This window comes from Drosophila tropicalis, unplaced genomic scaffold, assembly GCF_018151085.1.
Source record: "Drosophila tropicalis isolate 14030-0801.00 unplaced genomic scaffold, ASM1815108v1 contig_810, whole genome shotgun sequence".
NCBI classification, from domain to species: domain Eukaryota; kingdom Metazoa; phylum Arthropoda; class Insecta; order Diptera; family Drosophilidae; genus Drosophila; species Drosophila tropicalis.
In genome coordinates this window covers 36,503-108,591 of record NW_027173301.1, presented here as the reverse complement: position 1 = coordinate 108,591, position 72,089 = coordinate 36,503, and the positions used below count along the sequence as shown (strand labels likewise).

General features: G+C 37.0%; 2 protein-coding genes and 2 long non-coding RNA genes across 9 annotated transcripts in view; 1 reads left to right on the top strand and 3 right to left on the bottom strand.

Moving 5' to 3' along the window:
- The window catches only part of LOC137580146 (uncharacterized), a 969-nt gene extending 121 nt beyond the window's left edge, over positions 1-848 (bottom strand). The window contains exons 1-3 of the long non-coding RNA XR_011032960.1: positions 688-848; positions 534-609; positions 1-470 (exon numbers count right to left, since the gene is read on the bottom strand). The exon at positions 1-470 is cut by the window's left edge and continues 121 nt beyond it. This is a non-coding gene — a long non-coding RNA (uncharacterized lncRNA). The remainder of the gene's footprint in view (positions 471-533; positions 610-687) is intronic.
- Positions 849-18,629: 17,781 nt separating this feature from the next.
- On the top strand, positions 18,630-41,595 carry LOC137580145 (uncharacterized). 6 transcript variants are annotated; one of them, XR_011032954.1, is made up of 5 exons: positions 18,630-18,822; positions 18,882-19,012; positions 24,074-24,412; positions 37,888-37,951; positions 41,051-41,595. It is a non-coding gene; the product is annotated as an uncharacterized lncRNA (long non-coding RNA). The 6 variants fall into 6 exon arrangements; XR_011032955.1 differs by lacking the exons at positions 24,074-24,412; positions 37,888-37,951; positions 41,051-41,595 and adding exons at positions 22,255-22,399; positions 22,466-22,585; XR_011032956.1 differs by lacking the exons at positions 18,630-18,822; positions 18,882-19,012 and adding an exon at positions 22,626-22,786.
- Positions 41,596-60,047: 18,452 nt separating this feature from the next.
- LOC137580148 (uncharacterized) lies at positions 60,048-60,953 on the bottom strand. Its single transcript, XM_068294073.1, has one exon. The coding sequence runs from the start codon at positions 60,951-60,953 to the stop codon at positions 60,048-60,050; it is 906 nt and encodes a 301-aa protein (XP_068150174.1).
- Positions 60,954-62,802: 1,849 nt separating this feature from the next.
- Positions 62,803-64,461, bottom strand: LOC137580147 (uncharacterized). Its single transcript, XM_068294072.1, has one exon. The coding sequence runs from the start codon at positions 64,459-64,461 to the stop codon at positions 62,803-62,805; it is 1,659 nt and encodes a 552-aa protein (XP_068150173.1).
- Positions 64,462-72,089: the final 7,628 nt, after the last annotated feature.

Genomic DNA, 72,089 nt, shown 5'->3' with positions numbered 1-72,089 from the left:
AAAGTTAGCTTTAAGGCGAAATTATTAGAAAAAAAAATTAAAGGCATTTAATTATTTTCGCCCAACATTAGTTTAACCCATGCAATATTAGGGCCTGGCGAAGATATTTACTTTCTTGGCTGAAGGCTATGCAACGATCACCAGTAAATAAAATAACCATAGCGAAACGCCAGCCAAGCGGCTACACATATGAAAGCTCCGCTGGTTGATAGTTATCACAAAAGAAAAGCTTTTACTTATCAGAGTTTGCTTGCAAGGTAAGGGTGGGGGGGAGTCTCTCCTCTAGTCTAGAGAATCTTATACTCTTTATTTTTGGTTTTACTCTCCATGCCCGTCTCAGATCTTTTATGGCCAATACTTGCTGCTCCAGGGGCTTCGGTCCGTTTTGACAGCTTGTCCCTCATAAGCCTTTCTCTAGTCGGCTGACCGGCCTAGACCATTGCATCTAGTCTGTGAACTAGGTGCCAACTCTATATATAAAACAAAACTTTCTTACTACATACATTAGAAGGCGCATTTTTTTTACTATTTACCATTTGACTTGGCACCGGATTAAAAAGGAAATATTACTTCCTCTCGAAAATCTACTTCATCAGACTGCCCATGTGCCTAAAAGACAAACATTTTTCATAAAAATTGCTTCCTTTACTCAAACTGATATGCGCGTTTGTATAGCGCTGGACTTACATTTATTTTGAAATAAAACACTATCAATCACTGAAGGAATAAAACTGCTTCGAATTCACCATTCAAACTTCACAATCGGACTTTTTCCGAAAAAAAATTAGTTTTCACTAGGACTTTAATTTTTGCGACCGCACTGGTTGAAGACGATTTGGAAAAGAAAAGTCATTCCCATGGGGGCCGACATACTTGGCTAAATCTCTATCCCTTAGTCCTCTTTGGACCCCTCTCTTCGCCTCGATTACCCCTAAACTTCCCTGATCCCAACTCTAGAGGAGCCTAGGTGGCGCCACAAAAAAAGTAATCGGATAAATAAAAAAAATTCAAAGAAAATTTTCTGAACCAAAACAAAAATGAATCTCGAAATCGCATTTCCTATATTTTTCAAAATTATACAATGTTAGTCTACATTCTGTTAGTTAGTATAACGCTAACTAACAATACAAGCAGTACAAGCAGTGCAAGCAGTGAACGCAGATTACTCTGTGAAACTTATATTGCCCACTTTTAGGGATAAAACGTTTATATATCGTTTTAGTTATAAAGAAGAAAAATCATTTTTTTTCTTTTTTTTCGTTTCCTTTCTAAATACGAACGGTTACAAGCGCTACTACTAAAAGGTTAAATCAAATGAAGACTACTTATTGAATTTGCTGCAAAACCAGACATCTGTCATTGACTCAACGATAAATATCATTAAGCGAGACGAAGCCACAATTGAAAATCAGATGAAACTAATAAAACAACAAATGAACGACATAACCAAGGTCCACGACAATGCGGTAAAAAGCATTGCAATGGTATATCAGATGACAGTGACTGCAGGGAATTTGCAACGAATTCAAACCGAGTATTTACAGATACCCACGTTAGTATTTCTTGAATTAATTAAATGTTTATTTACCTATATATAAATAGGCACTAGCACATAAACCAGTGGCTCGAGGTTGTCGCAAACAACACATAAATTGGGTGGACTTCGGAGTGTGATTACAAAGGTAGAGATGGGGGCCAAAGACACAGCGATGTACCTCCGATGCATCTACAATTGGTATCTGATCTTACTAAGAGTAATGCATTTCTTTTATAGTAATAATAGAGAGCTCACCAGTGCATAGTTTGTCATAGCGTTAGGTCAGCAAAATACGTCTTTATTGATAATCGCTAACCATAACAGCTTAATTAACTAGGTGTTTAGTGTTACTGCTGACCATATCAGATGTAATTATGACTGATGAGCCATCGCTATCTATAATCGGGTTACATACTTGTTTTGACATATATTTCCATTTGTTCTATATTAAATATAATTGTCTTAGTGTTATATTATTTTATATAATCTAAACACCAACATACTCCCGGCCGTTGAACACTAGTTCAACGTTGTCCAACGTTGACTGCAAAATTGCTGGGGGCTGGGTTTGCTGCAGAAGTAGTCGGTATAGGATTGAGGATCCTCACGGTTGTCTGTTCTGGACTACTATGCCTTGGGGGTTGAGAGCATCTTCTTATTCCGTATACCATCACGAGAACCAATGGTATTGTTAGCGCTACGTAGGAGACGATAACATGGTGTGTCGGCTCGCAGGGGTCTTCTGGTAACTTCCAGTTTAGCTTAGTTTCCAGTTTTCCTTGAATGTTGCTTAGTTTGTCGTAGCTTAGCTGCATCTTCGTGATTTGTGTTATTATTGGCGCTGCTTTTGTTGGGCCAATGGTGAAGTTGCCAAATCGCACATATGACAATTTCAACGGTGACCTGTTATTCGTGTAGCGGAACTCCTTGCTGTGCACGTCGGGTCTAGGGTTAACAATCCAGTTTTCTTGACAGTGACACCTTGTATATTATCGTCACAGGTCACTGCGGGTTCAAATCAAATCTGGTGGTGGCAAAAATCCACTGATTTTTGTGATACATGTCGTACCACACGAATGACCTGTTTGAGTGTTGTATCTGACAAGTTGGTGATTTTGTGTTTTTGAATAGTTGGAACTCACAGTTGCTATTAGCCGTAAACGTCGTTTGTTTATCAAAACAAATATATTGCTCGTTGTTGAGCTGTTGGCATTGTTCCAGAGCCCAATGAGAGCCCAATGTATTGATTTTGTTCTTTGTAGACAGCAATAATGGGAATTTTAATGTTCATGATTATAATCCCATAAGTTCCAATTGCTGGAATGGGTATCAGGTTATATCACTGCCTGCGTTGCCACCAATGGAAACGTGACTTTAAATATCACATGATTGTTTGCGATTGTGCCTTCATTAAGCCATATAATTGCAATACGTCCGTTATCTGGAACTGGCAAATCTCAACCAACTCTAACTGAGTTATTGGTTTTCTACCGAAATATTCCCGAAATGTGCAAAATATTCTAGACACTTCCTCGCTAAATATGGGGCTGATGTGGTTCCATAAGTCACCGTTTTCAAACGATAAAACTTTAGTTCTTGACTTGGACCCTCTCTCTACACAATCATCTATAATTGGTATCTGATCTTACTAAGAGTAATGCATTTCTTTTATAGTAATAATAGAGAGCTCACCAGTGCATAGTTTGTCATAGCGTTAGGTCAGCAAAATACGTCTTTATTGATAATCGCTAACCATAACAGCTTAATTAACTAGGTGTTTAGTATTACTGCTGACCATATCAGATGTAATTATGACTGATGAGCCATCGCTATCTATAATCGGGTTACATACTTGTTTTGACATACATTTCCATTTGTTCTATATTAAATATAATTGTCTTAGTGTTATATTATTTTATATAATCTAAACACCAACATACTCCCGGCCGTTGAACACCAGTTCAACGTTGTCCAACGTTGACTGCAAAATTGCTGGGGGCTGGGTTTGCTGCAGAAGTAGTCGGTATAGGATTGAGGATCGTCACGGTTGTCTGCTCTGGACCATTATGCCTTGGGGGTTGAGAGCATCTTCTTATTCCGTATACCATCACGAGAACCAATGGTATTGTTAGCGCTACGGAGCTAGGAGACGATAACATGGTGTGTCGGCTGGCTGGGGTCTTCTGGTAACTTCCAGTTTAGCTTAGTTTACAGTTTTCCTTGAATGTTGCTTAGTTTGTCGTAGCTTAGCTGCATCTTCGTGATTTGTGTTATTATTGGCGCTGCTTTTGTTGGGCCAATGGTGAAGTTGCCAAATCGGACATATGACAATTTCAGTGTGTCTGACGTAGATATACGGTGACCTGTTATTCGTATAGCGGAACTCCTTGCTGTGCACGTCGGGTCTAGGGTTAACAATCCAGTTTTCTTGACAGTGACACCTTGTATATTATCGTCACAGGTCACTGCGAGTTCTAATCAAATCTGGTGGTGGCAAAAATCCACTGATTTTTGTGATACATGTCGTACCACACGAATGACCTGTTTGAGTGTTGTATCTGACAAGTTGGTGATTTTGTGTTTTTGAATAGTTGGAACTCACAGTTGCTATTAGCCGTAAACGTCGTTTGTTTATCAAAACAAATATATTGCTCGTTGTTGAGCTGTTGGCATTGTTCCAGATCTGCTCTTGAGAGCCCAATGTATTGATTTTGTTCTTTGTAGACAGCAATAATGGGAATTTTAATGTTCATGATTATAATCCCATAAGTTCCAATTGCTGGAATGGGTATCAGGTTATATCACTGCCTGCGTTGCCACCAATGGAAACGTGACTTTAAATATCACATGATTGTTTGCGATTGTGCCTTCATTAAGCCATATAATTACAATACGTCGTTATCTGGAACTGGCAAATCCCAACCAACTCTAACTGAGTTGTTGGTTTTCTACCGAAATATTCCCGAAATGTGCAAAATATTCCAGACACTCCATCGCTAAATATGGGGCTGATGTGGTTCCATAAGTCACCGTTTTCAAACGATAAAACTTTAGTTCTTGACTTGGACCCTCTCTCTACACAATCATCTGATTGAATTGATCGGCAGGGTTTATCCAAACTTGTCGAAACATTTTTTCAATATCCGCAGTGAACATATATTAGTGTGTCCTGAACCTGAGAAGAGTTGACTTTGTACAACTGGTCCAGGATATAAAATGTCATTCAGTGATTTTCCTGATGACGTTTTGCATGATGCATCAACACCACTCATAGCTTGGTTGTGGTACTTTCTGGCTTTAGTACACTGTGATGCGGTATAAAGTAATAGTTCTTAGGAATTTGTTCTACCATTACCTTCTTCATATGTCCAAGCTGTTCATATTCTGACATAAATTTTACATACTCCTTTTTTATGTCAGGGCTCTTTCGCCGCTCTAATGACATGAATCTTCTTGTGGCTACTTCCCGAGATTCTCCAAGAGATGAAGCCTTTTCAGCAAATGGAAGCTTTGCAATTAGTCGATTGTCCGCCGACGTGTGTAGGTTATCGAGGAAGAATTTTTACAATACTCTTCCTCCGGACTCCTGTGTTTTTTTATTGGCTCTAGTGTGTTTAGCTCTAAGAATCTTTCTAGAGATTCCTCTGGATTTGTTATGCCTACTATCCATGTGATTGCGGCTGACGTTGCCATATTAATTCTGCCAGCAACCATCCATCCAAACTCTGAATTTTGTAATGTTGGATTGTTTCGATTGCCCCGTCTTCTCTCTGGTAGTAGTATAGCATAGTGATCATCAGCTCCTATCAGCATATCAATTTTTCCTGGTTTATCAAATGTTGGGTCCGCTAATTGAATGTTGTCTGGTAATGTGACTTTCTGCGTTAATTGTTCTGTAGGTTGGTCACCTATTATGTGTGGCAATACAAATGCCTCAACTAGCATTGCAATCTTTTTGTACCTTGACCTTACAACCAAGCTTACTCGCGACTTGCTTATATGTAGTTGACCACCCCTTTCCATTTATGTGCACATGAGTCTCGTTAATTTTTAACGATAACTTCTTTACCAGTCTCTTTGAACCGTGATTTACTTGTGAGCTGCTATCCAGGAGTGCTCAAAATTCTCCTCTCCTTTTATTGATCCCTTTTACCACTACCAAAAAAGTGTATTTTCTGACAATTCCATATGCAGAAGCTGCAGAAGCAGAGGTAGCAACTTGGTTGCCTGTTTCTAAATGCAACATTGTGCTATGTTTTTTATCGCATTTAAAGCATCCCCTCCAAGAGCAATTTTTTGCCATATGGTCCGGCTTGGTCCGTGTCTCTGCACCCAATTAAGCCGCTCTGCTGCGGGTTTGATTTTAAACTTTTCACATTGGAAGAATTTGTGCTTTGCTTTTTCGCAGAAAGCACACAATGTACTATTTGTCCCAGATGCTGTTGCGCATGTCTTTCTTGGGTTTAGTTTTTCAATGCTGCGATTTTCATTTCTTGGTTTCCCGATCGCCTCAAATGTTAGGAAGCGCTGTTCCAAGAGTGATAGGAAATCCTTTACTTCTTGCAGATCCCTTGTGTTGGATAGAGATTGCTCATATAGTGCGTGGTTGAATCTTTCCAATTTTCTTGTCATATGACACATTATGACAGCATCTGATGATTCGATATTAACGCCTACGTTTTTTAAGGCTTGCAATGATTCAAAAATATCATGCAAATTCTTTATAGAAGCTGCGTCATTTCCCACATTTGGGTGATCAAACATCTTTGTCAGTATGTCTGTTACTAGCACTCGTTTATTATTAAATCGTTCCTGCAATATTGACCAAGCAGTGTTGTAATTGGCCTCTGTTAATTCCAGGTGTCGTATCAATCTCTCTGCTTCTCCAGAGAGGTTTGATTTTAAGTACCACATTTTCTCTATTGTGGAGGCATTTGACTCATGAACCACCTTTTTATAGATATCATGAAATTGTTGCCATTTCAGATAATCTCCATCAAAGTTTGGAATGGGAATTTTGGGTAGTTGCAATGATTGTATCGATTGCAATACAGGCGGTGGTTGTATCACTACATTGTCTGTTGGTGCCACACGGAATTTCAGCATTGTATTTACTGCGGCCACAAACGTATTATAGTGTGCTTGAGCGCAAGAAGTTGACAGGTGTGTGTCTATCTTCTGTGTGTTTTTTTTTTTTTTATTCAATTTTAACGCTTAACTAACAGAAAAAAAAAACATAACATAAAAAGAACAAATTTGATTCTGTATGTATGAAAAGCAGGGTGCTGACTTCTCCGGAACTACTAGTGTGCATTGCGTCGAAGAGCCGTGCACCTACTATTGTCCTGACCTAATCCGTTCTTGCCTCCGTTGCTCTCTCATGACATTTGATGCAAAGTCTTTTACCGCCGTCCAAATTTTCGCGTCTTATAGCATCTTTCTCACAAGATTGGAAGGTGTGGACCCCTCACCTAGCATGGTGTTTAGGGATCTCCTTTCATCGTCGTATCTCGGGCAGTAAAAGACAACGTGTTCAGCGGTTTCGGAGTTACCACTCCCACAACAGCTGCACTCGTCTGTGGTTTCGTGCCCGAATCGTTTTAGGTAGCTTCTGAAGCAACCGTGTCCGCTCAGTATTTGCGTCAAGTAAAAGTTTACCTGACCATGACGTCTCCTGATCCACGCCTCAATGTTCGGGATCAGCTTCCAGGTCCACCTTCAGTTCAGTCATACCTTTGGCCCAGACAGGTGCTGCATACAGAGCCGCTGATTTGACGACGCTTATTAGCAGCATCCTCCTCCCCTATTTTGGTCCCCTCGTGTCGAGGAGAATGCGCGACAGGGCTCGAGTCGATACAGCTGCCTTCTCGTTTGCGTAGGCTAGGTGTTCCTTAAAGCTTAGCCTTGTCTGCATCATTACTCCTAGGTACTTGATAGCACTTTTTAAGGTAATCTCTGAATCGCCAACTCTTACTTTAGCAAGTTCCACCATTTTGCGGCTGCTGACAAGCACCGCTTCCGTCTTGTGGGATGATAACGCAAGGTCTGCTGTCGAGAGTCAGTTGCCAACTTTACCAATAGCTCTGTTGCATTGGTCTCGTGCTTCTTGGATCTCCTTAGATACCACCACAAGTGCTACACGAGTCGTAGAACGCCATCGTACATCACATTCCATAATAGGGGACCCTGTGGAACTCCAGTTGTCGCTACCTTCTCCATGACACCGTCATCTGTGTGGTACCGGATTCGCCTGTCTGCGAAGTAACTACGTACGCAATTGATCAGGTATTGAGAGACTCCAAAACTTGCTGCATATGGTTGGCCATCTCCATGATGTTGGGAAATAGGTCGTCGACTATATTCCGCACCAGAATTGTGTCTGTTGGGGGCGGTGTCTGTCTGGTATGCTTTACCCATGGGTCCTGTTCGGCAGTATCACATAGCGAAAAAAAACATTCACGCTTACTGCGTTTGATCCGAACTGCGACCGAAGAAGAAAGGAGCTTATCCTTTCTCCGCTGCTTGTATGCAAGCTGCATTTTTCCTGCTCCTTATGCTTGTAGGGTTCGCTGAGTATTGCGACGTCCACCATCTCTTCTCTCACGGTCTGGTTTAGCGAATCCTGAGCTGCGATGCAGTGATTCAGGTTGAGCTGGATAAACCTCAGTTTCGTCATTTTTGCGTGTTCTGCATCCTCCTTCCCCATCTTAGTGGACACTTTGAACGACTAGCATAGTGGCTGGTGTCGCTCTCCCCGTTAGATAGACAGAGATAGCATGACGTGGCTTCGCCGCAATCCGCTGCTCTGTGCCCAGGTTCTCCGCATCTAAAACAACAGTTCGATCTATCGACTGTGTTGTTACAATTGGCTGCTATGTGACCAAACTCCAGACAGCGCACTGTGGACGGAAAGCTCGATTTTTTTGGCATAAAGTCCAATTTTGAAGATAGAGAGTTGAAACTTGGTACAGGTGATACTAATATCATACATAGTAAACCTTTAAAATTTGAAACGAATCCGACCATGCCCACTTAGACCGCCCATATAAGTAATCTTCCTAATGAGCTATTTTTCAGTTTTAATTACGTGCATCTCTTAGTATACTACAAAATTTATTTTAAAAAACATATTAATAAGAAAAAACATAAACAAAAAATAAAATATCCAATACATAACAATATTATTTAAATATATTCATTATTAGAATTCTTAAGCATTTAAATATATGGACTATAATTTGAGTCTGACTCCTCATCGCTAGCATCATATTTTGAACCGTCAATGGTTTCGCTATAATTAAATGAGGGGTTTTTTTAAGAGGTTAATGACTGCTGGAGGTATTATATTTGTTTTGTTGTGTTGCGATCTTTTGTTCAAAAATATGTTCGACAGCAGAGGATCCGATGTATCGATTGCTCTGTTAAAAACATCCATCAAATTGTTTTTTCGACTATTATGGCGAGCATGGGAGAGCCTATCGCCCTTATAATATGTATTTCGCGCTTCTGACGCATTTTCACCCAGGCATCCTACTGGCAGAATAGAGGCTTCCATTATTTGAAATCCATGTACTAAAATTTTATGTACTGTAGGAGACATTGGAAACCATGGATACTTATTAATATATAACGAAAACGTTTCTTCGCAAAAGTCCTTAAAATTTTGTAAATTAATTGGTAATTCACTGGAAATTGCTATCAGAATAGTGTGTGGAGTCTATCTATTATATCAAACTCAATATGCAAAACTAAGGCCAATAACATTGAATTTGAAAATGCTGTTCTCGCAGTATTACCGTCGGTCGTATTGCCATATCCATTTTGTTTTGGCTGATCTACAAGTAGCCCCATCTCTGAACGAAGTCTCTTTTGAATATACTTTTTTTCTTTGACATTTCTAGTTTGTCCTTGTCGTCTCGTATTTGCCACTTTTTAAAACCCATTTTATATGATAATTTTAACATAAACTCGAAGACCCTTATCCATGCATGGAGTGGACTTATTCCAAATTGCAGACTTCCAGGTTTCGGCTTATACTTTAATGAGAATGGATTGGTAATACTCATAAGATCCAGCTCCACAAATTGGGCATAATTGACATGACTTTGTAGAAGTAAGTATATTTAAGATTTTCCCGTCTATTAGAGTCATGTACAATTCATAGCTCACATTAATTTCTATATTTGAAATTGTGTACACAAAATCGGACAACTTCTGGATTTGTGAGTCCAAATTTAATTTCACTTCTTTTTTGCATATTTAGAATTCGGTTGACAGTGTGATCTAATAAATTTTGCAAAGTAACTTCAGCTTTGGTTTCCGTCACTGATATTTCTTTGGGCCTACATTGCAATTTTGCATTCTGCACGGGGTTGGGTTGGATATAAGCGCATAATGAAATCTATCCTCCTTATGAATGACGTCAGATTCTCTGGTGCTCCATCATAGTGCTTGATTGAGGTGGGCTTCGGTGAGTTCTTCAGCAATTTTGTTTTTTCTTTTTATACACTTTCAAAAAGTGTGTATTAATTTTGGTCAGAAAGGTGCAACGCATAGAACAAAGCATCTCCGACCATACAAAGTATATATATTCTTGATCAGCACGACGAGACGAGTTCAAATAGTCATGTCTGTTTAAGAATAAACATCATGTTCATCTGAAATGGCTTCACCAAATCAGATTGAACAAAGAAATATACAAAACATACATGAAAAATAAGTCATAAACATTCCTATGACAATTATTGCTTAATTCCAAAAACAAAAACATGCATCCACACTCTGTGGAAAACACTTAAGATTGTAACAGCGGCGGAGTATCAAGTAACCGACGCTGAGCATGAAATAAGAAACAATTTTCAACCCCCCGAAAACGTGGGTCATTAGAATAAGATAACTCAGTTTTAAGTTTTCATTCAAATAATAACGTACGTTGCTTTTAACTCACAATATCTTTTTTTCTCTTTGGGAAAACCAGATATTTAATTGGCGCAGTTGGTAGGTTCGGTAAAAGTGAACTAGTTATTCTATCCGTGATACACATAGAATTATTATGCGAGTGTTACATAGAATTAGTGAATAATCACAATAGTGAACCTGTTATTCTACCCGTGTTATTCTACATAGAATTGTTCTCCGTGTGTTACATAGAATTAATGACTAATCAATATTAAACTCCGATCCGACATCAAGAACTTACGGGTAGTGCTCAAAAGTGTACAACAGTGAAAAAAATATTTACGCCAACTGTGCGCGAAAATATCAACTGCGTGTTACAACCATTAAATCCAATTGAGGAACAAAAACGCCAACTTGTGTGCGAACAAAAAACCAAAAACCGAAACAAAACATAACCAAAAGCCAGAAAATCAACAAAACAAAACACCACTAAAACCCAGAAAATCAACAAAACGAAACACCACTAAAGCAAAAAAAAACAGAGGGCCGGGGCTAACTTCGACCGCGTCAAAGTTTGTATACCCTTGCAACTTTTTTGGTAACTCTATCCTTACCTATTAGCCATCAATGTGGAAGAACGTTTTATCTAAAAAGGCTTATGTTTGCGAAAGAATGGCCTACAGTCATAGGAAATAACGAAGATATTGATCATAGTCACTGTTTTCCACCGATCGTTCCTATGGGAGCTATATGATATAGTCACCCTATCTTGATCAAATTTGGCACAGTCATTAACAGATATATTAAATTAAGAAATGTTTAATTTGAAAACAATCACGTTAAAAGTAACGAAGTTATTTACAAAAGTCACTGTTTTCGCCCGTTCGTTCCTATGGGAGCTATATGATATAGTCACCCTATCTTGATCAAATTTGGCACAGTCATTAACAGATATATTAAATTAACAAATGCTTAATTTGAAAACAATCACGTTAAAAGTAACGAAGTTATTTACAAAAGTCACTGTTTTCGCCCGTTCGTTCCTATGGGAGCTATATGATATAGTCACCCGATCTTGATCAAACTTGGCACAGTCTTTAACAGATATACTAAACTAACAAATGTTTAATTTGAAAGCAATCGCGTGAAAAGTAACGAAGTTATTTACAAAAGTCACTGTTTTCGACCGATCGTTCCTATGATATAGTCACCCGATCTTGATCAAATTTGGAACAGTAGTTTATAGGCGTAATAAACTCTCTAATATTAAGTTTCACGATAATAGCGCAGAAAATAACGAAGTTTTTGAGAAAAGTCACAGTTCGTGACTTTGGGGTTTGTATGGGAGCTATATGATATAGTATATACAAGCCTACGTGCAAAATTTCAGCTCTGTAGCTCTTACGATCTAGGAGGAGTTTTCGTTGATCCAGACGGACGGACGGACGGACATGTCTATTTGAACTCGTCGTGCTGATCAAGAATATACATATATACATTGTATGGTCGGAGATGCTTCGTTCTATGCGTTGCGCACTTCTGACCAAAATTAATATACCCTTTTTGCAAGGGTATAATTAAAAACAATTTTACAATAATGATAATTTTTATATTATTTGGACCCTTCAAGGAACAATATTTAATAACTTTTTGCAATTTAAAAATTTTTGTTATGCTTTTTATTATTTACATGTTTTTAACATTTTTATTGTCTGCATTTTTAACTTTTATTAACTATTCTTTTAACTATTATAAACTATTATTAATTATTAACTATTATTATTATTAATAATATTAGTTATGCGATTCCAAATCGGAATTTTTTTAATCTGAAGGGTAATTTAATAGCAGACTTCGAACTTCCTTATTAAACAATATTTCTTTACTAGATTTATTTCGTTTGTTTGTGCACAAACTTGTTATAAGTAGGTCTGAAGCAACTAATAATGAATTCATTAAATCCTCCATTGTATTTACACGCGAGTTTTTTTCGTGTATGCTTGAGCCGAAAATTTCGTAAAATTTTGTTATTTGCTTCCAAAGCTTCTTCCGACATCATGCCAATCGGAAAGGTACACATTTTATAATTTCGGCTCCGTGAATTAATATTTTGTGCAATGAGCTGGGCATGTAAAACCAAGAATATTTTTGCACAAATATCTTCGCAGTTTCCATCGTATATTTTCTAAAGCTATCGGCATTTATTGCCTATTGCAACCTGAAGACATGGAACGCAAAATAACACCAAGATGGCAATAATCCTTCCTAGGAGCTTAAAAATAAGTTTCAGGCTGCACTGAACTTTTGGCCATGTAACTCTAGCAGCGGTTAACCGTAAGAAATTAATAAGACCTATGGCCTCATACTGTCCCATAGAACAAATATTTCTTCCCACCCATTCCATTGTATCTTCATCAGCGGCTGCCACGAACAGTCGTCCATTGAACTCCGTTACGGGAGCCACTTCATTGAATGAGAGGCATGCAACGCTTCTATAATCCTGGAAAATGGCGAAGAAATCTTCAAGGAGATGGCAATAATCCTTCGGACAACCTGAAGAAGTAATGACCAGCATAAACGGCCTGTTTTCCGGAAATATATCCAAGTATGGTGGCCGCAGTCCATTTTCCTCCATTTCCAGCTCCGATACCGCGGGCCTCTATCATGGCTCCATCGGATGACGTGCTCGGAATACTCTCCTCACTAAATTCGACATCATTTTTGAACCTATTTTCAATAGACCGAATATTCAGTCATGTCTAATTTAGATTTTTTATTCCTTGCACTTACCGCTTAACGTACGCGGGTTTTTCGTGCCCTTGGCCTCTTCGTTTGTGTCCCCGCTGGAGATTGAACGTCAACGGCAAGCAATTATCTAGGACCTCACTACTTGATCCGCAGGATAGCGCACTGTCAGACGGCTGGCTACCGTCGGATGCCTGGGACTCTGTGCTAGTATTCGATAAACTCCGACTATCTACCAAGACAGGCTAACCATAATGCACGACATAACCGGCCTAACATTTTTATTGCTACGCAACGTAGCAACATCTGCTATAAGATCTTAATCGGCCAACGGTACATCTGAACCAGAAATCTCCAATGTTCCAGGCTGGATTTTGAGCAGACTTTCGATCTCGGTCTTCACCTTATTTATGGTAGCTGAGATCGGCAGCTGCATTGCCAAGTGCTGAAAAGAAACGCTTGGTCATGATTATGAAATGTAATATCCTTACGATTACCAACCTTCCCGGATTCCATGATTAGCTTAACAGTCAAATTTTTTTCACTTGTTTTACTTTTCAGTTTTCACCTTTTACTTGTTAGATTTTTCAAAAATAAACTTTTTGTTTTTTTCTTTTGATGTTGACTCTGTGAGTACACGTAGTAGAATGATTCTATTCGCCAACTATATATAACTCCTCTTAAATTTTAAATAAATAAACACGATTGACGACCTTTTGAAGTACATACATATGTACATATGTATATATTGATGAGAATCTGAGTCGATATTGCATATTACTGGGTCAATTTTAAAGCCACTGGGAGGAAACTTGGTATGTAGGCAACTTATAACCTGGATAAAATGAATCCGTATCGGACCACTACATCATTAATACACTAAAAATTGGCAAAGGACTGTTAGAGCAATTTAGCCGCTGCTATCATGAAATTAAATTCAAATATTCTACTTCTATGTATAGAGTGTATTTGTTTGTGTATGCGGTTTCCATTATTATTTGGCAAAAAGGTTTGCCATTTCGGCATTTCTTTACTGAATCTACAGGAATTGTCCTTGGTTATTTGTAGTTCTACATTACGATTATGTTTATTTTTGACATTTTAAAATATGTTTAAAAAACCCAAACAATAGTCTCACATATATAAATATTTTACTACGTTAACTTAAAATACTATTTTATTCATCGTCTGACCGCTATCGATAAGAATCGGTAGATAAATGAGTCTACCAAATCATAAACGCAATAAATCAAAACTCATCGTTAATAAAACAAAATATATTCCGCAGCATAAAAATATATACATCAACTTCTCAACTAATCGCAAAATTCAAATTCAATATTGAAGAATACCTCCATTTCCAGCTGCGATTTGGATTCGACTGGTTGAGGTCTGGACTTCATCTCACAGCCTCCCATACCGCAAGCCTTTATCATGGCTTCATCAGATGATGTGATCGGAATACTCTCCTCACTAAATTTGACATCATTGTTGAACCTATTTTCAATAGATCAAATATTCAGTAATGTTTAATTTAAATTTTCTATTCCTTAAACGGTAAGTTTAACACACGCGGTTTTTTCGTGCCCTTGGCCTTGGTCTCCGCTGGAGATTGAACGTCAACGGTATGCAGGTATCAAGGATCTCACTACTTGATACGCAGGATGGCGCACTGTCAGATGGCTGAATACAGTATAGAGAACAATCTTTGCCATCTCTATAGATTGAAATATATTTGAAAAAAATCCTTTATTTAGATGCAAAGAAGAGACTAAAAATAAATTTTTAAATTTGTTAACTAATATCATAAACTATTTACAAGTAGACAAATTCTAAGCTAAAAATGGATTATGGGTCATCTATAAACTTTTAATGATCTTTGAGTGAAAGATTCGATTACAAAGAGAGATGTGATCCTCTATAGTAAGTTTGAAGTAAATGGGGTACATATGAATTCCTCATAGGATCTATCTTTTATAGTATGAGGTCTACTATTTCGCCATTCATATTTTTATAGTTTTGACAATTGATGACACTTGAGAGACTCGAGAACAACAGTACTTGCATCAACTGAGTAAAATTCGGACTTGAAATCGACCAATGTCATCTCCGGATACCCGCTGGTTTGCCACCAACTTTCGGTCCGTCCGGTCAATAAGATGTCTATCATCGGGGGCAGAGTCTCCAAACTCAAACGGTACGTCGCGGCTCTGGTCTCTATTTGCTCTATGAAATAGATAGGATAGGTCGCAATCGCGATCGCTAAAGGCAATTCCCCATTTAGTTATACGTTCCGCGATCGAGGCATAGCTGCCAGTAGTACGGCCTACAATAGATTCATGGACTCGATTCCGCTCACTGGGTTCGATGTTGATCTTTGAGGTGTCGGAGAACCGGATCGAGAACCAGAATTCGATTCAGAACGATAATTAGTGTCTTGTGGCACCGGTAGTTGAGAAACGATTCCTTCGGGAGTAGGCGACGGTGCTCTAGACTGTAGTTTTACATCTAGTTTCTTGTCCCCGGCACTAAATTGGGCTTCGATTTCGGCAAGTCGACTCAATACCTCAGGATGATGATCCTCCCTTGAGGCAAACTCGCGGAAACGATTTCTTAGGTCCTCCACTATTCCACCGGTGTCTAATCCGAATTCGTCACAAAGGACTAACACGGCTTTGCGACGATGGTTTATCCAATGAACGCCCATTGCTAGTATATTAGTAAGGACTCAGGGTCGTAATATAAGCGATAAGCAGCCAAAGGATATCGGAGTTCGCCCAGTAGGCTACGCGATGCTAGGTAAAGATGGCTACGGTAAACCGATAGACTATGATATGGATGTGCAAGTTGACCAATGCTTATATATATTTTATTTAATTTTTAGTAAATTCTGCAGGGGAGGGGTCAGAAAATATAAAAATATATATGTTTGTTCAAAGAAAAGTAAGTAACGGTGACGCGTAAATGAGAATTATAGCATTGATGTGTCTTTGAAAAACAATAGGAGAAATCGCTAGTCCAAATGGTACCTTCAGAAACTGGTATTGCCTGTTGTGGGTTGCAAAGGATGTATATTTTCGGCTTTCCTCCTCGACATCAACATGGAAGAATCCATTTTTCAAGTCAATTGTGCTGAATATTTTTGCACTTACCAATCTGTTCAGTTGGTCTTCGTTTAACGGTAAAGAAAAATGGTCTCGTAATATTACCTTGTTGATCCTTCTATAGTCGATACATAGTCTTGGAGATCCATCTCTTTTTTTTACCAGGACTACCGGGCTACTGTACTCTGACTCTGACTTAAAGTGTTCGACTATACCTTTTTTTAACCATTCATCAACTTGTTGATCTACTACGCAACGTTCGATATAACCGATTCTACGCGGACGCGAGTAGATTGGGGTATCATCATTGACCACGATTCGCGTTTTTACGTTTGCCGACTTTGCATTTACGGGTTTATAGTTTTTATATAGTTTGCGTACCTCGATCTTTGCGTAATTGCTTGCATTATCTTCAATATTTAAATCGATCTCGTCAACAGTTACTGTATTTATTCTCATTAACGCCGAAATTTCTGTTTCAATCTCGATATTGTCGGACTTTCTTACGATTATCCCGTCACGATTTATTTTTACTTCCGCAATTTTACAAAATTCTTCGCCTAACAGCAAGTCCTCATCAAGAAATTGTGAATTACTAGAAATACCGATTTAAATTCTTGCCCATCAATTACGAATGGTTGTTCGATTGAACCCATGCCTTTGACAGCGTCGCCATTACCAAACCCGATTAAAAATTTGTTGCACTCACATAGCTTTGGCTGTTTTATTCTTTTATAATTCGTTTCGGAAATTAGATTGTATTTATTTCCAGTATCAATAAAGGCATCCATCTTTAAATTGTTGATTATTATCTCTTTATACATACGTGAGGTTGATGTGTTTAGTTTTCGTGTATTAGTCACTTCAAGTTTTTCCGATTTCTTTGGACAATCCTTGCCAATATGGCCAAACATGTTGCATTCAAAATACTTTTTACCTTTTTTTTACTGTCACAAGCAGCGGCTGTATGACCTTTGAGACCACAATTGAAACATTTTATATCTCTTTATGTTTTTAGCTTCATACAACATTGATTTGTTCGTACTATTGTCGTCAATACCATCAATAACATACTGGATCAATGCAGATTCTTCGATATTTCCACGTGTGGACAACTCTTTTATCAGCAAAAAATATTCTTGAAAATTCTCGTTTTTTCTCATTTTTCGATCAGCCATAATTTTGTACAGTTGAGCACTGTTTGTCATCGATTTAAATTCGCTGAGTAGCGCCTTTATTAATTTCAACCAGTTAGAAATACCTCTCTCGCTCGCAACAAAAGCTTTGTTAATCCTTTTAATGATCGTTTTGCGAATATAAACATTTCTAAATCATTCCAATACATTATCGTTGCAAGATCTTCGAATTCATTAATCCATACTTCAATGGAAAGGGTATCTTCACCATTAAACGATATAATTGAATCTTCAACATCATGAAAATTTAAAGCAAATCTAGGAACACTTTGAATCAGAACGGCTTGAATTGGAACACTGGCTACTAAAGGGTTGTTTTTGTCTCTTTCTTCTTGTGCATCATTATCGTCAACGTCATTATTGCTATCCTTTTCGTTGTCCGTTTCGTCAGAGACTTCGTCATTTGCGATATTAAAATCAGCATCATGTAGTAAATTTCCCCTTTTCAGATTACAAAATATAAATTTAGACAGGTCGTACTCATTATGGCGTAAATGTAGCATATTACAAGTTACTGCAAAGTCATTATCAGAAAGTTCATCGGCAATATATGACATTTTATTTGCATACTCTTCATCTGTTCTTTCGTAGTCGTAACCTTGAAATTCGCGTAGCCTCTTTCTTGTGAAGCAATGTGATGTTCTGTCTCTTTTCCGTACGTAATTTCTCTTTTATGGCGTCGAAATCTGCAAGCTTTGCCATGTTCACTTCTTTGTGTCTGTATTGGTAGTGTCACTCTTATATGTGTGTGTATGTGTGTATTCTATTTCACAATTAAACTCTTTTTGTTAAATTCTTTCAGATCTCAATTTATCTAAAGAAAATCACACTTACATAAATTTGTCTTATTCGTCGTTTTAGCACTATATTATTTCTCACTCATTATATTGTTATATATTTTAAGTTCAACCTAACGATTGAGCCGTCGTATTTTCCTTCGATTAATTCAGTCGATAATAGAAAGGACACGGGCACACTTACTCAAGCACGATAAAATTTATTCATAAAATAAATAAGCATTTTCACACATTAATAAAAAAAAGAAACTGAATTAATCCGTTTTTTAATCGATTACTTTACTTCAAAATTTAAAAAATGTGATTTAAAATCGTTCATCTTAGTAGTCCTTTGTTCAAGATCAAAGCAATCCATGACTTAAAAATTAAGGCCCTCGAACTCAACCTACTAAAAATCGTTTCTAAAAAACATCACAGTCAAACACTTCTTTTAGATAATATTATATTTTTTTCTATCTTGTAGTTTTCGTCCTTTACAAGTTTTTTAAAATTGAAAATGTTTTTTTTTGTAAAAAAGCGAAACGTGAATATTTTGTTAAAGTTCGGTGAGTGTAACATAATTTTTTTTTAAGCGATTTAGGTATTTAACTGACTTGGTCCTTAGGGATTACCGATACGGGCGGTACTTATTAATTTAATCTTTTAATGTGGCTGACCATCTCATCCTACAGGACTATTAAACACCCAAAAGTATACAGTTCTCGAATCTGAGATTGAATTTTTGATAAGTACTTGGTAAGTGAACATACATGTAGAGCAACTTAAACAATGCGGAAGCAAACTACCACCATTCTAGGTTTTTATGTTCCTTACGAAATTATATTACCCATTGTAAAAAGTAAAAAAACTAATTATTCAGGTTTTCTAATGTTCATTAATGACTGAATTCAAATTCTTAGTTTGCATTAGTTTGCCTTATCAGGGCTCAAAGCAATGTTCCGCGAGTGAAAAGCAGTGAGTGGAAGTGAGTGGCTATAAGCCGATTGCGTGGACTTTCCCACCCCCACAATATAATACAGCTTTTGGTTTCAACACAACACAATGTCGAATGACGAGTCAATTGCTTGTCTTTACGGTATGGTATCCGGGAATACTTTGTTATTAAGCTCGGTTTTTGATGAGTCGAAATTGAAATATTTTGGGGAAATGATATTTAACCGCTCTATTCGTCAGCAGGAACACGGCTATTACCAATGCTCAGCAATTGCTTAGAGAAATCATCAGCAGATAGATAGTTTAACAGTGCAATATTCATGCTTACAGACAGTTGTAGTTTCCTTATATTTCGCCACAAGATTTTATATAAATCTTGGAATGGTAGGTTTTGTAGAAAACCGCAAGATAATAAAATCATCACCACCAAAACATCCTTCAATGTTCGGTATAGTGCTTCCAATGCGCGTTTGTGTGCCATTCTGCACTCGTCCCATGTGATGATTTTTCATGCTACTAAAACTTTGGCCATTGCGGAGTGTTTTGAAATGCTGTTCAGTAGTTTGAAGGTTTATTGGTTATTTTAACGCTGAGTGAGCTGAGTGAGGCATCCGTCTAACAATGAGGCCGCTATTTCAGAAGAAGCAACTGCTACCTCAATTTCGGATCTCGCACGTTCAGTGGTTAAAATCAATGACATGAGGAATGTCTTCTTAGTTTCACCAGGGGCATCCGAAAAAAAGCCACAATTTCCATCAAAAAATTTTTATTAATCAGTGTATCAAAGACTTCCCTCTGCTTTGGATTTAGCAGTGCTAGATTCCATTAAACTGATTGAATTAGTTCATGCGAATCATATTCACGTTCACGTTTAACTGTATTTTTGAGTGTTTGCTAGAAAATTCCGTCATTCTAGTGTTGGTTGTTCAATGTTCGGTATAGTGCTTCCAATGCGCGTTTGTGTGCCATTCTGCACTCGTCCCATGTGATGATTTTTCATGCTACTAAAACTTTGGCCATTGCGGAGTGTTTTGAAATGCTGTTCAGTAGTTTGAAGGTTTATTGGTTATTTTAACGCTGAGTGAGCTGAGTGAGGCATCCGTCTAACAATGAGGCCGCTATTTCAGAAGAAGCAACTGCTACCTCAATTTCGGATCTCGCACGTTCAGTGGTTAAAATCAATGACATGAGGAATGTCTTCTTAGTTTCACCAGGGGCATCCGAAAAAAAGCCACAATTTCCATCAAAAAAATTTTTATTAATCAGTGTATCAAAGACTTCCCTCTGCTTTGGATTTAGCAGTGCTAGATTCCATTAAACTGATTGAATTAGTTCATGCGGATCATATTCACGTTCACGTTTAACTGTATTTTTGAGTGTTTGCTGGAAAATTCCGTCATTCTAGTGTTGGTTGTGGGACCAATAATGGAAATTTTACTTCACCATTAAGGCAGCACAAACCAGTCGTTTCAACAGCAATGTGCCAAAATGCTGGCAGACAAAGTTCATAGCACAAATACAAACTAATCGACGGAAGCTGTAGTCGTTGGTGCAATCATATAGAAAGTCTGCTGAATTCCAATCAATACTTGAACCATTTCTTCTTCGAAGTTTATTTCTCTGTTAATCTGTATGATAAGCTCGAAAATTTCTTCTTTCTAACGTAACCGTTTCAAGGGCTGCTTCTCTGTGCTCTTGTTTGAGAAGCACGAATCAAGGCCATTCTTCGTTTTATTATGTCACTGCACAAAACAAAATTATCGATATAGTGATATTAAAATAACAGTGCCCTCAAACTTTGTTTAGGCGAAAAAAATTAGATGTTTTAACGAATTTCCGGCAATTATTTATTGTTCTTAAGGTGTATTCTGCTATTCGGGGCAGAGACAAATACAACAAATCAATAACCAGATAACTGCTTCAGCAGATCTCGAGTTGAACAAATCCGACTTTTTATACCATACACTCATAGGGTGAAATGGTATATTAAAGTCTCCAAAATGTATGTAACAGGCAGAAGAAAGCTTCTCCGACTCTATAAAGTATATATATTCTTGATCAGGATCAACAGCCGAATCGATCTAGCCGTCCGTCTGTCCGTTTGTCCGTCCGTCCGTCCGTCTGTATGAACACGCAGATCTCGGAGGCTATAAGAGCTAGAGACACCGAATTTGGTATGTATACTCATGTAGTATGTAAATGTATCACAAAAAAGAATCACATGAAACTATTTTTCTTAAAAAGTATAACAGCTGGAGACATCAAATTTGGTTTATATTTTCGTGTAGTTAGCGCGCAGAAACTAATTGTTCACACTTTTTGCCACGCCCCCTCCGCTCCCGGAATTTACATAAACCAGATTTTCTTAAAAACTATGACAGCTACCGACTTTAAATTTGGTATGTAGACTAGTTCAATAGACGCGCAGATATTGGCTATTTAAAAATTTTGCCACGCCCAATTCCGCCCCCCGCAAATTAAACAAAACCGATTTTGTCAAAAACTAACAAAGCTAAAGTCACCAAATTTAGTATGTACACTGGCTTAGTATGCGCGCAGAGTGTACATCTTTTCATATTTTGCAACGTCGACTTTCGCCTCCATAATTTGTAAAAAACCGATTTTCTTCTGTAGTTTTTGATTTCGCATTCAAATTCGCCAGACTAATTATTTCTACCAAACTACCAAATCGGACAAGAAACATGCAAAATATGAGTATGAACGTATTTTACTACGCGGTGCATAAGGCCAGGATTGGCCGTTGGCGAGTGGCGGCGCTAGAGTGCTCGTGTGTTTGTGGAGTGAGCGAGATAGCACATAGTATGAGGCATGTATGTAGTGCCCAGTTTCTGCCGTTAGTTTTATTTTTGAAAATTAAGACGTTAATTTGAATTTCAGTAAGGGTTGGGTAAGTGCGTCGATAATAATGATCAGCTGAGCTTAGAAGTTCGATAGTTCTACTAGTGCAACCCTAGCGAATAGGTATCATGCGCGATCGCATGCATTGGTCACACTCTTTTCTGACGAACTTCCGCCCTGGCTAGACTCCTTAACCACGCCGCTCCTCAAGAAAAAATATATAAATTTAAATCTGAAATTTTCTCGGCCATCAAGCCTAATGATTAACTTTATACTAATTTGGAGCATCAAGGACAACTATTATTATAGAGTTTTGTGAATCTTATTATCGTAAGTTATATTTTTTGTGGATATTTGAATCATTGTAAATTTCTAATAAGTTCGTCTGAAAATTAGCCATAATTGATTTGTATTTTGGAAATATGGAAAAAGGAATCACAATCGGAATTCTGTAAATTTGCAAAAGATATTTTTCTGTTGAGACACCGCTCAAAAGCTGCACACCGTGAAGGGCACAGAGACTTTTCGAGGAAGTTGACTAGCTTGGAATAGCCGCCCGAATCGGATACGGGCAGAGAAAGTTTTTTCGTTGCGGATTGAGAGTCCCGTGGACCGAATTTGTTGCATAGGAATGCCAGTCGCTTGATTTAACCTAATAATTTATTCCTAAGCATCATCCAGCGGACGACGAAGGCCTTCGACGGACCGGACGGATGGGTAAGTCCTAAGTTCTAAACCATAAATCATGATCGATCTGGTATTTCCCTGTTTTTTATGCAAAAAGAAAGAGAGTTCATTGTCAATTAATCTGCAAATAAGAAAAACCATCTCGAGTACAGTAAAGTTAAAAAAGTATTGAAAGTATTGAAAAGAAAAGGAAATTGTCAATCCATGTGTTAATCTTAAATCGCTATCGATAATCGCCTTTGACTGTGTGAGCAGAGTCGCCATTTATATTTGAAATCATAATTTAAATTGAATATTTACAAATTTCAATTGTCATTTTTATTTTGAATATCTATAATTTTATATACATATATCCACCTTACAATTAAGATTCAACAAAACAAAACATATTATTCCCAATTTGGCTTTTGGATGCCTGAAATGATCCAAATATTTAATTTGAGTAAATATCGTTTATAATGTTTGAGTAAAGAGTGCGTAATCTTCCTTGTGGCGAAATGTGAGCGGTGAGCTGATTATATTGGGATTTTCCCGAATCTTGCGATGGGAAAGTCATTGGTTGGGTGGGTTAAGACGCGAAGCTACCATAACATCTTAGTAGCTTCCCTATTCGTGCGATACTAATATCTCTTTTTTTTTTCTATCTCTTAGTTCATTTCTTTCAATTGAGTAATTGTGTAATATTAGTGCAACAGGGACTTTGTTTTATTTTATGTAATACGGGTGTGTTGAGAACATGTTGCTCCAAAGAACCCCCCCCAAAGACTGTTTGCTAGCCGACAGCCAGAAGTCCCAACCGGATCCAAACTTCTCAATACATTAAGCCCGTATGTGTTGGCTTCGGCCTGATTTGTGGTGCTCTTGCCCATCGTAACATCTGATGTACAGGGACTGCAAGAGAGAGGCCACCTATTTAGGACGAACCCTACCTCCTCTTTGATAAAGAAAGATTTTTTTTTTTTGACTAAGAGGGGATGTACATGATCTGGAGTTATTTCCGGTTGTGTACATTACATGTAAAAACAATTTAATAGACATACATCTGGTTTTCGAAATTTGAAATATTTGTTTCACCTGGTGAAACCCAAGTCGGCGAGTCGACTTACTTCATTATATATATAAGATTAGATACCTATATAGATCGGCTCTGCTCAACCGCTGCTACTATGTGCATACACACAAGGGCAGCTCTATATAAACCGTATGAGTAAGCGTGCCGTGCTTTGTGAACTAATCTTTTCTTTATTACTAGAATTGCTTTATTTTCAGTTCTCTCATAACACTATTATGGTTTACTAATCCTAATAGTCCTTTCAGTTTATGTCGAAAAGAAATGTTACTGCGACCAGCAATCCATTCGATGGCCGTTATATACCCCGAACTGAGCATCCGGAGTGGATAAATGGAAAACTGAATTTAAATTATATGCATCTAAATGACTTGTGTTCCGGCCTATTTTTAGCTCTTTGATATCTCTAAATCTGATGAAGAAAGTGAAATGGGCAACCACTACGGATTTTGATCATATACAGAAATTCTGATTACTGAAGATGAGTTTCCATTCATATTATTTAGATCACTTCTCCAATACCTATATTCTACATTCAAGGATTTTCCCAATTCAAATAAACAAACCGGATCTAATTCTATCAACAGGCAAGACCTTTCTTATATATTCGAACCATTGCAAAGATTTTGTTCAAAACCACCTCGAAAGTTTCCCTCGCAGCGATAATTCTCATTTACGCGTCACCGTTACTTACTTTTCTTTGAACAAACATATATATTTTTATATTTTCTGACCCCTCCTGCAGAATTTATTAAAAATTAAATAAAATATGTACGCATTGGTCAACTTGCACATCCATATCATAGTCTATCGGTTTACCGTAGCCATCTTTGCCTAGTATCACGTAGCCTACTGGGCGACCTCCGATATCCTTTGGCTGCTTATCGCTTATATTACGACCCCGAGTCCTTACTAATATACTAGCAATGGGCGTTCATTGGATAATCCATCGTCGCAAAGCCGAGTTGGAAGTACTTTGTGACGAATTCGGATTAGACACCGGTGGAATAGTGGAGGACCTAAGAAATCGTTTCCGCGAGTTTGCCTCAAGGGAGTATCATCATCCTGAGGTATTGAGTCGACTTGCCGAAATCGAAGCCCAATTTAGTGCCGGGGACAAGAAATTAGATGTAAAACCCCACCGTCGCCTACTCCCGAAGGAATTGTTCTGGTTCTCGATCCGGTTCTCCGACACCTTTCGGTATGCCAGGAAATTATTGCTTATCGGAAAATGGGGAAAAACGAGAATTTCCAAGAATATTTCTTGCTGATGAACGAGGAAGTATCGAAGAATCTGCATGTTATTAATGGTATTGGTAGGAACAAATCAACGTTGACGTTAAAAGACACATTTATAGATATATATATATATATGCATATGTATATTTGTGGTTAGGGTATTTGAAGGTTGCATATACGTTGTCGATGTGCTACGCGCAGTTAGTTTTCTTTGTAAGCGACAGTTACAGTCACGAAAGAGACAGGGACACGCATTCGGCGAGTAAGAATGAGAGTTGACAGTTCCCCGTTTGATTCGGAGCGTGTGTGTGAGCTACGAGCATTCTCTTGCCATTTCTCTCTCACTCTTACACACAGCTTCGATTCAACTGTTTTTTTTTTTTGTCATTCCTTCATTCACACTGCTTTGCAAGTACAGTCGCGCGTTGAGTTTTGTGTTAGTGTGCGCTCACGATACGAATTGTAGTGATTAGCCTGAAAGTGTGTGACGCTTACGTCACACATTTCCTACAAGGCAGAAAAATTTCTGGTTCACTCGTGACGCACATGTGCGTGAAGAGGCGACTCATAGACATTGGACACATTCGTATGGGTATACGTATGGAAGGGTATGCATGGGTATATCGCCTAGGTTTAACACACACATGAGCAAAAGAAAACTATTTGTTTTTATGCAGATAGATTATTTCTTTTGTTGAGTACAGTGAAATGAAAACAAAAATTAAAAAAAAAAATAATAATAATATATATAGTAATATATCCGCCACTCCATCCACTCACACCACTCAATTTCCCACTCCAATCACCCACATAACTTGATCCCCCTTTAGTCTAGAAAACAGCGGATGTTTACTGCAAGCGAGACTAAACAAAAATCCTATAAACAAATGTCCCCAAAAAATCTTCCAAGCGTGAGAACGCTTAGTTAGCAAAAATCAATAAGCCAATCAAAATCCAGATCCCTTGTCACCAGATAAAAAGCTCCCAATACTAATATCAAAAGCTTTTTAACCGAACTTTAATCATATCTGTATGAATAATCATAAGTTAGTTCTTAAGACGCTTTGTTTCAATAAAGATCGTTTTTGAGTCTCACCAATCCAAATTTTTTTTTTATCAATGAAAGAATCGGATTTATAACTGGCGCAGTCGGTAGGATAAAACGAAATAACTTAGTGCGTGCAAAACTTTGTGTATAAGTGACCGTTACGGATATCGAATCTAAGGTTGCGTTATAAGCAAAACTTTTTTGTATCATTAAATAAATTGTGCGAAACTTGTGTCAAGCCACCGCTACAGATATCAAATCTAAGGTTGGCCCGTGATCAAGACTTTTTGTGCTAAAAACAAGTAAAGGAGCTGTAAGCAACTAAAGCCCAAAGCCCTCGAAAAATTTTTTTTTTTCGTTTTATCCGCAAAATAACCTTTCGTGCAGTCAAAAGCGCGACATCGAATCTTGAAGTTCTAAATATATTCTAATTAAAGATGACACTGGAACTATTAGAAACACATCTGAACCAAGCACTTACCATGCTTAGACAGTTGCCCAATTTCGATGGTAACGCTTTGACCCTGAGTACGTTCATACGGAGAGTTGACTACATTCTACAACTCTACCCGACGAGGGACATCCGTCAACATAGCTTGATGTATGGTACTATAGAGATGCAGCTCACTGGAGATGCACAACGGATATCACAACTAGCGCACGCCAACAATTGGAGCGAGTTGCGGGCCGCCCTCATCAGCGAATATAAGGTGCAAACGCCTTATGAAGAGTTACTACGACGGCTATACCATACTTCCTTTGGAGGAAACCTTCGTAAGTTTATTGAAGATTTAGAACATAAGTCTTTTATTATAATTAATAAGTTAGAATTAGAAGGCGATGCCGCCAATACCATTTTATACACAAATGCCATGAATAACACAGTCAAAGAAGTCATTATTAAAAAAATTACCAGACAAGCTTTATATGACATTAGCGAAGTTTGATATTTCAACAGTGTCTAATCTGAAACAAGTAGCCCAGAGAGAGGGTCAATATGAAAACAGCTCCAGAATGCCATTTGGACTAAAAAATGCACCAGCAACATTCCAAAGATGTATGAACAATTTATTAGAAGACTTAATCTATAAAGATTGTTTAGTCTACTTAGACGATATTATTGTTTATTCCACCTCATTAGAAGAACATTTGGCATCACTAAAAAAGGTCTTTGCTAAATTGCGCAATGCTAATCTAAAACTACAATTAGATAAATGCGAGTTCTTGAAAAAGGAAACAGAATTTCTAGGTCACGTCATAACTACAGAAGGAATCAAACCAAACCCAGACAAAGTCAAAGCTATTCTAAAATTTCCAATCCCGAAAACCCCGAAAGAAATAAAATCATTCTTAGGCTTATGCGGATTCTTCCGTAAATTCATTCCAAATTTTGCACACATTGCAAAGCCTTTAACCCTTGGATTAAAGAAAGGAGCTAAGATTAACATAACCGACCCACATTATATTTCATCCTTTGAAAAATTAAAGTGCCTCCTTATGAACGATCCCATACTTGCATATCCCGATTTTAAAAAGCCATTTTTTCTAACCGCTGATGCTAGCAATATAGCTTTAGGTGCTTTCCTCTCACAAGACCATAGACCTATTTCTTATGGTAGTAGAACACTAAACCAATATGAACTTAATTATTCAGCCATAGAAAAGGAATTACTATCTATCGTATGGGCAACCAAATATTTTAGGCCATACCTCTTCGGTAGACATTTTGAAATCCTAAGTGATCATAAACCCCTTGTCTGGTTGGACAATATCAAAGAACCTAACATGAAATTACAGAGATGGAAAATAAAATTGAACGAATTTGATTATAAAATAAAATACTTACCAGGAAAAGAAAATTATGTGGCAGACGCCCTTTCCAGAGTAAAAATAGATGAAAATCTTTTAGGTGAAGAAATAAGTAGTTCTAGAGCTACAGTACATAGTGCTCAAGAAGATAACGAAAACCTAATAGCCATTTCAAAAATCCCAACATTACTATTTCTACTCTTATCAATGGTACACTCGACGCATAATCAAAGCATTGAAATTAATCCCATAAAGGCACCTAATGGATAACTTGTATTCAAAACAGGAACCATGGATTTACCCTCAGATTTCGAATATCATTATTTAACTGTAAACTTAACCAATATACAAACCACTTACAACAACTTGGTTGAGCAGTCAGAACCATATAAAAACATAGTCCACATTCAGTATTTAGTCGAAAAATTAAATCGCGAAATGAACGGCATAAAAATAATAAAAAGAAATAAGCGAGGACTTATTAACATAATAGGCACAGCACATAAATATCTTTTCGGCACCTTAGACCAATACGATAAAGAAGAACTTGAAGAAAAAATTGATAGTCTATCAGCAAATAGCGCCCAAAATAATGAACTTAATCATATCATTGAAGCAGTCAACAAAAACATAGAACTCCTAAATAATCTTACTATTCAACAGGATGCAGAGAAAAAACTAAATATACTAATGTTCAACTTAGAGCATTTTACAGAATACATAGAAGACATAGATTTAGGAATGCAGTTGACAAGACTAGGAATATTTAATCCAAAACTTTTAAACCATCAAGAAATATTTAACATAAATACAGAAAAACTTTTAAACATAAAAACATCTACTTGGTTAAAATCAGACACAAATGAAATATTAATAATTTCGCATATACCTAGACAAATATCTAAAACATCGCTATTCAAAATTATATCCTATCCAGATGAAAATAATAACACTTTAACAGAAAACATTCAAGAAACTTACTATATTCAAAATAATAAAATTTATGCAAAATCAACCAAAAAACAAGAAATAAATGAGTGTATAGTTGGCATTATTACACAAAAACCAGCAGAATGCAAATACACAAAGATGTTCAAAACCAATTCAATTAGTTATGTAGAACCAAATATTATCGTAACTTGGAACTTGCCCAAAACAAATTTAAAACAAAATTGTAACCAAAATAAAATATTCATAGAAGGAAATAATATAATAAAAATATACGACTGTGCTATGCAGTTAAATGAAATATCAATAGTAAATACATTACAAGATTATACCCAAAATATTTATGTAACCAATAATTACAATAATAAGTTTAACCCTATATCTTATCTATAAATTTAAGTCAATATCAAAAAAAATAATTATTACACAAATTAAGAATGAAACTTTTGTACAATCAAGTGACTCAGCTTTTGACAATCCCGTTTTACATGAATTGTCCCCATCCAAAGAAATTTCACTTGCAACACAGCAAGCACATCCAACTCTATACCCTGTATTTCCCGCCTGAGCACAGGCGTGTTGGGGGAGTAATATATCCGCCACTCCATCCACTCACACCACTCAATTCCCACTCCAATCACCCACATAACTTGATCCCCCTTTAGTCTAGAAAACAGCGGATGTTTACTGCAAGCGAGACTAAACAAAAATCCTATAAACAAATGTCCCCAAAAATCTTCCAAGCGTGAGAACGCTTAGTTAGCAAAAATCAATAAGCCAATCAAAATCCAGATCCCTTGTCACCAGATAAAAAGCTCCCAATACTAATATCAAAAGCTTTTTAACCGAACTTTAATCATATCTGTATGAATAATCATAAGTTAGTTCTTAAGACGCTTTGTTTCAATAAAGATCGTTTTTGAGTCTCACCAATCCAAATTTTTTTTAATCAATGAAAGAATCGGATTTATAACTATATATATAACACGCGCAAAGCCAGGTCATGATAAGTAAGAATATCGGCAGAGTCTCCAGCAGGGTTCCTACAGAATTATCAGCAGAGTCATCAACAGAGTTTTCAACAGGATTAATAATCTCATCAACAGCATATTTCAGAGAGAATTATTAATGGAGTCAGCTACTGAGTTACGGACAGAGCTAGCCATAGAGTCATCAACGGAGCCATCGACAGAGTCGGAAATGGAAATTAGTTTTAATAAAAAAATTTTCTTTTTAATTAATGCAAAGGACATCAGGAAATTCGGCAGCAAGGACCATTACTTTGCCAAGGATGTTCTAAACATTAATCGGAGTAAACGCTTATTTTTTTGGGCAACATCGAGGGAGATTTAATCAATTCTCCAATAACTATATTCTACATTCAAGGATTTTCCCAATTCAAATAAACAAACCGGATCTAATTCTATCAACAGGCAAGACCTTTCTTATATATTCGAACCATTGCAAAGATTTTGTTCAAAATATTTAAACCGAAAACCACCTCGAAAGTTTCCCTCGCAGCGATAATTCTCATTTAGGCGTCACCGTTACTTACTTTTCTTTGAACAAACATATATATTTTTATATTTTCTGACCCCTCCCCTGCAGAATTTATTAAAAATTAAATAATATATATATACGCATTGGTCAACTTGCACATCCATATCATAGTCTATCGGTTTACCGTAGCCATCTTTACCTAGTATCGCGTAGCCTACTGGGCGAACTCCGATATCCTTTGGCTGCTTATCGCTTATATTACGACCCCGAGTCCTTACTAATATACTAGCAATGGGCGTTCATTGGATAATCCATCGTCGCAAAGCCGAGTTGGAAGTATTTTGTGACGAATTCGGATAAGACACCGGTGGAATAGTGGAGGACCTAAGAAATCGTTTCCGCGAGTTTGCCTCAAGGGAGGATCATCATCCTGAGGTATTGAGTCGACTTGCCGAAATCGAAGCCCAATTTAGTGCCGAGGACAAGAAATTAGATGTAAAATGACAGGAAATTATGGCTTCTCGGAAAATGGGGAAAAACGAGAATTTCCAAGAATATTTCGTGCTGATGAACGAGGAAGTATCGAAGAATCTGCATGTTATTAATGGTATTGGTAGGAACAAATCAACGTTGACGTTAAAAGACTTTAAAGACAAATTGAAATTCGCCGAAATAATGCGAGAGAAATCTAAGAGTGATAAAAAAATGTTCTATGATTTAACAAAAAAAATTCAGAAAAGTGAACGTAAATCCCAACCAATGCAAAGGTACAGCCGCTTCTTGTGAAAGTAAAAACCAAGTTAAAAAGGGTTTTGAATGCAACATATTTGGCCACGAAAACTAAACACATCAATCGCATGCTTTGATTGACACTGGAAGTAAATACAATCTTATGTCCGAACGACTTATAAAAGAATACAACAGCCAAAGCAATGTGAGTGCAGCATTTTATCATCGGGATTGGTAGTAGCGACGCGGTCAAAGCCATGGGTTCAATCAAACAACCATTTGTAATTGACGGACAAGAATTTAAATCAGTATTTTTAGTTATTTGTAAATTTTTCGGTGTTGATTAGAATAAATACATTAAATGTCGACGAGATTGAATTAAATACTGAAGCTAAGGCAAGCAATTACGCAAAGAACGAGGTACGCGAACTGATTAAAAACTAAAAATGCAAAGTCGACAAACATGAAAATGCGAATCGTAGTCAATGATGATACCCCAATCTACTCACGTACGCATGGAATCGGTTATAACGAACGTTGCTATGACTCGAGATGTCAACAAGTTGATGAATGGTTAAAGCAAGGTATTCGAGCACTCCGAGTCAGACTACAGAGGTCGGTAGTCCTGCTAAAAAACGAGATGGATCTTCAAGACTATGTATCGAATATAGAAAGATCAACAAGGTAATATTACGAGACCATTTTCCTTTACCCTAAATCGAAGACAAACTGGACAGCTGTGTTCTATTTATCCGATCGAAACTTTTGGGATCTTATGTTTTATATCCAATACTATCACCTTATCAAATTTCATGGGGAGACTCCAATTTGTATGAAATTTTTTTGAAAATGTTTCTTCTAGAGATATATAATATAGTGCTTGTTATTTTTATTTTGAGAAGCTTATGACCTTTATTTGTATATGTTCTTAATAGTATGATTTACAATATTTTTATTGTCGGCGTGGTCTTTTTTCAAGTGTGTCCGTATCTTGCTAAACTGAGAATAAATTGAAATAATCGAAACTTAAAATACTAGATGTATCGATCTTGTTCGAGGCATCTTACTACGATACAAATAACCTACGACATAACGGCCCCTAGTGGGGAATCCCTTATTTTGAGCACGATCCTTCTCATCGTAGCGCTTGACTCCTATTTTGCATTGACGGTTGACCGGGCGGCGATACGTATTTTTATCAGTCTTGAATTCGACTACGCGTACAACTCCATCTTCACCTGGAAAAACTTTCATAACTCGACAGAGCGGTCATTCGCCGAGCGGGGTGTTGTCTTGTATAACAACTATGTCGTCGACCTCCAAGTTTGGCACATCTTTATGCCATTTCTCCCGATGTATAAGTGTGGGAAGATATTCTTTGATGAAACGTTTTGTGACGAGTCACATTATCGCTGTAAACTACGCCCATGTAGGGCGAGTAAGAATGAGAGTAGACAGTTCCCCGTTTGATTCGGGGCGTGTGTGTGAGCTACGAGCATTCTCTTGCCATTTCTCTCTCACTCTTACACACAGCTTCGATTCAACTGTTTTTTTTTTTTTGTCATTCCTTCATTCACACTGCTTTGCAAGTACAGTCGCGCGTTGAGTTTTGTGTTAGTGTGCGCTCACGATACGAATTGTAGTGATTAGCCTGAAAGTGTGTGACGCTTACGTCACACATTTCCTCCAAGGCAGGAAAATTTCTGGTTCACTCGTGACGCACATGTGCGTGAAGAGGCGACTCATAGACATTGGACACATTCATATGGGTAAACGTATGGAAGGGTATGCATGGGTATATCGCCTAGGTTTAACACACACATGAGCAAAAGAAAACTATTCGTTTTTATGCATGATTATTTTTTTTGTTGAGTACAGTGAAATGAAAACAAAAACTTCTTGACTTCAATAGCGATTTCTGCCCTGATAACAAGTCACTCTTGATTTCCACTTTATTCTGTTCTGCACTGTGCATTGACATACTTTCAATTTCCTTAAACAACTCAGCACAAGATTTATTCGCGTTACACAGTGATTCTTTTTTGTTGATGCTCACAAACTTTGTACCTTTCTTTGTAACAACCAAATCGACGTGATCTAATATGGTTCTACCCAAAATTGCCTCATATGCCATGTCTTCATCAGGAACGATATGAAACTCGACTTTCATCTTTCATCTTGACATTTATGCTAAAACTACCAAAGGACATCACATAACTTCCACCAATGCCTTCGAATATCCTGTTAATGACTTAATTCCAAGTTTAACAAACACGCTTTTACGTATGAGACTCAAATTTAAGTTACTTCTTTCAACTCCAAACCCGAATCAGTAAATTTACCTGAGGCTTTTATTAACTTATCATCTACAACATTGGTTCTTTCAACTTTGGTGGTATCTTTATCTTTACATTCAAACGAACGATGGCCAGTTTTGCCACAAAACAAACGTTTTCTTGTTACAGTCTCTCATCATGTGTGAAGGATCACCACACTTAAAACATTTGCGCTCGCCTTTTGTTATCGAATTTTTCTCTCTATTATCTCTACCTTGTGTTAGGTTATGGTTTAATTCAGAAAATTCTTAAAAATGTGCTCTCTGCAGCTCGCATCAATTTCGTCAATATTTTTGCCACCTGTCTGGTTTCGTTGTGCAAGCAAAGTAACTCACACTCAAGACAATAATTAAACAGCTCACCCAACTTTAGTCGTCCTGCTCTATGGAGCCACTCAATATCTCTGCAGCATCTCACTCAGCCTTCTTATAGATGTTTGGTTCGCTCTCTGTTGCCATTCACTCTGCTGTCGCTACTCACTCGGCTGTTTTCCACTCGTTCTCTTGGTCAACTTCGTGCCCTCTGTCTGCTCTCACAGTAAACACTGGTTATCATCAACTTCGTGCTTCTTGTGAAATACTTCTTGTGTGATTTTGTATATATATTACACGTTAAGGCATGCAATTTTAACAATTTTCTGTTCACTTGCGAACTTCACACACACGATTTTCACCAATTGTCTTGGGCCAGAAAGCTCGGTTGAGCCCCCCAGTTTGTAGAATTGGAATAAATTGCGAGTGCTCTCGGATCGACGCTTCTGCTTTATTTTTCAATGAGAGAGTCTACCAGATACGTACGGCCGCTGCGAGTCGATCTGTCTCGCTCACTAGGTACTACACGATTGCCATGATTATGCCCGCCTGACACTTCATTTCCTACATAACTATTCCGAAACTGGAAACGATGGCCGCCATACTAGGATGCCGTTTGGCTGAAATAATGAGCCACGATCTACAACCCAATATAGATCAACGTTACTTTTGGACTGATTCACATTCGGTTCTTACCTCGATTAACAGCGATAAACGTATGGACGTTTTTGTCGCAAATCGAATAGGTGAGATTTGTGAAAAATCGGTAAGATAAGAGTGGCGCTGGCTATCAACAAATGAAAACATCGCTGACGTCATAACGCGTGACAGCATATCAGCATAAACTTCATTGGTTGAAGTGACCCGAATCCGAATTCAATCCACGTGGGATCTTCAAAAACCCATTATAGAAGAATTCGACCGAACAGGTAACGTAATGGTACTTCAAGAGATGGAACATCCAATGGATATACTCATACAAAGAATTTCCGGATACAATATATTAGTTTGCAGTACTGCCTGGATTTGGAGATACATAAGGAAACGGTTAAAATGCAATCGAAAATTGAATGAGTTAAGTGTCGGCGAAATTGAATAGGCGAAAACTGTCTGATGGAAGGTTGTACAGCAACAACTATTTCAGGACGATATAATCAGCCTAAAAACCGGAAGGCCTTCTTCAAAATTGAGGTTGTCAAAATATTGTGTATACCTATCCAGGTATACACAATATTTTGACAACCTCAATTTTCAATTGTCATCCGACAATGGCATAATGTGAGCAGAATAGAACGTGCAAAAGAGGTATCGACATATACCAAAATTTCCAGTTGTTGTGAAATCAATAAAAATCATGTCGACGCACAACATGTCGGAACACAGGTAGTAATATATCTGTTCTTGCTTGTGTTTGGTGTAAACGTAATAAGGCAAAACCACAAATACCAAAAATGTGATTTCTGCCCGAAGAAAGGTTTTTCACCCACAAAAAACCATTTACAGCAACAGGCGTCGATTACTTCGGTACATTTTACACCAAATCAGAAAGAGGAACTCGAGCCTTAAAATACCTCCGCAAGCGGTACAGAGTAATATTCACATGCCTGACAACAAGAGCAATCAACGTGGAGATAGCCCACTCCCTAGACACCGATTCCTGCATAATGGCAGTTCGTAGATTGATAGCTCGATGTGGACCTATACAAATCATCTGGTCAGACAATGCCACGAATTTTCGCGGAGCAGCACGAGAGTTACAAGAAGACCTAGAGGACCTGCACGAGTGTGCCTTGAAAGAGAATATGGCAAGTATTAAAATAATTTGGAATTTCATTTCAGCAAATGCACCAAATTTCGAAGGCTGTTGGGAGCGACTAGTAGGCTGTTTTAAACGGGCAATTGAAGCAATTTTAGTAGTAAACGCAAATCTCAGCGATGAAACGTTGCAAACAATTTTTATGGAGGCAGAATATCTGGTCAACAGCAGACCATATATAGTGGAATCTGATGACCCCGACGACGAACTTGGTCTATGTCCAAACGATATTTGTACCCCGCAAAGCTGTATACTCCATGGCCCAGGCAACTTTACTTCCAATACGATGGAAAAACGAGCTTGGAGAATCTCGCAGTACCAGAAACGTTTTCAAAAAAATTTCATACAAATTGGAGTATCCCCATGAAATTTGCTAAGGTGATAGTATTGGATATAAAATATAAGATCCCAAAATTTCCGATCGGATAAATAGAACACAATATACAATCAACATGGATGAATCTATTTTTCAAGTCAATTGTGCTGAATATCATTCCACTGCCCACTGTTCATGTGTCCAGTTGGTCTTCGATTAAGGGTAAAGGAAAATGGTCTTGTAATATGACCTTGTTGATCCTTCTATATTCGATACATAGTCTTGAAGATCCATCTCGTTTTTTAACAGGACTACCGACCTCTGTACTCTGACTCGGAGTGCTCGAAAATACCTTGCTTTAACCATTCATCAACTTGTTGACATCTCGAGTCATAGCAACGTTCGTTATAACCGATTCCATGCGTACGTGAGTAGATTGGGGTATCATCATTGACTACGATTCGCATTTTCACGTTTGTCGACTTTGCATTTATAGTTTTAAATCAGTTCGCGTACCTCGTTCTTTGCGTAATTGCTTACGTTAGCTTCAGTATTTAATTCAATCTCGTCGACATTTAATGTATTTAAATTATTCTTATCAACACCGAAATTTCCGTTTCAAACTCGATGCTGTCACGTTTTTTACAATTATTCATGATTTATTTTTACTTTCACACTTTTTCAAAATTCTTCGCGTTAATAGCAAGTCTTCGTCAAGAAATTGTGGATCTATTACTCAAAATACTGATTTTAATTTCTTGTCCGTCAATTACGAATGGTTGTTTGATTGAACCCATTGGCTTTGACCGCGTCGTTACTACCAATCCCGATTAATAATATGTTGCACTCACATTGCTTTGGCTGTTGGCTGTTCTGCTGTTCTTTTATAAGTCGTTTCGGACATAAGATTGTATTTACTTCCAGCATTCATCTTTAAACGGTCGATTATTATCTCTTTATACATACGTGAGATTGATGTGTTTAGTTTTCGTGTATTACTCACTTCGCGCTTTTCCGGTTTCTTGGGACACTCTGCCAATTTGGCCAAATATGTTGCATTCAAAACCCTTTTTAACTTGGTTTTTACTTTCACAAGAAGCGGCTGTACCTTTGCATTGGTTGAGAGTTACGTTCACTTTTCTGGATTTTTTTGTTAAATCATAGAACATTTTTTTTATCACTCTTAGATTTCTCTCGCATTATTTCGGCGGATTTCATATTGTCTTTGAAGTCTTTTAACGTCAACGTTGATTTGTTCCTACCAATACCATTAATAACATGCAGATTCTTCGATACTTCCTCGTTCATCAGCAAGAAATATTCTTGGAAATTCTCGTTTTTCCCCATTTTCCGATAAGCAATAATTTCCTGGCATACCGAAAGGTGTCGGAGAACCGGATCGAGAACCAGAACAATTCCTTCGGGAGTAGGCGACGGTGGGGTTTTTTACATCTAATTTCTTGTCCCCGGCACTAAATTGGGCTTCGATTTCGGCAAGTCGACTCAATACCTCAGGATGATGATCCTCCCTTGAGGCAAACTCGCGGAAACGATTTTTTAGGTCCTCCACTATTCCACCGGTGTCTAATCCGAATTCGTCCCAAAGTACTTCCAACTCGGCTTTGCGACGATGGTTTATCCAATGAACGCCCATTGCTAGTATATTAGTAGTCCTTTGTTCAAGATCAAAGCAATCCATGACTTAAAAATTAAGGCCCTCGAACTCAACCTACTAAAAATCGTTTCTAAAAAACATCACAGTCAAACACTTCTTTTAGATAATATTATATTTTTTCCTATCTTGTAGTTTTCGTCCCTTACAAGTTTTTTAAAATTGAAAATGTTTTTTTTGTAAAAAAGCGAAACGTGAATATTTTGTTAAAGTTCGGTAAGTGTAACATAATTTTTAAGCGATTTAGGTATTTAACTGACTTGGTCCTTAGGGATTACCGATACGGGCGGTACTTATTAATTTAATCTTCTAATGTGGCTGACCATCTCATCCTACAGGACTATTAAACACCCAAAAGTATACAGTTCTCGAATCTGAGATTGAATTTTTGATAAGTACTTGGTAAGTGAACATACATATAGAGCAACTTAAACAATGCGGAAGCAAACTACCACCATTCTAGGTTTTTATGTTCCTTACGAAATTATATTACCCATTGTAAAAAGTAAAAAAACTAAATTATTCAGGTTTTCTAATGTTTATTAATGACTGAATTCAAATTCTTAGTTTGCATTAGTTTGCCTTATCAGGGCTCAAAGCAGTGTTCCGCGAGTGAAAAGCAGTGAGTGGAAGTGAGTAGTTATAAGCCGATGGCGTGGACTTTCCCACCCCCCACAATATTTTGTCCCATTCGAATACAGCTTTTGGTTTCAACACAACACAATGTCGAATGACGAGTCAATTGCTTGTCTTTACGGTATGGTATCCGGGAATACTTTGTCATTAAGCTCGGTTTTTGATATGTCGAAATTGAAATATTTTGGGGAAATGATATTTAACCGCTCTATTCGTCAGCAGGAACACGGCTATTACCAATGCTCAGCAATTGCTTAGAGAAATCATCAGATAGATAGTTTAACAGTGCAATATTCATGCTTACAGACAGTTGTAGTTTCCTTATATTTCGCCACAAGATTTTATATAAATCTTGGAATGGTAGGTTTTGTAGAAAACCGCAAGATAATAAAATCATCACCACCAAAACTTCCTTCAATGTTCGGTATAGTGCTTCCAATGCGCGTTTGTGTGCCATTCTGCACTCGTCCCATGTGATGATTTTTCATGCTACTAAAACTTTGGCCATTGCGGAGTGTTTTGAAATGCTGTTCAGTAGTTTGAAGGTTTATTGGTTATTTTAACGCTGAGTGAGCTGAGTGAGGCATCCGTCTAACAATGAGGCCGCTATTTCAGAAGAAGCAACTGCTACCTCAATTTCGGATCTCGCACGTTCAGTGGTTAAAATCAATGACATGAGGAATGTCTTCTTAGTTTCACCAGGGGCATCCGAAAAAAAGCCACAATTTCCATCAAAAAATTTTTATTAATCAGTGTATCAAAGACTTCCCTCTGCTTTGGATTTAGCAGTGCTAGATTCCATTAAACTGATTGAATTAGTTCATGCGAATCATATTCACGTTCACGTTTAACTGTATTTTTGAGTGTTTGCTAGAAAATTCCGTCATTCTAGTGTTGGTTGTTCAATGTTCGGTATAGTGCTTCCAATGCGCGTTTGTGTGCCATTCTGCACTCGTCCCATGTGATGATTTTTCATGCTACTAAAACTTTGGCCATTGCGGAGTGTTTTGAAATGCTGTTCAGTAGTTTGAAGGTTTATTGGTTATTTTAACGCTGAGTGAGCTGAGTGAGGCATCCGTCTAACAATGAGGCCGCTATTTCAGAAGAAGCAACTGCTACCTCAATTTCGGATCTCGCACGTTCAGTGGTTAAAATCAATGACATGAGGAATGTCTTCTTAGTTTCACCAGGGGCATCCGAAAAAAAAGCCACAATTTCCATCAAAAAATTTTTATTAATCAGTGTATCAAAGACTTCCCTCTGCTTTGGATTTAGCAGTGCTAGATTCCATTAAACTGATTGAATTAGTTCATGCGGATCATATTCACGTTCACGTTTAACTGTATTTTTGAGTGTTTGCTAGAAAATTCCGTCATTCTAGTGTTGGTTGTTCAATGTTCGGTATAGTGCTTCCAATGCGCGTTTGTGTGCCATTCTGCACTCGTCCCATGTGATGATTTTTCATGCTACTAAAACTTTGGCCATTGCGGAGTGTTTTGAAATGCTGTTCAGTAGTTTGAAGGTTTATTGGTTATTTTAACGCTGAGTGAGCTGAGTGAGGCATCCGTCTAACAATGAGGCCGCTATTTCAGAAGAAGCAACTGCTACCTCAATTTCGGATCTCGCACGTTCAGTGGTTAAAATCAATGACATGAGGAATGTCTTCTTAGTTTCACCAGGGGCATCCGAAAAAAAGCCACAATTTCCATCAAAAAATTTTTATTAATCAGTGTATCAAAGACTTCCCTCTGCTTTGGATTTAGCAGTGCTAGATTCCATTAAACTGATTGAATTAGTTCATGCGAATCATATTGACGTTCACGTTTAACTGTATTTTTGAGTGTTTGCTAGAAAATTCCGTCATTCTAGTGTTGGTTGTTCAATGTTCGGTATAGTGCTTCCAATGCGCGTTTGTGTGCCATTCTGCACTCGTCCCATGTGATGATTTTTCATGCTACTAAAACTTTGGCCATTGCGGAGTGTTTTGAAATGCTGTTCAGTAGTTTGAAGGTTTATTGGTTATTTTAACGCTGAGTGAGCTGAGTGAGGCATCCGTCTAACAATGAGGCCGCTATTTCAGAAGAAGCAACTGCTACCTCAATTTCGGATCTCGCACGTTCAGTGGTTAAAATCAATGACATGAGGAATGTCTTCTTAGTTTCACCAGGGGCATCCGAAAAAAAGCCACAATTTCCATCAAAAAATTTTTATTAATCAGTGTATCAAAGACTTCCCTCTGCTTTGGATTTAGCAGTGCTAGATTCCATTAAACTGATTGAATTAGTTCATGCGGATCATATTCACGTTCACGTTTAACTGTATTTTTGAGTGTTTGCTGGAAAATTCCGTCATTCTAGTGTTGGTTGTGGGACCAATAATGGAAATTTTACTTCACCATTAAGGCAGCACAAACCAGTCGTTTCAACAGCAATGTGCCAAAGTGTATCAAAGACTTCCCTCTGCTTTGGATTTAGCAGTGCTAGATTCCATTAAACTGATTGAATTAGTTCATGCGGATCATATTCACGTTCACGTTTAACTGTATTTTTGAGTGTTTGCTGGAAAATTCCGTCATTCTAGTGTTGGTTGTGGGACCAATAATGGAAATTTTACTTCACCATTAAGGTGAAACCCAAGTTGGCGAGTCGACTTACTTCATTATATATATAAGATTAGATACCTATATAGATCGGCTCTGCTCAACCGCTGCTACTATGTGCATACACACAAGGGCAGCTCTATATAAACCGTATGAGTAAGCGTGCCGTGCTTTGTGAACTAATCTTTTCTTTATTACTAGAATTGCTTTATTTTCAGTTCTCTCATAACACTATTATGGTTTACTAATCCTAATAGTCCTTTCAGTTTATGTCGAAAAGAAATGTTACTGCGACCAGCAATCCATTCGATGGCCGTTATATACCCCGAACTGAGCATCCGGAGTGGATAAATGGAAAACTGAATTCAAATTATATGCATCTAAATGACTTGTGTTCCGGCCTATTTTTAGCTCTTTGATATCTCTAAATCTGATGAAGAAAGTGAAATGGGCAACCACTACGGATTTTGATCATATACAGAAATTCTGATTACTGAAGATGAGTTTCCATTCATATTATTTAGATCACTTCTCCAATAACTATATTCTACATTCAAGGATTTTCCCAATTCAAATAAACAAACCGGATCTAATTCTATCAACAGGCAAGACTTTTCTTATATATTCGAACCATTGCAAAGATTTTGTTCAAAATATTTAAACCGAAAACCACCTCGAAAGTTTCCCTCGCAGCGATAATTCTCATTTACGCGTCACCGTTACTTACTTTTCTTTGAACAAACATATATATTTTTATATTTTCTGACCCCTCCTGCAGAATTTATTAAAAATTAAATAAAATATGTACGCATTGGTCAACTTGCACATCCATATCATAGTCTATCGGTTTACCGTAGCCATCTTTACCTAGTATCACGTAGCCTACTGGGCGACCTCCGATATCCTTTGGCTGCTTATCGCTTATATTACGACCCCGAGTCCTTACTAATATACTAGCAATGGACGTTCATTGGATAATCCATCGTCGCAAAGCCGAGTTGGAAGTACTTTGTGACGAATTCGGATTAGACACCGGTGAAATAGTGGAGGACCTAAGAAATCGTTTCCGCGAGTTTGCCTCAAGGGAGGATCATCATCCTGAGGTATTGAGTCGACTTGCCGAAATCGAAGCCCAATTTAGTGCCGGGGAAATTAGATGTAAAACCCCACCGTCGCCTACTCCCGAAGGAAGTTCTGGTTCTCGATCCGGTTCTCCGACACCTTTCGGTATGCCAGGAAATTATTGCTTATCGGAAAATGGGGAAAAACGAGAATTTCCAAGAATATTTCTTGCTGATGAACGAGGAAGTATCGAAGAATCTGCATGTTATTAATGGTATTGGTAGGAACAAATCAACGTTGACGTTAAAAGACTTCAAAGACAAATTGAAATTCGCCGAAATAATGCGAGAGAAATCTAAGAGTGATAAAAAAATGTTCTATGATTTAACAAAAAACATTCAGAAAAGTGAACGTAAATCCCAACCAATGCAAAGGTACAGCCGCTTCTTGTGAAAGTAAAAACCAAGTTAAAAAGGGTTTTGAATGCAACATATTTGGCCACGAAAACTAAACACATCAATCGCATGCTTTGATTGACACTGGAAGTAAATACAATCTTATGTCCGAACGACTTATAAAAGAATACAACAGCCAAAGCAATGTGAGTGCAGCATATTATTAATCGAGATTGGTAGTAGCGACGCGGTCAAAGCCATGGGTTCAATCAAACAACCATTTGTAATTGACGGACAAGAATTTAAATCAGTATTTTTAGTTATTTGTAAATTTTTCGGTGTTGATTAGAATAAATACATTAAATGTCGACGAGATTGAATTAAATACTGAAGCTAAGGCAAGCAATTACGCAAAGAACGAGGTACGCGAACTGATTAAAAACTAAAAATGCAAAGTCGACAAACATGAAAATGCGAATCGTAGTCAATGATGATACCCCAATCTACTCACGTACGCATGGAATCGGTTATAACGAACGTTGCTATGACTCGAGATGTCAACAAGTTGATGAATGGTTAAAGCAAGGTATATTCGAGCACTCCGAGTCAGACTACAAAGGTCGGTAGTCCTGCTAAAAAACGAGATGGATCTTCAAGACTATGTATGGAATATCGATGGATCAACAAGGTAATATTACGAGACCATTTTCCTTTACCCTAAATCGAAGACAAACTGGACAGTTGTGTTCTATTTATCCGATCGAAACTTTTGGGATCTTATGTTTTATATCCAATACTATCACCTTATCAAATTTCATGGGGAGACTCCAATTTGTATGAAATTTTTTTGAAAATGTTTCTTCTAGAGATATATAATATAGTGCTTGTTATTTTTATTTTGAGAAGCTTATGACCTTTATTTGTATATGTTCTTAATAGTATGATTTACAATATTCTTATTGTCGGCGTGGTCTTTTTTCAAGTGTGTCCGATAGACAAAGATTATATGATCAAAAGATCATTTCTGGTGTTTTCGTTAATTATCTCTTTTGTTTAGATAAAGGAAATAGGTTCTAGCCTGGTTATATTGTTTGTTACATAAATGCTTTGGCTATAGTCAAGCAATGAATTTGTTATTGATATTTCGTTTAATTGTAAGGCACAATCGTAAATTTTTATTATGTTATTGCCTTCTATTATTAAGTCGTTTTTTACGCAATTTTTATTAAGTTTAGTTTTCGGTAAGTTTCATGTTACAATTATGTTTGGTTCAATGTAATTAGTTTGAAAATACTTATATTTTTTAATGTATTTGCAAGTGATTGGGAATTGATTTGAATTCTCTATCAAAATATTTTTATTTTCACTTGAGTAAGGAAGTATCTCAAAGATAGGGGTTTTTATTAGTTCTCGAGGAATGTTTGAAATGATAAATAATATCTCGTTTGCACACGATAGACAAAGATCATATGATCAAAAGATCATTTCTGTTGAGTTTTTTAGTCAAACTGTCTATTGTTGAGGCTCTTTGTGTGACCAAAAATCGTATTAATCTTTACGCGACGCTCTTTTGAGAGAGTCACACGAATGAGTCAATGCATAGCGCTTGACAAAAAAACAAATTAAAACAAAACAAAAAGTGCCGCTCGAATAGAGATCGTTTCTGAAGAATCTTTTCGGTTATGATACGAAGCAGAGCATATGAGGAAGTTTTTGTATTCAATAGTTTTTCCGAATTAACATGACTTAAGTGATTATGTTGGAAAAGTTTTAGGTTGAAAATTCCTTGACTAGTGAGCTGCTTGCCCATTTCTATGTCTTCAATGTATTCTGTGAAATGCTCAAAATTAAAGATTATAACTTACTAATTTTTCTTTTTCTTCCCTGAGGTTTATTATTTTAAACCATTATTAACAGTGTCCATTACGTAATTTAATTTAATTTGAATGCTTTCAATATTATCATCTTTATCGTCCTGATCAAGAGTACCAAAAAGATATTTGTGTATTGAACCAATTCCGTTAATTAGTCCTTGTTTATTACGTTTTACTTTGTTTTTCTGTTAAGTATTGAATATAGATTATGTCTTTAAATTCCTGTGCTTGTTGCATTAAATTTTTATACGTAATGTCTAGCGTTAAATTCACTTTTAAATAATGATATTAAAGTTTGTCGGTAGATCCATGGTTCCTGTTTTAAATATTAAGTAACGGTTTTGTGCTTTTACTGGGATTATGTCAATGTAGCGTAATGCACAAAAAAAGGCATCTTGAGTTGTTGACCTGTAATTAATTAATTTTCGTATTTGCTTTTATTAACTTTCTTTTTCTTCTTGAATTTTGATTTTGTAGTGTGTGACTTTTTGTCCTCTATTTCTTTCGGGGGATCCTGCATAGACGGACGGACGGACGGACATGGCTATTCGAACTCGTCTTGTCATGCTGATCAAAAATATATATACTTTATATGGTCGCAAATGGTTCCTTCTGTACGTTGGAAACTTCTGACCAAAATTAATATACCCTTTTTGCAAGGGTATAATAAGGTTGCCAAGAAGACTAAAATTTGTTTTACGAAAACACCCACGACGAGTAGTAACGGAATTGTAAGAAATAATAACTTTAAAGGTAAGGTGATAAGGATCTTCAGTCTTCACAAGGATCTGTGTTTGAGATACAGAACTAACAGTGGGATACGACACAAAACAAGATCAAGGATTCTTTTAGAAGAGTTAAGTAAAGAATTTAACTGATATAGCGGACATTCAAGTAGGCTATCAAGAAAAACATGTTAAGATGAAGGAATTAAGAAAGATATTATCATCAACCAGACAAGAAATATTAGATAAGTTAAAATCACGTAAAACTATAAGGAAATCATGATCTTTAAGACGACTAAAAATAGTTTGCAAAGCATCAGCATGGTGCATGTAGGTCATGTTATCAGAAGCTGGAGGAATATTTGAACAAGAAGTATATAAGCTAAATTTGGAACATGTAACTTCAACGCAAATAAACTCAACACCTAAGGAAAGATCAATTGGCACAACACTTGAACACTCCACCGCCATGACGATCGACACGATCAAGCCTAGTTGCGGCCCTAGAGTGCAAATGTGCTTGTTAGAGTGAGATAGTGAGATGAAATATACATATATTTGGTCTTCGAAATTAAAAATATTTGTTTCACCTGATGCATGGTATAACAAAGCCGGCGAGACGACTTACTTGCTTCATTTTTATTTAAATACATACAATATTAATAAATAATTAATTTAAAAAGTAGTTCCAAAGATTCCTGAAATAAAGAACTGGCAAAAAAGCAAATAAAGCAAAAAAAGCAAATACAACAAATCAATAACCATCAAATTTGCTTCAGCAGATCTCGAGTTGAACAAATCCGACTTTTTATACCATACACTCATAGGGTGAAATGGTATATTAAAGTCTCCAAAATGTATGTAACAGGCAGAAGAAAGCTTCTCCGACTCTATAAAGTATATATATTCTTGATCAGGATCAACAGCCGAATCGATCTAGCCGTCCGTCTGTCCGTTTGTCCGTCCGTCCGTCCGTCTGTATGAACACGCAGATCTCGGAGGCTATAAGAGCTAGAGACACCGAATTTGGTATGTATACTCATGTAGTATGTAAATGTATCACAAAAAAGAATCACATAAAACTATTTTTCTTAAAAAGTATAACAGCTGGAGACATCAAATTTGGTTTATATTTTCGTGTAGTTAGCGCGCAGAAACTAATTGTTCACACTTTTTGCCACGCCCCCTCCGCTCCCGGAATTTACATAAACCAGATTTTCTCAAAAACTATGACAGCTACCGACTTTAAATTTGGTATGTAGACTAGTTCAATAGACGCGCAGATATTGGCTATTTAAAAATTTTTCCGCCCAATTCCGCCCCCCGCAAATCAAACAAAACTGATTTTGTCAAAAACTAACAAAGCTAAAGTCACCAAATTTAGTATGTACACTGGCTTAGTATGCGCGCAGAGTTTTTCATATTTTGCCACGTCGACTTTCGCCTCAAATTTGTAAAAAACCGATTTTCTTCTGTAGTTTTTGATTTCGCATTCAAATTCGCCAGACTAACTATTTCTAGTTACCAAACTACCAAATCGGACAAGAAACATGCAAAATATGAGTATGAACGTATTTTACTACGCGGTGCATAAGGCCAGGATTGGCCGTTGGCTAGTGGCGGCGCTAGAGTGCTCGTGTGTTTGTGGAGTGAGCGAGATAGCACATAGTTTGAGGCATGTAAAAACAATTTAATAGACATACATCTGGTTTTCAAAATTTGAAATATTTGTTTCACCTGGTGAAACCCAAGTCGGCGAGTCGACTTCCTTCATTATATATATAAGATTAGATACCTATTAGAGAGCTGCTCGGCTTCACTCAATACATTTAAAGAAATGAATGGACTCGAATTGAATTGAATTGAGTGAGTGCTTGCTAATACTAGAGTGAATGTGTGTGAGTGTGAATGTATATTGCTTCTCATAACTCACAGCATCCAACGAAAAAAAGTTCGAATGAATGAAGTATAAAACCGAATGAAAAATTTGGCTAACACAATTCGAATTCGAATTCATTCGAGTTATAGCTTACAAATTTTGTAGTCATTCCGTTTGTGTCGTTGAAATGATTTTGACCCATTGGCTTGGTGGAATTTGCATGCAAATTTTTTTCCTCTGCTTTATAAGACAAGTTGCAAAATATTCTGTATTCCAGCGAGCAGCGCAGGTTCGGAACGAACATTTTCCAACGCTAGAAATTTGATTTCAGAAAAGCGTTGTCTTATTTCTAGTAACTCAGAAAATATAAATAAAATTATATTCTTGCATTCCAATATAAAATAGAAATAAATGTAATAAAATATATGCAAAAAAAAATAACATTGTCAATTCGAATAAGGTTTTTTGACTACTCATGCAGCTCTCTAATACCTATATAGATCGGCTCTACTCAACCGCTGCTACCACGTGCATACACACAAGCGCAGCTCTATATAAACCGTATGTGTATGCGTGCCGTGCTTTGTGAACTTATCTTTTCTTTATTACTAGAATTGCTTTACTTTCAGTTCTCCTAATAGTGTTATGGTTTACTAATCCTAATAATCCTTTCAGTTTATGTCGAAAAGAAATGTTACTGCGACCAGCAATCCATTCGATGGCCGTTATATACCCCGAACTGAGCATCTGGAGTGGATAAATGGAAAACTGAATTCAAATTATATGCATCTAAATTACTTGTGTTCCGGCCTATTTTTAGCTTTTTGATATCTTTAAATCTGATGAAGAAAGTGAAATGGGCAACCACTACGAATTTTGATCATATACAGTTCTTTTTGATTAAATTAACAATCATCTGCTGCAGTTAATTATGATACCCCGGCAAAAAGTAAACGCACTCTCCCAGTGGAGTTCGTAAGCTCAGTCGCAATGCCAAGCGGACTACAACACAATTCTCGCTTAAAATTACCTAATCGAACCGGCTGCTACCCTGCAACTTAGCGAGAGACCACAATTGAGAATCGCTTGAGTGCACCACCAGTTCAGTGCAAGCTAAGAGTCAGCAGATCATCAACGAAGACAAGCAAAAGATTTCCAAAACAAGTCGAAGACGGTTTCAATGAGGTTAAATTGTCTGAAATATGGAATAAGTCATAATAATCCGATTCCATATATATATCATTACATTCGACAAGCAATACTGATCAAGTGGTATCTAAACAGGTTAAGTCCAACGATGATACTGTGATAAACAAACCAAAGAAGGCCCAAAATACTAAAACGATTTGGTACAAGTAATTAAAACGCGCCGGAATTTAAATTTAACCTAGTTTTAAACATAATGATTTATTTACAGGCAAGTATTCACCCACGATATGTTTCGGGCTAAAGTAAAACTGGAGTTAAAAGTGAGGGTGGTCGGCGTAACCGTATTCGCTTTTGGAAAAGCATTTCTACCACTCACTCCCTGCTGTTCACTCAGTGGCGTGAACACTAATGATGACAAATCAAGGCAACATGAAGATGATGGAAGATATACACGAATAGACTCTTTGAACCGAGTTGAGATCTTAACTATGTTTTATGCACAAGAGTCTATGGATTCCAAAATTATTTAGTTTTTTTCCAAAATTAACAGTTGTGTAGAGCAATGCTTATAACTAACAACATTTTAGAATAAACTAATATTTAGGTGTGATTACATCAGCTACTTATTTTTGAACATCCGCACTCTGTAACGTATGATACTGTGATAAACAAACTAAAGAAGGTCCAAAATACTAAAACGATTTGGTACAAGTAATTAAAACGCGCCGGAATTTAAATTTAACCTAGTTTTAAACATAATGATTTATGAACCGAGTTGAGATCTTAACTATGTTTTATGCACAAGAGTCTATGGATTCCAAAAATTATTTAGTTTTTTTCCAAAATTAACAGTTGTGTAGAGCAATGCTTATAACTAACAACATTTTAGAATAAACTAATATTTAGGTGTGATTACATCAGCTACTTATTTTTGAACATCCGCACTCTGTAACGTATGATACTGTGATAAACAAACTAAAGAAGGCCCAAAATACTAAAACGATTTGGTACAAGTAATTAAAACGCGCCGGAATTTAAATTTAACCTAGTTTTAAACATAATGATTTATTTACAGGCAAGTATTCACCCACGATATGTTTCGGGCTTAAGTAAAACTGGAGTTAAACGTGAGGGTGGTCGGCGTAACCGTATTCGCTTTTGGAAAAGCATTTCTACCACTCACTCCCTGCTGTTCACTCAGTTGCGTGAACACTAATGATGACAAATCAAGGCAACATGAAATCGCTTCGAAGTGGTTAATGAAAGGATTAAGCCACACTGATGGAAGATATACACGAATAGACTCTTTGAACCGAGTTGAGATCTTAACTATGTTTTATGCACAAGAGTCTATGGATTCCAAAATTATTTAGTTTTTTCCAAAATTAACAGTTGTGTAGAGCAATGCTTATAACAAACAATATTTTAGAATAAACTAATATTTAAGTGTGATTACATCAGCTACTTATTTTTGCACGTCCGCACTCTGTAACGTGAAGCTATACACTGATTTGTCCCTAATAAATGCCTGTATAAATGAGCGTAGTTGTCGGTATCTACCTTATTACTAAGTCTTATATTTGTGCAGAGCAATGCTTATTACAAACAATATTTTAGAATAAACTAATATTTAAGTGTGATTACATCAGCTACTTATTTTTGCACGTCCGCACTCTGTAACGTGAAGCTATACACTGATTTGTCCCTAATAAATGAGCGTAGTTGTCGGTATCTACCTTATTAGTAAGTCTTATATTTGTCAGGGTGAAACTATGGGCATTTCCGGAAAAAGGTCAACCACAGGACCCAAACATAAAGTACCAAATATCCGTATTTTTTTCATTATATTTTATTAAGAAATGTTCCAAATGTACAGTTTTGAATAGTAGTAGTGAAAAAAAGTTCAAATGTACAAAATATTTGTAAGAAAAGTTGAGTTTGTTTTTTTAGTAAACTTGTTACATTTTTAAGAGATTACTCTTTAAATTATTTACGGCAATAGAGGTTCTGTTACCGTAAATGTTCTGCTCTTAAATGAAACTTAGATACGTGAACTAACCGTAAAAAATATAAAGAGAGCCGTAAGAGTACGATTTTACCGTTATTTCGCTTATTTGTCAAGTCATCTTTTTTTGACGTGTGAGTGACCGAAAAATAGTAAAAGTTTTCTTAGCACATACATTTTTCCAGAAACAATCATATATACAACGTCTAGTCACAAAATTGAAATTGGATCATCTGCTCCATCACATTGGGTCAATTTGGGTTATAGCGTGCACGTGGCGAATCAGGCAGATCCCATTATCTAGAAAGTCCGCTAGGCACTGGCAATGTTTTAAACAAAAATTTAAAATTTGAAATTCCGAAATTTCTTTTTCAGCGTTATTTCAAAACTCATCTTTAATATATTCCACAACATAAAAATATATATTGTTCATCAACTTCTCAACTAATCGCAAAATTCAAATGGTATCCTGCAGAAGCTATATTTTAAACGATAAGAGCGTTCTTTGATCGCATCGGCACTCTCCGCATCCATCCAGATCTCGACCTGTTCATTAATGCAAATATCTGTGTCGTTTTCAGGGGAAAAGCGCGGCAAATTTTTTGAATAACTACTGCCCATTTCTCTGTCGAAATATTACAGTTCTGGCTTTCTAGGAGCTTAAAACTAAGTTTCAGGCTACACTCCACTTTTGGCCATGTAAGCCTAGCAGCGGTTAACCGTAAGAAATTAATAAGACTTATGGCCTCAAACTGTCCCATAGAACAAATATTTCTTGCCACCCATTCCATTGTATCTTCATCAGCGGCTGCATCGAACAGTCATCCATTGAACTCCGTTACGAAAGCCACTTCATTGAATGAGGCATGAAACGCTTCTATAATCCTGGAAACTGCCGAAGAAATCTTAAAGATGGTAATAATCCTTCGCACAATCTGAAGAGACCACCAGCACAAACGGCCTGTTTTCTGGCAATTTATCCATGTATGGTGGCCGCAGTCCATTTTCCTCCATTTCCAGGTCCGATTCGGATTCGACTGGTTTAGTCCTGGACTTAATCCCGCAGCCTCCCATACCGCAAGCCTCTTTCATGGCTCCATCGGATGACGTGCTTGGAATACTCTCCTCACTAAATTCGACATCATTTTTGAACCTATTTTCAATAGACAGAATATTCAGTTAGACAGAATATTCAGTTATATCTAATTCGGATTTTCTATTCCTTGCGCTTACTTCTTAGAAAGCATAGGATTTTCGCGTGTATTGCCCTTTCGCTTTAGACCGCGTTTGCAATCATATGTGGATTCGCTGCTAGACCCAGAGCAAAGATCAATGACTGAAGAATCCGACACCTGGTTGTCGACTAACGGAACCGCAACATCCTCTGCTTTAAGAAAAAACATTAAGCCCACCATATTGTTTCCGTTATAGCATGACCACACTGGCTTGCTGCGTTTCTTGTTGCCTAGACCAGCTACTTCTGTAACGAAATCGGATTCCGCTAAAATAACACCTGATGCGGATATCTTCAACATTTCCGATTGCACTTTTAGATGCCGTTCAAGTTCTGACTTCAGGTCATACATATATCGTAGCTGAGATCGGCAGCTGCATAGCCAATTGCTGAAAAGGAACACTTAGTCATGATTATGAAAAGTAATATCCTTACGATTACCAACCTTCCCGGATTTCATGATTAACTTAACAGTCAACACATTTTCACTTTTTTTACTTTTCAGTTTTCACTTTATAGATTATTCATAGGTAAACTTTTTGTTTTACTTTTGATGTTGACTCCATGAGTTCACGAAGTTGAATGATTCATTTTCCAAACATCCCAGGCCTTCTTGGATGTCAAAAATTGTACAGTTACTTCTGTCTAACTGAAAAACATAGACCTTTTGAAGTATATACATATGTACATATGTATATATTGATGAGAATCTGAGTCGATATTGCATTTTACTGGTTCAATTTTAAAGCTACTAGGATGAAACTTGGTATGTAGGCAACTTATAACCTGGACCACTACTTCATTAAGTGCTACACTAAAAATTCATTGAAATTCAAATAAAATATTAAATATATCTGTACATATCTATATATGTATGTGCGTTTTTCTGTGTGTGTGCGCTTTCCATTATAATTTGGCAAAACGGTTTGCCATTTCAGCATTTCTTCACTGAATCTACAGGAATTGTCCTTGGTTATTTGTAGTTCTACATTACGATTATGTTTATTTTTGGCATTTTAAAATATGTTAAAAAAAAAACCCAAACAATTGTAGGATAATCATCCAAGATTGTATTAAGTTTGAATATTTATATGGGACACAAATATGTCTTTTGCATTTGAACTCAGTTTATTCAATGATTCTTGATTCTGATACATTTGTTGATTAAAGCTAAGCCCGCGTAGCTGCTTTGCTAGCAATGCAGGCAGAGGAACGGTATGCTTATGTATAAACATATTTGTGTATAAATGTATAAATGTTTACATAAGAGTATGTATGTGTATATGCCGCCGCAGCGGGAGAGTGAGGATATATCGTATTGCATATTCGGCCAGAGCGGCCGCGCGAGTTATGCCATTAGCAACACTTCCTATAACAGCCGACCCAAGAGGTCTACACTCCACATTAATGTAAACATAAACAATACCATTCCATTAAACATAGAGTGTCACAAGATAAGTGACAGTTTCCCTAAACATAGAGTGTCACAAGATAAGTGACAGTTTCCCTAAACATAGAGTGTCACAAGAAAAGTGACCAGAAGAAAACATTATAAACACTTAGATGTAAGCCAAACCAGAATATGATTTTATTCAATAAAGCAGTCTTGATTTAACACTCAACCAGAACAGACTCAATCTTAATTGGCGCAGTCGGTACTCGAGTTCACAGCTAAAATATTGTGGAAACTTTGAACGCAATCAAAGATAACGAAACAATATAATACTGTGGAAAACAAAACATTTAGTGACAAAATAAAATATATATATTGTGGAAACCTTGGAGAAAATCTAGGCCAACGAAACAATATAATATTATAAAAACATTTTGTGACAAATAACGAAACAATATAATATTGTAAAAACACTTTGTGCAAACAAACAGAATTATTGTGGAAACTTAAAAAAAAAAAAAAAGTTAACGAAACAATAAAACATACACCATTAAAATGGCACAAATTAACGAAATACAACAATGCATTCAAATGCTAACATCAATAATAATATCCAATCAAGAGATGCATTCTAATCCAACAACAAGGGAGAGAAACAGCATCGAGAAGGAAACAAGGTACTTGCCGGTGTTCACTGGACAGGAGGGAACGTTACATGGCTTCATTTCGGCAGTCAACCAAATCATGGAGGAGTATGATGATAACGACCAGGTCTTCACTGTTATATTCAACACCAAAATTCAAGGTCAGGCAAGAACTATGCTTAATATTAACCCCCTACATCTTGGGCTGATTGCAAAACTCGTCTTCGACATCATTATCGCCCAAGAACGGATCAAATGGGTCTAACCAGAAAAATTAATAACTTAAGGGTAACTACCGTTCGAGATCTTGATTTTAAAGTAAGAGCAATTGTTGAGGAAATTACTGATTTTTCGGTCTTTGAAAACAATAGCAGATTAGTTGACATATTAAGTGGTCTCTTAATTCAAAGAGTAAAGGAATTATCTTGTGGTCCAATGGCCATTGCCTTAATGAATAAAACAACATTAACAGATATAAGAATTGAACTTGCAAATTATATTGGTCTGAATTATGGAAATTTAAATAAAAAACTATTATTAACCAAAAATGACAATGACCATAGTACATATAACAAACAGACAACCAATAAAAATACAAACCAAAATACTGAACAGAGTCAAAATGTAAAACAGTCTCAAAATCCCAATAGACAACAGAGTCAAAATATTAGACAGTATCAAAATCCGAATAGACAACAGAGTCAGAACGTAAGACAAAATCAAAATTATCAGCAACCACAAAATTATCAGCAACCACCAGCAGAAGCAATGAGTGTAGATAATATAAATGAGGAAGTAGTAAACAGCACAGATAATCAAGAGTTTTTTACCAACTAGCCTCGGATGAAAAAAAAATTTTTATAAAAGGAACAATAGAGGAAGATACTTATATTATTTTGGTAGATACAGGATCAACCATAAGCATTTTAAACACAACTAATGTACATAATTCCAAATACAAAATAATTGAAAAATATTCAAAAACCATACATACGATAAAGGGAAAAATAGAAAGTGACAGTTACTTAGTGAAAACAAAAGTGCCAAGGGAGTTTAAATATATAAATTATGCAAGAACAAAATGGGTGGCTATGCCCCTGGAAAAATCATATGATTTTCTATTGGGCATGGACTTCATTCAAAGGAATTTTGCAAATATTGATTTTCAAAACAAAATTATTAAACTTAACAATGGGGTCGAAATTCCATTCCTTTCCAAACAATCAGAAGATGTTTGCGTAATGGAAGTAAGTGAAATTGATGATCTTAAGTTAAAAGAACTCAATACTGAGGAAGAACAAATAATAAGAAAGCTTTCAAAAAAGTACGAAAAGTTATGTTTCAAAGAAGGGGATCACTTAACCAATACTAACACTATAGTTCATAGCATAAAAACTACTACAGACCAACCTATTAATTCAAAACTCTATCGGGTCTCCCCAAAATATGAAGAAGAAATAAAGAAACAAATAATTTACATGGAAAACAATGGAATTATAAGAAAAAGCAAAAGCAAATATAGTTCTCCAATATGTGTCATACCTAAAAAAAGAGATAGCTCTGGAATTCAAAAGTATCGTATTTGTGTAGACTATAGGCGTTTAAACCAAGTAACCGTTTCAGATAAGTACCCAATACCTATCATGGACGCTGTATTAGACAAACTCGGTAAAGCTCAATATTTTACTACATTAGATTTAGCAAAAGGCTATCACCAAATTTTAATGGCAGAAGAAGATATAGAGAAAACAGCATTCATTTCACCAATGGGTTTATATGAATATGTTAGAATGCCTTTTAGGTTAAAAAATGCCCCAGCCACATTTCAACGTTTAATGAATGAAATACTGAGGGATTATATAAACAAAAATTGTGTTGTATACATGGATGATATTTTGATATTTTCAACAACACTTGAGGAACATAAGATTGCTTTGGAGAACATTTTCAAAGTACTTAGAAAGCATAACTTAAAAATTCAACCAGACAAATGTTCCTTCATGAAACAATATACTGAATATTTAGGACACATTCTCACAAAGGAAGGGATTAAACCCAATCCACATAAAATAGAAGCAATAAAAGCAATGCAGCTACCTAAAACAGAAAAGCAATTGAAAGGATTTCTTGGTATGACAGGATTTTACAGAAAATTTATTAAGGACTATGCCAAAATAGCTTACCCAATGATCAGATATTTACAAAAAGGCACACAAATTAATACAAATGACCCACAGTTTATAGATGCCTTTGAAAACCTTAAAACACTTATAAGCTCACATCCAATCTTAAAATATCCAGAGTTTGATAAACCATTTACCATTACAACAGATGCCAGTGACTTCGCAATAGGTGCAGTATTGTCTCAACAAGAGCAACCAGTTGCATTCCTTTCAAGAACTTTAAATAAACATGAAAAAAATTACAGTACAATTGATAAAGAATTTTTATCCATTATACATGCAGTAAACTATTTTAGACACTATTTGATAGGTAATAAATTCCAAATTATACCAGATCATGCTCCGATAAAATATCTAAACTCAAAATACAAAGGGAAAGAAATGACAGCAAGACACCAAAGATGGATTTTAAAATTACAAGAATTCGATTATGACATAATATATTTGAAAGGAAAAGACAATAAAGTGGCAGATTTTTTAAGTAGACAGGAAACAGCTGAACTAATAAACAAGGATAAAACAAATGAGTCAAACTTTGAACTATCAGATACACAGCATTCAGCAGAGGAAGGAGGATTTACAAATTTCTATATAAAAGACGATATTGTAAACAAATATAAAACTCAGATAATAGTAACTTATACAACAACGGACAATATTAATATTCAGCATGGTAGAAAAATAATAGAAGTAAGCCCAGCAGAAACAGAAATTGAAATCGAAATCAAAATGCAAAATAATATAAATAAAGGAACAGTAGGAATTTTTTCAGAAGTTCCAGACTCAGAATATTATAAGATACAATGTATCTTAATGAACATTTTTTCACACTGTAATAATATAAAATTTTTTTAAATGTACTAAGAGAGCTCAGGAAATTTCAAGCGAGGAAGAGTTACACAAACAAATAGCTATTTACCACACCAAAGATTCATTACATAGCGGAATAAATGAAGCTTTTAATTCGTTAAAGAACAAAATATATTTTCCAAAGCTAAGAGACCATATTCAGTTGATAATTTCAAATTGTAAAAAATGTAAGGAAATTAAATATGACAGAAAACCAATCAAACCTAAGTTTCAATTCACAGAAACACCGGATGTTAAAAATCAAATTATACATTTAGACATATTTCATATAAAACATAAATCGTTTGTTACAATCATAGACAAGCTCACAAAATTCGCAGTCGCTTATAATATAACAGATAGAAACTGGAAAACTAAAATGGAAATTATGATTGAACACTTTGCCAAATTCAATAAGCCACATAAAATAATAATGGATAATGAATTTCGATCAGAACAGATAAAACAATACTTAAACCAAGAACAAATAGAAATCCATTATACAAAGCCAAATTCACATACAGGAAATGCAGACATAGAAAGACTACATTCTACTCTCATTGAAATAATAGCAGGAATAGATGATGATTTATCAATTTCATCCAAAATGCAATTAGCAATAACAGCTTATAATAACCGTTATCACTCTACAATAAAATGTACACCAAATTATGCAAAAAACATAGAAGATGAGGAAAAACTAAAAAACACTATTATCAAGCACAAAGAAAAAATTTTAAGCAAACAAAATAATACAAGAGAAGATTATGAGGAGGAAAGACAGGAAGGACCAATTAAAAACTATAAACGAGTTAGGCATAAGGATGAACCTTATTTTAGAATTACAACATTAAATAATATTCATCCATGTAATATAAAAAAGACCGTCAAAGCAGGAAAAAATTAATTTCCAACAAAATACAGATTGACATCCTTGAAACAAAAAATTTTTTTTTCTCTTATCCTCAGATTTTCATAATTTTTTACGTTATAATGTGTGTTCAAGGCAGATTACAAATTGAACCAATTCAATCAAATGCAGGATATGCACCTATACAAACTTATTCCACGGAAATAGTTAATGAAACAGTAATTATACTACACATTATTAATATCGACCCTTTAAATATTATAATAAATCAAATGGAGACAAACATTAAACATTTTAACATCACAGGAAAAAAGGAGCTATTAGCCGAAATAAATCTAATTAGAGCTAAAATAAAATCCATAACCCCAAACAACAGAATAAAAAGAGGAATGTTAAATATTGTAGGAACAACATACAAATGGCTTTTTGGAATTATGGATGATGAAGATAGAACAGATATTTTAGATCACCTTAACAATATTGACCAAAACAACCATAATATTATACAAGACATGAACCAACAAATTGTTATAAATACACATTTTAATAAAACAATACACAACTTAGCAGAAACAATTAAACAAGACAGAACAATAATCAAGGACATACTTACAAGCATGGACAATCAAAATCAAGAAATAGAAATGAAAATACTTCATAATGACCAAATGGGGAAATTAAAAAATATAGAATTCAAAATAAATTATATTCAGGAAAACATAGCATCAGCAAAAAATAATATAATCGTACCAGAAATTTTATCAGAAGAGGAAATAAATAAATTTGACATTGATTTTTATAAATTAAAGCTAATCCGTATGGGCATTTTTAAAATATAAGAATAATTGCATCATAATCGCAATTAAAATCCCAAAATCATTTATAACCATAGATGTCAAGTTAATTATTCCTATACCAAATATAGATTATATACAAATAGACCAAGAAAATCAGTTAATTGTAGAAATAAATAATAAAACATTTACATATGAACCCAACAAAATTTTAAAAGAATTAAAATTAAGTAAAAGTTGTACCATTAATAATAATTGCAAATTTATATTCAACAATATAACGAGTATCGAAGAAATTGACGATGATACAATTATAATCAAAAATGCCAAGAATACAAAAATATATCAAAATTGCGATAAAAGAAATATTATACTTAAGGGAAGTAACTTAATTCAATTCGGTAACTGTAAAATTCAAATTCTAAATGAAATATTTTTTAACGAAAAAACAGAATTTCACGAAAAATTTTTTTATCCAACAGAACTATTGAATCAAACCTATAAAAACACAATTAACTTTGATCATGTAACAATAGATAATTTTGACAATTTAAAAGAAATCACAGAACTTAAATACGAAAAGAAAATGACAAATGGCATATTTTTAACACTTTTTATTATTATTATTATATGTTTATCCATTTATATACATATATACTGTAAAAAGAAAAATATAAACATTAATGTAAACAGAATTCAGGAGAATTCATACTCTCAGAGGGGAGGAGTTATGCCATTAGCAACACTTCCTATAACAGCCGACCCAAGAGGTCTACACTCCACATTAATGTAAACATAAACAATACCATTCCATTAAACATAGAGTGTCACAAGATAAGTGACAGTTTCCCTAAACATAGAGTGTCACAAGATAAGTGACAGTTTCCCTAAACATAGAGTGTCACAAGAAAAGTGACCAGAAGAAAACATTATAAACACTTAGATGTAAGCCAAACCAGAATATGATTTTATTCAATAAAGCAGTCTTGATTTAACACTCAACCAGAACAGACTCAATCTTAATTCGCGTGTTATATATGCCGACCCAGGAATTGGCCAGCACCATGCACTCATGGGTGGTCATGTTACTAAAGAGGCAAATGCACTTGAATGTTGCGCACATAAATATTGTAACAATAGTTGCTACAATATGTTTGTAATGTTATTACTATGTTATTCTAGAACATGCCACATCCTCCCTCTTTAAAAAAAATAACGTAATTATATGGAGTTATTTGCTAATTTTTATTATATGGAAATTTATTTATGTATTATTAAAAAAAAATTTTTTTTTTTGTTTAATGTTTGATTGTTTGTTTAATGATATATGTGGTAAAAGTATTTTTGTATATATAGTGTCATTAAATGTAGATAATTTATTTGTTTTGTTTTATTATTTTTTTTTGTTTTGTTTTATGTGTATTAATTGATTAAAATTTTTAACCTATCTTTATGCACTAACTGCTTCTTATTCTTTGTATCTTTAATTAAAATGTTATCCCTATCCTTTATTTCTTCCATAATGTATGGGCATAAATACTTACGTTCTAACTTATGACCCGTATCATTACGTAATAAAACCTTATCTCCTATTTCTAATTCGATATTTTTATTTTTCTATCACATATCTATTTATCCTTTTATATGCCTGTTCTTATCTAAATTTTGATTCCTTAGCATAATCTTCTATGTTATATAGGGGATTTATCTTATCAACACTATTAAAATGTTTGGATAAATTCGAAGTTTTACCGAATACCAACTCATATTATAGCGAGAAAAATACGTCTGTCTTTGGTGAGCTCTCTATCAAAACTGAGCCGCTCTCATTCTTTTTATTTGAATCTCTCTGTTCTTTTCCATAAAGTAGGTGTTGCTCGTTCGACTAGTTAATCTAGCTCCGCCAGTGCCTTTGAAATAAATTTAATCCATTTAATTCTCAAGTTAGGTCAGCGTAAGCTTTTTAATTCTGCAAGTAATTTCAGGTTATTTTACAAATTTCTTATAACTAATAATTATACAATCTCATTCCACTTACTCTAGTCTTGGCCTCTTGGCTACGAAAAAACAACTGAACACGCGGTTCTTATGTATGTACTTAGATCAATGCAGCTGCGTATTTTCGCGCTTATGTGTCTACTTATGTATAATAAAGTACCGCAAGAGTAGAATGAGAGAGAGAGACTTTTAAAGTTTTTAAAGAGCGTCATTCTCTTTGTTCGGACAGAGTTCCGTTTTGTGTTACAGTGGTACGAAGTTTATTCGCAGGCCCGAATTTCGGCAACATTCCCCTCCCAGCAAGCGAGCCACTGGAGCTTGCTTCATTTTTCCCGACATCGAGGACTGCTAACTTTACTGCTGGTCTGGAGAGGACACCTAGTTGTGTCTGTACCTTCGCCTGCCGGACTTGACCATCTTCTGCGGTGGTCACTTCGACCACTCGACCCTTTGTCCAGGTATTACGACGCTGATTTTCGTCCACTATAAGTACAATATCGCCTACACCAATTGGCTTTACTTTTTTATGCCACTTGGACCTTCGTGTTATGGTTGGTAGCATCTCTTTGACCCAGCGTTTCCAAAATAGGTTGGGGAACATCTCACTCTGGCGGAGCGACCATTTATAGTCGATTTGTTCCGGATCGCAAATCGGTTTTTCTCCATTTGATGAGCCAAGCAACAGGTGATTTGGCGTAAGAGCTTCTTGGTCTTCGTCGTCCAGGGACACGTATGTCAGGGGCCTGGAGTTGACCGTCATTTCCACCTCTGCCATTGCGGTAAGAAGACTTTCATCTGAGAATTTTTGATTTGGTGTTATACGGTATAACACGGTTTTAACGGAACGCACTAAGCGCTCCCAGGCTCCTCCCATGTGAGGAGCTGACGGTGGGTTGAAGTACCACGATATTTCCTGCTGCGACAATTCTCGGTGCATTTTTGCATCTTCCAGTTGAAGTTTGTCTCTAAGAAAGGCATCGGTCCCTCGAAAATTAGTCCCGTTATCGCTATATATTTCCTTTGGTATGCCTCGGCGCGATATATGGCGTCTTAAGCCCATTAGGCATGAGTTTGTGGTTAGACTATGCACGATCTCAATGCTTATTGCTCGCATTGTGAGGCAGGTTATCAGCATGCCCCACCTTTTCAATGACTTTCTTCCATCGATAACTGTTAGTGGCCCAAAATAATCAACTCCTACATACGTAAACGCTGGCTTGAATGCACCCAGTCTAGCCCTTGGTAGGGGCGCCATTAAGGGTGCCATGGGTCGAGCACTACTCAGCTTACATTGTTGGCAATTCCGACGAATCCCTTTAAGGAGAGGTCTTAGTTTTGGAATAAAATATTTTTGCCTCACCTCATTTACTGTTGTCTCATGATTCATGTGATAATATTTTTCATGGTAGTGCCGGACTATCAGCTTTGTAACCCAGTGTTGGGTGGGTAGAGCGATTCGTCCTTCAGGGATGCCAGCGAAGCGACTGGCTCTATCGCGTACACACAATACCCCATGGTCATTTAGAAAGAGTTGTAACCTCCATAGTGGACTGCTCCGGCAAACGTGGTGGCCGTTTTCGATGGCTGTGTACTCTTCGTTGTAACATTCTTGTTGTATGTTCCGGTAAAGAAACATTCTGGCTTCATTAATTTGGGATGCCGGTCGGTTTGTATTCTCATTTGATATACGTATTTTCTTGATCAATTTCCTCTTATAGGCAAGCCAACATGCAATTGCCCTTGTCAATCGATTCCATTTTGAAAAGTACTCGTAATTGATTCTTACTGATTCCCTTCGCATGTGAAGGAAACGAGGACGCAGTTCCTCAGTGGCTGTCCTTTCATTGGTAGTTTCCGTCGGCCAATCAGCCGGCGGTAGTTTTAGGAATTTGGGTCCTTCGAACCATTGTGTATATGTTTCAAGCCTATGTTGTCGTTTGGTGGCGATGTCCGCAACATTTAGTTTGCTTGGTACCCATCTCCAGTTTCTGGCATCTGTGAGCTCACATATCTCGGCTATCCTAAACATTACATATTGTTGATATCGTCGTGGATCTCCAATGAGCCACGCTAGAACCGTTTTCGAGTCGGTCCATAAGTAACATTCCCCAAAGTCGATTTCATGTTGTGCTATTATATTTTTCATCAGTCGCGCTCCAGTTACTGCTGCCTGTAGCTCCAAGCGGGGTATCGAAAGCGGCTGCAAAGGAGCTACCTTGGATTTGGCTGAAACGAGACTCAAAAGTATTTGGTTATTTTGTTCGATACGGAAATACGCAACGGCAGAGTAGGCGTCTTCTCCCGCATCCACGAATACGTGAATTTGAACTCGGCAGTCTTTTGCATGCCAATTTTTAAAATAGCATCTCGGAATTCGCACGCGTTCTATCAAGGGTAAGAAGGACAGCCATGATTGCCACATATCCTGCAGATTGGGTGGTATTTCCTCATCCCAATCAATCTTCGATCGCCAAACTTGTTGAAGCAGTATTTTGAGATACATCATTATACAGGATACAAAACCCATGGGGTCAAAAACTGACATCAAAACTTGTAAAATTTCTCTTTTTGGTTGGTGCGACTTTTGTCGCTATTATGTTGCGCTTCAGGCGTACAAACTTTAGTGCATAGGTGAAGGCATCTTGATGTGGGCTCCACCGCATGCCCAATATTTTCTCATAAGAGTGTATCTCTTCACTGTTAAAGAACTGTTTTTCATCGTAGGTTGTTGTGTCGCAAAGTGCAGCGAGTACCCGTTTGGAGTTCGAACACCACTTGCGCATATGGAAGCCCCCGCGTGCGTGGACTTCTCTAACTTCCTTCGCTAATGTAATGGCTTCTTCTTCTGAATGGCATGAATCGATGTACTCGTCTACATAGTGACTTGACTGAATAGCTTTAGCTGCCGCAGGAAACTCGTCCGCGTGTTTCTTAGCGTTCAAGTCGCGCACATAGTGCGCTATTCAGGGTGAGCACGTGGCTCCAAATGTCAACACATTTAATTGGAAAGTTTCTACGACTCCGGTTGTCTGATTTTGCCATAGGAATCGTTTAGCGTCTTCTTCTCGTACTGCTATTCGATGGAACATTTCGGCGATGTCACCGCTCACGCCGATTGCTCTCATCCTAAAGTTGTACATAATCTGCAGCAAGGGCACGAGCAAATCGGGCCCCTTTAGAAGAAAGTCATTTAGGGCTACTCTTGATGATTGAGCTGCCGCGTCCCACACCAATCTGACCCTGTCAGTTTTATGTGGATTTCGTACAGTAAAAATGGGTAAGTACCATGCGTTTTCGGGTTTCTCCCTGATTTCTTCCTCTGGCAACTTTCTGGCATAGCCTTTGGCTATCAAGTTTTGTATTTGATTATGTAGCTCATTCGCAAAAGGAGGGTCTGCTGCCATTTTCTTTTGCATGCATAAGAGTCGTCGTTTTGCTACCGGCAGGCTATTTGGAAATACACGGGGGCCATCTTTCCAAAGCAATCCCGTGGTGTACGTCTGCGAGCTGTAACTAACAGTGTCCTCCAGAATCTGTAGAGATCGCTCTTCATCAGGGGACTTGGTAAATATCGGCGGTGATTTTTCCTCCGTTAGCAAATGTTTTTTAACCATCTCATGCAAATCCAGATCGCATTGACAGCGATGCAGGTTGAGTCCTCCCCCAGATCGTCCCGATCCGCCATATATAGTCCATCCTAGTCTCGTTTTTGCAGCTATTGTTTGCTGCCATTTTCCTTCGCGCACCTTTAGCGAAGCTATGAGATTCGGATTATTACTGCCGATTATCATTTGAGGCATTGCGTTAATGAAGCTCGGGATAGGCAGGTTTTTTAAATGTGGATATCTCTGTTTTATCCTATCTGCTATCATCGTCTCGGCTGAAAGACCAATGGATTTAACCGTACAGACTTCATTTACTTTAAAAAATTTATTGCCCAGTCCTTGTTTCGAGATTTTCAAGTTCAGCTGCTTGGATTCCGGCTCCTGCCGACTAACATCGCCGGTCCATCTAATGCATAGTGGATTGGCGAAACCTTTCACTTCGAGCGCATCAGCCAATTTTTCTTCTACAAGTGTTAGAGTCGATCCGTCATCCATAAATGCGTAGATATCGACGGATTTCGAATTGGAGTGCAAAGTGACTGGAACGATTCGAACATAGCATTCTGGCTGGTTGGTTAGTGACCCACGATGATTGTGCAGAACGCTTTCCGTCACGTCCTTATGAAGGAGACGGTGATGTTTTGCTTTGCAGCCATTTATGTCGCAAGCTACGCGACTCCAGCAGGATCCCTTGTGGTTTTTGAGGCACTGAGCACATAGGTGATGGTTATTTATCGCGTTCCACCTGGCTTCGACTGACATCCGCAACAACTTTTCGCAAGACACTGGTTTGTGGTGTCCTTTGCATATCGCACAGACTGTGTTTTTAGGGCTATCTGTAGGCGCTGCGGTATGTGTATGCATCACTCCTCTGTTGATTCTCTTCTTGTCGCTTTCTAGTAATATGTTGGGCGTAGATACGCGACTCGCCGCTTCCGCCAATTCAAACAACCAATCCGCTAGGTGCTGTATGTTCGGGTAGGGTATGGATTTTGAATGTAGAGCCCAGTTAAGCATCATATCAGGTCACGTCTTCTCGATAAGCTCTTGTAATAACGTAGGGTTGTTCAGGTGCGCATCTAGCTTGCTTGCCCTAATGGTAGCGCACATATTTTTCACCGCAAATGCAAACTCGATCAGCGGTTCTAGCTTGCCCTTTGGAGGAGGCAAATTTCGCACATTCTCCATCAACAGTTTTATTATGTGTTCCGAGCGTCCAAAGTACATTCTCAAAGTACTTATAACGCTCGGCAGCATTTCTGGGAACAGTAGGCTGTCTCGCACGGCTTCAAGGGCCCTACCTTTCAGACATCTCTGCAGACGCATAGCGTTCTCCTCGTTGCTGTATCCACCGATCCGGGTGCTAGTTTCATAGGTGCTTATGAAAAGTGGCCATTCTCTTGGATCTCCTTTGAAAACTGGTAATTCCCTCGGCATTGATTGTCGAGCAGCTACTTGTTGTGGTGTATCGATCATTTTCGAGGCACTTAACGATTTTAAAAGGCCCTTTGAATCTCGGCACTAATTTTTTGGATACCCCTTTGTGAGTGTCAAAATTTTTAACTACCACATAGTCGCCTGGCTTAAAAACTTTTGGCCCTCGTCTTTTTCGATTCGCTAGACATTCATTATACTCTTGAAGTTTCTTTTCTTTTTCTTTAGCTTTTGCTCGTACCGACTCCAAATTTCTTTCCACAGACCTGTCTTCTAACAAGTAGTCTTTAAATTCATCTACTTGTCGTCCTTTTTGGCCGACGCCAAATAGTACGACACTTGGATGCTGTCCCAATGACCTATTAATAGTGTTATTCATGGTGTACTCTACTATCTCTATGGCCTGTCCAAAACTAACATTTTCTTCTGAGGCTAATAATTTTGCCAACACAGGGCCTAGACTTCTATTAATTCTTTCAACCTGGCCATTAGCTTGCGGCGAACCAGTTGCAATTTTGACATGTTGTATATTACAAGACTCTAAAAAGCTAGAAAATTCGTTAGACGTAAAACACGTTCCACGATCCGACACTATTCACTTTGGCCTACTATAGGATCTAAAATACTCTTTAAGTGCTTCTATTGCTTCCTTAGATTTAGTGGTTTATTGTCAACCAATCGGTCAAATACTTCTTTTAAAATTTCTAGATGCGTATCAAAATCTTTTGTTGCTACCATAATATCGTCTAAATATATAATAACTTTTTCATCCCTAATCATATCGGCAAATATCCTGTTTATAAACCTTTGAGGCCAAATGGCATACAAAGAAATTCAAACTGACCAAGCGGTGTCGTGAATGACGTAAACTTCACTGAATCCTCATGCATGTGTATACATAGAAAAACCCATTCTTTAAGTCGAGTTTCGAAAATAAGGTTTTTCCTGCAAGTCTATCTAACAGATCATCAATAAGTGGAATAGGGTAACTATCTTTTGAAGTCGCCTTGTTTAATTTTCTAAAATCAACGCACATTCTAAGATCACCTGTAGTCTTTTTTAAGAGCACGATTGGGGAAACATATTCTGACTCACTCGGCCTAATATATTCTTTGCTTAAGTATTCGTCAATTATTTTTTGCAATTCAGCCTTTTCGCTATAAGAAAGTCGTCTTGGATTAAAACTAAACGGACTTATGTCATTGATTGTGAGTTTCATTTCGCATTTAACCTTTGGTTCATTTGGTCGATTTCTTTCCAGATAGAATTTAGAAAAAATATTTTCAAACATTGTCGTTTCATTGAAACTTAAACTTTTGCCAACAGAATATTTTGAATTTACCACGTCACAATCAATATTTAGCATTTGGTTTTCAAAATTATCTTCTTTGCTCAAGTCATGGCTTAACTTAATACTTTCGGCCATTGACTCTTTACACAGATCATCGTCAAGCTGCAGTACAATTTTAGCTTTACATATTTTCATAAAATCTCTACCTAACAGTATTGGACTTCCCATAGACTCGTTGGAAACAATCAGTAGTCGAACGCAAACATTTTTAATACTTCCAAAGACTTCAAGTTTACTTTTATTTAAACCAAAATATGCATGTTCAGGACCGGGTTCCAAATTAATTTCATCTGAAACGAACTCCTTTTTAATTAAGCTAACTGCGCTCCCGAGTCTATGAGGCATTCTAAGGAAAATACATCATTACCTATGTGAACTTTTACAACTCTTATATTATCCAAACTTACTGATATTGCTGCGGGCTTCTTCTTATTTTGACTGCAATCTGCCACTCGGTGACCCATTTCATCACATCCAAAGCAACAGTTGCCCTTATTGGTTTGTTACAGTCGGCTGCTAGGTGACCCAGACAGTTACAGTTGAAGCACCTGAATGTGGGCTTCTTCTTTGCGGAAACATTTGGCAGAGATACAGGTTTTTTCCGCTGCAGCACTATGTTGACTAATGCCGCCAACACGTCATCCTTAGACCCAAAACGTTGCATACAAGCCATCTCTCGCAAGTGACGGTCTGGTATCCCGTCAACAATATACTCGACCATCTCGTCCTCCGGCAAACGCAAGTCGCCAGCCAAGCCAACTTTGTCGTTAAAGTAATTCAGGAACGGTTCGCCGACGCACCACTTGCGTGCCTCAAACTCTCGTCGAATTATTACATTGGTCTTCTTTGATCCGAAGACTTTTCCCATGGTATCGAATATGGTTTTCACAGGCTGACACAAACACTCAGGGTTTGAGTGTATCCAATACCTAAGACAAGCAATCGTAAATTATTTTCACGGAAGATATCCAACTATAAACATTTCCATTACCGTCAAAATCGAGTACAAAATCTTTCACATCTTTGGCCAAGACCTGGTCACCTGTCATCGTCGCCAGCCAGCTGCTTGAGTGGCCAGACTCAGGGTTGCCAGCAAGGCGTCTGCGCCTCGTTCTCTCTACGAACCAGTTCTGCTTCGTTCTGTTCATTTTCTGCTTCGTTCTGTTCGTTTGCCGTTACTTCTTGCTGCTGTTGACCTTGAAACAAGTCTGCCTCGAAATTTTGCGTCTGAACGGCGCCATCGTCCGATGTATACAAAATGTTCTTTAGGTGCTCCAAGCAATCTTTTTCAGGGGGATCCGCGCGTTTACTTAGTCCTCCGTTAGGAGCAGCTCTATCTTTTGGATGTTGCCCTCTCGCTACAGGGCTCACTTGGTTTAAACGTTCGGCTAGCACATTTTTAGTGCCAGTATCTGGTAAACCTAAATTATAGCTTTTTCACTGTTTTTTTTTGTTTTTTCACTGGGTTAACTTCTGAAATTATAGCGAGTAAAACACGTCTATCTTTGGTGAGCTCTCTATCAAAACTGAGCCGCTCTCATTCTTTTTATTTGAATCTCTCTGTTCTTTTCTATAAAGTGAGACGGCACGCTTCTCGTACTGTACAACTGCATAAAACTTAAAACTAATTTGTAACAAAGAAAAGAGTAAGATATACTTAATTCTAAACATATTGCACTGGGGAAAAGAGTAAGATATACTTAATATTAATACATATTGCTACAATATGGACTACAATCATGTGCCATAGAGGGTGTTGTATTAAAACAATATGCGAAGTATACATCCCAGTCAGTTTTGTTAACTGAAATATATGATCGTAAAAATTCATTGAAAGTTCGGTGGCTTCGCTCCACAGTGCCTACAGTCGGGTGATGATGGACCGTACTGCAGAATGAAATCTTCAAATATAGCCTTTGCTACTGTTTTTGCAATTTTGTCTTTTATTGGTAATATTACAAGATATTTTGTTAGGTCGCAGATTAAAGTTACTGCGTATTCATTTCCGTGTTCTAATTTTGGGAGTGGACCGATCGAATCCACAATTACCCTGTCAAAAGCCAATTGTGACGTTTCAGTTATAATTGATGGAGTTTTTGTGTGCTTTGTTGTTTTTCTTTTTGACACTTAGTACATTTTTTTATATATTGAGATATATGTATGTATCTCGTGTCAAATTCCTCCAATAGTAATGCCTTTTTATTTTGCCATAGTTCTTAATATTCCTGTGTGACTTCCTTGTATAGGGTCAACAGTATTGCTTCTTTTTCTTTATCATTATTTGATAATAGGGTCACCGGCTTGAGTAGCGCTACTCTTAAAAATTGTAAAATTTTATTGCCCATATTTTTGAAAGATTCTATTGAAATAGTTTCAAAGATCTTTTCGCTCGGTGCCGCTTTGACTGGACTGATATTGAGTATACCGGCTTCTTTTTCGAGCCTTTGAAAAAATTGACCTAAATCGAGAATTCGATTGGTATACATATCGCAAATGTTAATTCTTGCTTTAATTTTTTTGCCATGTTTGAATGTGCTTAAAGAATCAGTTATTCGCAAGGTCACTACTTTTTGTACTTCGTCATTTACAATGACGTCATATACATTGGGCTTAGAAGCATTAAGAGATTGCTTTTGCAACCCATTTATATTATCTTTTCTTTTTAGATATGTATTCTACCGTAAAATTATATTCCTCGAGTTCAAGTCGTATTCTGTTTAGCTTATAACTTGGATTTGTCATTGAAAACAAATAAGTTAACGCTCTGTGATCTGTTTTGACAGTGAAATGTCTACCATAAAAGTATGGTCTGAAGTGTGAGATTGCCCAGTGAATTGCAGCTAACTCTTCTCAATGTAAACTCTATTCAATGTAAAATCTAGAATTCAAAACGCGTACTGGGCCCAGGGGCTGGCGAGCAGTTCTTTTGCGTTATCGAGGCCTAAACTTGAACCAAGCATGTTGAAAGACATTGAGAAGGTTATCAGTAGCTCAAATTGAACTTGATGAAGTCTCATAATTTGGCTTATCACTCGTGACCCAGGGGCGTAGTGAATGAAAGGAAAATTAATAAACTGAATCAATGCCTAATGTGAGACACGTCCATGACAATGCTCAGAGATTTTGCCCCGATTTCAGTATTTGCCGAAGTGTAGAACGTGAAAGGTGAACCAACTGAGGAAACTTCCAGCAAAATGAATGCTAGGTCGTTGCTAGTAATAAGCCTCTGTTTGGCTTTATTGGTGAGTTTGGAGCAGGCAAAAAAATTCGAGTTTTCCTTGACTTTCTCATTTCCGTCTGAGCAGTTTGAATGTCACTCATTCGAGTCAGTTGCCCAGCCCGATCAGGCCAAAAAGCCACCAACAAGTATATAACATGTGGGGCACTAGGTGGTTGCTAGCTGGCTGGCTGCTGGCGCTTGGGTCTTGGTGGTACCCTTCTTATTTTTTGGAATCCGAATTCTTATATCCAATTCTATCACCGTAGTAAATTTCATGGGGATACTCCAATTTTCATGAAAATGTTTTTTCTAGAGCTGTATGATATAGTAGTCCAAGTTTCATCTCTATGGCTCTTAAGATGGCGGCATGAAGTTGAAGTTGGCAATTTTTTTGTGCACCTATCACCTATTTTTTGCGGAGAAAAAGTAAAACATTTTGTTTGTTTACTGTTTTTTATGTCACGCGGCAACAGCACACCCAAATAAATTAAATAAATTATTCAATTGAATTTATTTATTACCAACCAATTTGAAAGCTCAACGGCACTTTTGCATTTGTCTAATTAACGGCAGGGTATATACATACATACACCATATAGGTGGAATATGCCACAGACAGAGTGGATCGGCTGTGTGGATTGCGTGTAAACTGAAACCGAAGTGTCCAAATGAAAGGATTAGCCTTGGCACAAAATATCTAGTTATTGTCTGAATCGAAAGCAAAATGGCAAAAAAACCAGAGGGCCGGGGCTAACTTTGACCGCGTCAAAGTTTGTATACCCTTGCAACTTTTTTGGTAACTCTTTCCTTACCTATTAGCCATCAATGTGGAAGAACGTTTTATCTAAAAAGGCTTATGTTTGCCAAAGAATGGCCTACAATCATAGGAAATAACGAAGATATTGACCAAAGTCACAGTTTTCGCCCGATCGTTCCTATGGGAGCTATATGATATAGTCACCCGATCTTTATCAAATTCGGCACAGGCATTAACAGATATACTAAACTAACAAATGTTTAATTTGAAAGCAATCGCGGTAAAAGTAACGAAGTTATTTACAAAAGTCACTGTTTTCGACCGATCGTTCCTATGGGAGCTATATGATATAGTCATCCGATCTTGATCAAATTTGGCACAGTCGTTTATAAGCGTACTAAACTCTCTAATATTAAGTTTCACGATAATAACATAGAAAATAACGAAGTTATTGAGAAAAGTCACTGTTCGTGACTTTGGGGTTTGTATGGGAGCTATATGATATAGTGGTCCGATCCGGCTGAATCCGAGATATACAACGCCTGCAGTATATACAAGCCTACGTGCAAAATTTCAGCTCTGTAGCTCTTACGGTCTAGGAGGAGTTTGCGTTGATCCAGACGGACGGACGGACGGACGGACGGACGGACGGACGGACGGACATGGCTATTTGAACTCGTCTCGTCGTGCTGATCAAGAATATATATACTTTGTATGGTCGGAGATGCTTCGTTCTATGCGTTGCACACTTGAGACCAAAATTAATATACCCTTTTTGCAAGGGTATAATTAAGAAAATTATATTCGTTTTTTTTCCGTTTCTCCTTCTTTTAAATCCAGTGATTAGATTACTATACTATCTCTCATTCCAAAAATTCTTTGGTTCTCCGATTTTATACCTTAAATCAGTTTTAAATTGCCCATTAAATATTTGAGCAATTTATATATTTTTCAGTTCTAAATGCTTGCTTGTTGGTAACCAATTTGGCCGAAAGTGGCAATGCTGGTTTTGTGTTGAATGAAAATAACTGAACTGAAACTATAAAATAAAAATGTTGAATTAATATGTGACTTTGGAAATGTCAACACAACACACACACATAACGCATTTATCGCGGCACAGTTGGCAACACATTTTTATGCGGCTGACGTCGCCATTCACCATTTACCATTTACATAGCTTCTAACTTCTAGCTTTTAACTTCTAATGTCATAAATTGAACAAACTGCTGCCTCTTACCATCCAGAAGCGTGCCAAATGAAAGCCATGTATTTATTTAAAAGTGCTAAAATATTTGCAAAACGCTTCACAAATGCATTTCGACCACTACCCAACAAAAATTTTTTTTGGAGGCCGCCAAAAAAGACACGACTCGGACCATTATGTATACACACGTATATATATATGGGGTTATTATATAAGTTAAGCACTTCTATCATAACAAGGAGTCAAGTACTTATACCATAAAACCCAAGTCCGTCAACACATGCCCATTGGCCGATCCTATTTCATCATCACAAGCAATTCCCATTGGTCAACCCCACCCAGTCGTCACATGCCCATTTGTCGCATGATCGCCTGTCTCAAATAACAGTCCGATAGCTAGGATAAACAACAAGTCACCCCACTCAATCGTCAGATGCCAATTTGTCGCATGATCGCCTATCCCCAGCAACAGTCCGATCGTTAGGATAAACAACAAACCTGATACCCAGAATCACCCCACAAATTTCGGCAATAAACAAAGAATGGTCCTGAACCCTTGTGTAAACAAAGAATGGTCCCACGCTCTTAGTGGACTATTGGACTCAGCCAACGCCGCCGCCTGCGACGACGTCAATTATCCAAGCCTTCATCCAACATAATCAAATCATAGAAAATC

Excerpts from the sequence above, each read along its gene's own strand:
- LOC137580148 (XM_068294073.1), bottom strand. The coding sequence starts at position 60,953 with ATGCGAGCAATAAGCATTGAGATCGTGCATAGTCTAACCACAAACTCA.
- LOC137580147 (XM_068294072.1), bottom strand. The coding sequence starts at position 64,461 with ATGCTTAACTGGGCTCTACATTCAAAATCCATACCCTACCCGAACATA.